This window comes from Paramormyrops kingsleyae, chromosome 20 (genome assembly GCF_048594095.1).
Source record: "Paramormyrops kingsleyae isolate MSU_618 chromosome 20, PKINGS_0.4, whole genome shotgun sequence".
In the NCBI taxonomy this organism is placed as follows: domain Eukaryota; kingdom Metazoa; phylum Chordata; class Actinopteri; order Osteoglossiformes; family Mormyridae; genus Paramormyrops; species Paramormyrops kingsleyae.
In genome coordinates this window covers 9,552,697-9,624,785 of record NC_132816.1, presented here as the reverse complement: position 1 = coordinate 9,624,785, position 72,089 = coordinate 9,552,697, and the positions used below count along the sequence as shown (strand labels likewise).

The 72,089-nt window shown below is 41.3% G+C and overlaps 4 protein-coding genes across 4 annotated transcripts in view; all 4 read right to left on the bottom strand.

Annotated features, from left to right (window-relative positions):
- Window positions 1–9,373, bottom strand: part of fbrs (fibrosin) — a 23,475-nt gene extending 14,102 nt beyond the window's left edge. Inside the window, exons 1-5 of the mRNA XM_072703865.1 lie at window positions 7,806–9,373; window positions 2,332–2,502; window positions 1,854–1,889; window positions 1,713–1,742; window positions 1,537–1,585 (exon numbers count right to left, since the gene is read on the bottom strand). Coding sequence (XP_072559966.1) covers window positions 1,537–1,585; window positions 1,713–1,742; window positions 1,854–1,889; window positions 2,332–2,502; window positions 7,806–8,099 — 580 coding nt within the window. The 5' untranslated portion in view covers window positions 8,100–9,373. The remainder of the gene's footprint in view (window positions 1–1,536; window positions 1,586–1,712; window positions 1,743–1,853; window positions 1,890–2,331; window positions 2,503–7,805) is intronic.
- Window positions 9,374–14,230: 4,857 nt separating this feature from the next.
- lgsn (lengsin, lens protein with glutamine synthetase domain) lies at window positions 14,231–16,894 on the bottom strand. Its single transcript, XM_023824935.2, has 4 exons — window positions 16,816–16,894; window positions 16,233–16,392; window positions 16,014–16,129; window positions 14,231–15,660 (listed from the first exon to the last, which is right to left on the bottom strand). Exons 1-4 carry the CDS (start codon window positions 16,843–16,845, stop codon window positions 14,485–14,487), a joined length of 1,482 nt encoding a protein of 493 aa, XP_023680703.2. The 5' UTR covers window positions 16,846–16,894; the 3' UTR covers window positions 14,231–14,484.
- A 1,074-nt stretch (window positions 16,895–17,968) lies between these two features.
- myom2a (myomesin 2a) lies at window positions 17,969–52,510 on the bottom strand. Its single transcript, XM_023824920.2, has 37 exons — window positions 52,354–52,510; window positions 50,951–51,086; window positions 50,517–50,639; window positions 48,889–49,024; window positions 48,387–48,541; window positions 46,691–46,783; window positions 44,877–44,965; window positions 44,128–44,178; window positions 43,002–43,166; window positions 42,099–42,260; window positions 40,397–40,538; window positions 38,736–38,935; window positions 38,437–38,490; window positions 37,792–37,919; window positions 37,412–37,595; window positions 35,269–35,443; window positions 34,795–34,916; window positions 32,989–33,176; window positions 32,760–32,886; window positions 30,647–30,825; window positions 30,389–30,503; window positions 29,232–29,391; window positions 28,756–28,862; window positions 28,587–28,631; window positions 26,367–26,503; window positions 25,370–25,514; window positions 24,466–24,525; window positions 24,169–24,236; window positions 23,926–24,039; window positions 22,813–22,900; window positions 22,598–22,636; window positions 21,700–21,805; window positions 20,836–20,999; window positions 20,526–20,562; window positions 20,381–20,403; window positions 20,233–20,288; window positions 17,969–18,856 (listed from the first exon to the last, which is right to left on the bottom strand). Exons 2-37 carry the CDS (start codon window positions 51,064–51,066, stop codon window positions 18,368–18,370), a joined length of 4,542 nt encoding a protein of 1,513 aa, XP_023680688.1. The 5' UTR covers window positions 51,067–51,086; window positions 52,354–52,510; the 3' UTR covers window positions 17,969–18,367.
- Window positions 52,511–56,606: 4,096 nt separating this feature from the next.
- On the bottom strand, window positions 56,607–67,158 carry dla (deltaA). The gene is made up of 11 exons (XM_072703972.1): window positions 67,128–67,158; window positions 63,560–63,837; window positions 63,245–63,305; window positions 62,321–62,578; window positions 61,628–61,688; window positions 61,189–61,319; window positions 60,630–60,799; window positions 60,009–60,225; window positions 59,145–59,901; window positions 58,983–59,060; window positions 56,607–57,638 (listed from the first exon to the last, which is right to left on the bottom strand). Exons 1-11 carry the CDS (start codon window positions 67,156–67,158, stop codon window positions 57,572–57,574), a joined length of 2,109 nt encoding a protein of 702 aa, XP_072560073.1. The 3' UTR covers window positions 56,607–57,571.
- Window positions 67,159–72,089: the final 4,931 nt, after the last annotated feature.

The window sequence follows — 72,089 nt, the reverse complement described above, 5'->3', positions numbered from 1 at the left end:
AGGATGAAGTGTGTTCCACGTATAGTCCGCTGACCAATAGACCTTTAGAAGGTGATAGACCAGTGTTTCCCAGCCCAGTCCTCGGGGAACCCCGGACAGTCCACGTTTTTGCTTCCTTTCAACTCCCAGCGCACCTCTACCAGGTATTCGGTGTTCCTGATTGGATGGGAGCTGGGAGGGAGCAAAAACATGGGCTGTCTGGGCTTCCCGGAGGACCCCCGAGGGTGTTTTCACATAATAGTCCTTTTTAAGCAAACCACACTCAGACTTCTTAAAGTGGCATTCCCATTGTGAACTAATTTGAAACTCAGTTCCCTTTCCTGATGGGGCCTCAGTTCTCTTTCTGTTCACACTATATAGTTCCTCTGGAGCTTTCAGACCTTTACTGCTTTGGATTATGGGTAGCTTGCCAGTGCATATGATCTGTCTACGGCAAGCCTGGAGGGCTAAAATACAATGGCAAAGGGTGAAGCAAACCTGGAGAGCTTCGTGTTCACAATGTGCAGGTTAAGCAAACCGCAACATGGACTCGAAGCATTTATTTCAGGAGGGTCTGAGTTTGTTCGGAATATTCACATGCAGTACTGTGCAAAAGTCTTAGGCTCTAAGACAATCAAAGGCAATGTTTAAAGCTATTTAACTGTGTAGTAAGTGTACATTCGCTCAGGACAAAAAAAACTGTTTTAAATTAGAATATATGCAAATCAAGAATAACACAATAAAAACAAGCAAAAAATTCTTCTGTTCTCCAAAAAGTTACTGATATCTAGTTGTATGGCTAGATGAACACCGCTTTGGTTCCCAAACCTCTCCTCATGGGCACCACAGCCCTTCCATGGATTTATCAAAATTGCACCACCAGCTCAATTCATTAAGTTAATTAGTTAAAAAAGTTAATGAGATGCTGATTAGCTATACCAAGGCTGCTAGTGGTCAAGTCAAAAAACGAAATGGCTGTATTGTATGGTTGCCGGAATTAACAGGGAGATTTTAGCAGATGTTTTGAAAAGGCTAAGCTAACACAATTTGACAGACATAGTAACAGTTTTAAACCAACATTAAGATCATTTAGACATTTTCTTTGACTGTAAGACTTTTAGCACAGTAATGTACAAAAAAAGCTTAATAAATGGGTTTGGTTTGAGGGCTGAAAGGGATCAAGTCTGAAAACACCCTCAATCTCAGATGACCTGGGGCAGGGAATGAGCTGCATGTCAAAGGCCTCCTGTACAGTCCTACCCAGCATCCCTTGCATCCACTGATCCCCCTGAAACCTGCATGGGAGCTAGAGGCATTGAAGTGCTTTCATGTGACCCTAATAGCTCAACAATGCTGCTCAAACTCCAGATTCCAAGGTGCCATTAAGCTCGAGGGTCATTTCAAAGGTCTGGTTAAACAGAATCCAAGGCTACCCTCATCAGCACCGATACAGGAAAGAGTGTTTTAGTCAAAGCCCCACCACTGGACACCACAGAGCGTCACAAAGCCTACAATCAATCACAAGCAAAGTGACTAGAGGGAGCATCCAGATTTTACCTTTCCTAGTGCTGACAGTGAATATTGGATCCATGTCATTTTCTGACATCTACAGTTGAAAAGACAAAAAGACGTTTTGTTAGGGGAGAAATAATTTCAGTTAATGTTCAGTCAAAACAACTCAGGTGCACCAAAACAACTAAAAACTACAGAAAACTGAATAAAGGAACACCTACCTTATCACCAGAGTCACTCTCTGCGTCACACTGAAAGACAAAATGAGAACATGTGAACGCAGAGCTTGGGAACACATGGACTCTGCACCGCCCTCTACAGTCCAACAAAAGGATTACAGCTGGATGAGCAAGGACACTTACTATGTAACCAGTCTCCAGCAAGAAGCTCCCGGCAGTCTGGAACACACAAACAGATTCATGTAGAGTGACCCGAGACGGAGAATCTCCCAGAAATGACCTGGGACGATAATAGACACCCCCCCAACCAGAAGAGACGGTGTTTGCTAACCTGATAGGGGGAAGAAAAACGTACTATTCTAAATGCAGCCATTTCAATTATGTATAGAGACAAACTGTCACGTATCATTGTGATAGAGTTGAATATACCGCACAGATCACTATGAATTATTCAATGGTTCTTCCCCTCCATCACAGCTGTACATCCTATCAAAAGCTAGACTGCCACATTATAATGTCACCTGCCAGACTTTCACTGCAACTCTATATGTTGGTGAACGTACAAAAATGTGTTCCCCCTGAAAGTCTGACCCGCATGGCACATCATAACTGGTTTAAACTGGTCGCTCACTCCACGCCAACATACGTAAGAGACACACACCTCTGGCTTCCTGCCACGCTTGCGGCGCCTCTCCTGGTAGCCAGCGGGATAGCCATGCCGGTCGGACTCCCGATCCAGGTGGTCCTCGCTGTCCCCGGCGATCCTCCGTCTCTTGGTCCCCCTGTCTCTCAGGAATGCCACATGCTCCGGGGCATTCAGCGGACAGTCCGTCTGAAAGAGACGGGAGATACTGGTCTGCTAATGGGAAGTTGACGGCCACATAGCGCATCACATTCGCCCAGCAAAAATGCCGTTTCACCAGTATTACAGCAACCACAATAGGAAAAACAAAAACTAAACCACAGACAGATCACTATACAGGAAATGAATATCACCCTTTATAGCAAGAAACAGCATCCATTGCGGATTTGGCAAAGCTGTTGGGGGGGTGGGTGTTTGCAGTTTTGTAATTATTACATCATGAGGATCAGATTTCCTCACAATGTGATAAAACCTGTAACTTTTTCCTTGTGGGGAATGAAAAAAAAATCTGTTACAAATCTGTTACTGCAATCAAAAATCCCAGAAGTCTTGTATATTGTTTGGCTACTTATGGTTAAGGTAAGGCCTGAGTAGGAGTTAGGATGTCAGTTTGGTTATGCTCATAGAAATGAGAGTTCCAATAAAGATATGAATACACTCACTGTGCGTGTGTGTGTGACACGAACCACGATCTGAAGCTGTGGAACTACATCTCCTTCTAAAACCGTAATTATGCACACAATGATACAGAGGTTAACCACAGCATCAAGCGCTGGACTTCACAATGAATGGAAAGGCGAGGTTCGTTTTCCACAATGAGTCACTGCAGATGACAAGGCAGACGCCAGGCAGCTAAAGGCAGTCAGCAAGACGAGTACCGGCTTGTTACCATTGTGACAACTCTCACGGGCGCCGTTTCGGCAGATGATCAAATTCTGCCGAATCAAAACGGCGTGTGTGCAGTCTGAAACGGTAACAGCAGTGCTAGTGAATGGCTGATGAGTCAGAGAGCATGATTAGACCGGCAGGTTCCAAAGATACATTTCTCCCAAAACCACATGTACATTCCTGCCTGTGCACGTTATACAATACTGACTGCAAGATGAGCAAAGACTATGTGTCTGTCTGTTAGTACACATCTGGCCACTGTTAACTAGCATGTCACTGCCGCCAAACCGATTTTCCTAATGTCTCACACAGCAATGATTCTGAATACAAATTCTGTTGAACAGGACAAGTTTACAACCATGTAACTCCTAAGGCACATTTATAATGATGTGCGATCAACCGATGTGTATAAAACTTTAAACTGCTCTTCACACACAAAAATAACCCCGCTGTTAGACAGTCCTGCAGAGCTCAATAGGTCTTTAGTGGAACTGAACAGTGATCAGTGACGTTACAGGAAGTCTAAATATTTACTATAATTAGTGGCAGGGACTCCCTTGAGTTTTCTGATAGTGCCAAAGGCTATTTAATGTGTTACAGTGTCTAAAGGGACAGAATCAAAAATTAAGTATTACAAAGAAACATCTGGAATTAGCTATCTTAAGTGACAAGCCTCTTCCTAAATTAAGAAATACTGAACTTCAGTGATTTAATGAACAAAATTCTTCTCATTATGAAAAACTTAGTAGATACTTTATTAGATGTTGCCATCTTAAAACATAAAACACTGGCTCTTTCGGGCTAGTTACTTAGCGCTACAGATGAAAAAGTGTCAAAAAACATGCTAAAAGTGACCAAAATGAACACGTTTCTCAATATTATAACGTTGTCAAAACGTGTCGAAACCTTTCAAAAAATAATTCCGTCAACTTTTATACATAAAACCACAAATAAAATTAGTAGCACTATGCATTTTTTGTTTGCAGATACATAAAAAATAGCAGCCAAAACCTATGTAATCATAAGAATATCATAGCATGTGGAATGATCTACCCTTGCATGTTAAACAGGCTTCTTCTCTGTCTGTTTTTAAATCCCACCTGAAAACCTCTCTTTTCTTTGGCTTTCGATCCCTTGTCAGATGCTGATTTCAGTTTATTTTATTTGATGGTATATCATCTTATTTTGTGCTTATTTTATGAACTTTTATTTACATTATTTTAATTGATTCATTTTAAATTCTCTGTATAGAACTTTGGTCCTGTGTGGTTGTTTTAAAGTGCTTTATAAATAAAGCTGGTATGGTACGGTATGGTGTACCAAATGGGCATTAGCATTAAAAATCTCTGGAGTGCTACCACTGCCCTCTGCCATGTTTTCACTGACAAGACTCCCCATGTTCCATGCTGGGGCGGCACACCTGTGTTTGACAGACTTGACCAGCCCTTCCAGGCCAATGGAGACATATTTACAGCTGCAAAATGGCTGCACGCACAAGTACTTAAGTTGACACAAAGAGTTAAACCTGAGGCGTGGACTAAAATGACTAATTTGGTGCCTGGGTCAGTCTGAGAACCTGTTTTAAGGGATGTTAATGGAGATGGTGTAAACAGAACAAGGCAGTCCTACTATGGTTTGAAAGCTTCAGAGAATATCAGCGATATCCATGAAGCCAAAAAATTTCACGGCACGCCTCTTAAACTGAAATACCAAACTATACCCTGCCAACAAGCCTGATCTATCTAATTCAGGCTTACAGTACACAGTATTCTTTCACTAAACATACTCTAAATGCAGAATATTTTACCTTAAAAGCACTGCATACAGCCAGCGTAGCAGAGTCACCCTGGCAGGGTGGTGGGTATTAGCCCAGAGCCAATGGACATACGCGTTAGGCAGACACACAGTGCCCCCTGTGTGTGCCTATGTGCCCTACGACGGCCTGGCACCTACCCCACGTATCCCAGGGCACTGGCCCGGCAGAACCCCCTTCTACATAATGAATAGGGGGAATTGTTACTGACATCCTAATTATCCAATTGCCATATTCTAACAAACTAACACTGTAATGCGATTTAAAGGAAAAGAAATTAGCATCTATGGAGAACGGTGTACATTGAGAGCTTATAGAAATAACTAACATTTATATGCTGGAGTACAGATTTAGTAGGTTACTAATTCTCTACAGTCTATACTGGATTTCTAATTGTCGTTTTCAGTCTCCCCCATGTTTAAGTGGCTCCCCGCACAGGTGAACATGCCTGCAGTTTGGCAAAAAGGACACTTTAAAACACCAATAAAACAATAAAACACAGCTACCCTATATAGTGGGCAGCCACAGTAGATGGCATTCCACAGAAAATCAGCACCATCTTTCGCTATATCTATACAGGCCATAGCTATAGGGCATTGAGCTACAATTAAGACAAATTCCCCATGGTATAGCACAGGTACAACAGCATTTCACTGAAATGACTTTTCTGGGGGATGGTAACTAAATTGCCCGCCCAGTAAAACGGCAAGCTGCCAGCTCAGCACGGGGTCACTCCGGCCACATGTACAGTATCTACAATCACAGAGGGGTTTTAACACAGTGCTGCTGCCGCTCATTCAGCTTTACGCTCTGAAACGACAAGACAGGCATCTTGAATATCGCTCCAATGTTTTCCTGGTGTGAGAGAAGCTTCTGCTTTCCAAGCCTGCAGCCTTCCACATTTACTGATGCTAACTTCTCTGTGTAATCGAACTATGAAAAGTGCTTTTTTGACATATACATCGTATAAACAGTGGTACTTCCCCATGCGTCCAGTTATTCTGTACCTATACAATGTAAGGTTCAGAATGCATCACTCTCTACGATTACTCAGCGAGTAAAATTTTTGTGCAGGTTGTGCTAAGAAATGCTAAACGTCATTTTTCAAGACCTCAACATTGGGCAATGACAAACATCAGGATTACCAATCAAAACAGAGCCACAAACAACAGCCAGAGTGAAAATTATCCGCGGCTGAAGCTGGTGCCCCAGGGGATGGCCAAATGTTACTCACCAGCACATCGCCGCCACTCTGAGAAAGCTGACTGGGCAGGCCAGTAGTCTTATTTGATCATATCCCTGCTGCATATCCCCGTGTCGCTCAAACTATCAAACAGATGTTGATCACCAAGCACGCCATGGTGGTATTTTAAAGAGATAAGAGACAACACAGGAAAACTGGGATGCTGAAATACTTATAAATTAAAATTCATGCCAGTGTTAAAAATTCTAGGTAAGCGCCAAAAGAATCAGGCATGTAAGGGAAGAGATTCGATTGTAGAGTGTGGTCAAGGAAGCAGCATTTTCCCATCTCATGTTGCTAATTAGGTATGTTTTCCCAATACACTTGCAGGATTTTTTTTTTTCCCCGCTTGAAAAATAGGTACACTGAGTGTTAAAGAGTTCAGCAGAAAGCACACCAGGATTAATCAGCCAATCAGGAATCATTCTGGCAACAAACCCAAGTCTGTAAACAGTAAGCTGTGTTCTGCTCTCCTGGTTTCCTTAGGAATAAGACAGCACCAAGCACACACTGCTGCACTGTGCACGTAATGCCCGATTAGGATCCAAGCTGCAGTTATAAACAGGAAGGAAGTTATTTTCTGTACTTGAGGAAACAAAACAGAACAGGAAAACAGCTACTCTCAAAGACAGCATGTGCATGACCTTTGTGGCTTTTCTGGTATTATGGTGTGGCAAAGTTCTAGTCCAATGAAGGCCACCTGGATGCAATCAAAATGAGAGCTTTCGGTCATATGACAGGGGAGTGAGCCAGCCAGCATAAGCAAAGACAGGCACCTAAAGGTGTTCAGCTTCTGACTCGGCTACCAGATACTATGTCTTTAAGTTGTTAGCAAACTTCCATTTTCTTCATTAACTGGACTCCCATGTTTTAAATACCCACAACGTCTTTCATCGCAACACACCTCATCTAACAACTTCAGCAGGTAGCTAAGCCCGCATCTTCTTGCACATCACAATCGCTCCCCGTCCGAGTGCCTGTGGTGACTGCTTCATAGATCACTTTCTCTTGGTCACTAAATTCAGGTGAAATCATTCATCCATCCTGGCAAACCCGTTGACCCCGCCCCCGTAACAATGACAGACATATCCATCCGTAGCGGGCTGTCGGCTGCTCTCCGCCAGGTCAGACTAAACACATCCCCACCCCCAGCGGATCCCCATTGTTACCCGGGTAATGCAGTCAAGTCGCTGGGTTTCTCTTTAATCGTGTAATCTCTCAGATCCAAACAGAGTTTAAAGCATTACAACCACGTTGTTAATTTGTGATCGATTCCCAGCATAATTAATGATCGTCTTGCGTTCCTCATTTCTGAGAAAAGCGCCCCAGCCATGACAGATGACACACCGACCTGGAACCCCCACCGTAACCCCAACTTATTTGCACGATCGATCCTTAGTCTAAAGCAAATAAACCCGGTTGAGGGAGCCTGAGAATTCAGGTATTTCCAGGGAAAGGACCCAAGGCCATGTCACCCCCCCCACCACCACCACCACCACCACCCCACCAGGCCACGCAGCCTCGCCCTGCATTTCTTCGGCCGCTCACCTCCAGGGCCTCCAGGCTGACGAAGCTGGCGATGGCGAACCCATCGATGATGTCCTCCTCCCTGGACGCCGACTCTCTCTTCCGCCGGCGGGGCGGCCTGCGCCGGCCGCACAAAGGCTCGGCACCGCTATCCAGACGGACAGTCGTCCCGGTTCCGTCCTCGGCGACTGCCGGCCGCTCGGAGTCGGAGGACGCGGACGACGCCCTGCGCTGCGACTCGGCCCTCCTCCGAAGGCGCTCCCTGTCGCGTTGGGAGCGGGTGCGCCGGCTCTGCCTGGGGCCTGGCCCGTCCATATCAGCGCATACACCAGGGCGCCACTAACATCCACTTACCAAGCGCTCTGACGGGCCGCTCGGAGAACCGTGCGCCTTATCCGCTGCTTGGGACTACCGGGTACGGCTCCGCTATAGTGGGGTGCCCCTCTCTAATCTCAAAAAGCGACCAGATCTGATCAAAAGGAGCTTGCAAGTCCCCTCGTCCGGCCTTGGAAGAGCCCAGGCGTCGGCATGCGGCCGATCGGGATAGGGAAGCAGAAGCGGCCTATTCGCCCGAAAGCCCCCCCTCAGGCTGGGAGGCAGCGGAGCGGCGCCTCTCGGCGCGTTTGGCGAAAACACGGCGCTTAGGTGGCGGAGGGCTTGTGCGGCCCCGCTCGGCCGGCCATCGCGGACCCCCGCTGGCTTCTCCTTTAGCCAAAGTTCGCCTGCATGGTGGCTAGGCTCGCTCTGCTTGTGAAAAATAACGTCAACACCCCGATTGCGCTTATTTATCAGTCATATTTAACCACCTCTGTTCGAATAACCGATGGTTTCCGCTCGTCGCCGCTTCTCTCACTCAGCCGCGGAACCCGACAGGCGGCCCGGGCAGGGGAACGACCAGCCTAGCAGGCGGTGTCACTGTGAACAGCGTCCCCTCGGGATACGCTGTCTCCACTCCAGTGTAATAAAAAGCACGATGCCGGCGCCCCCGTGTCGATAAGCTTCGGTCAGCGGAGCGCTACACGTGGATTATGAGTTCGCTTTGCGGCCAGCAGTGACTTTATCTCCCGCGGTAAGCAGAAAGCTGGGCATCCGGCGGCTGGTCGTGTCAGGACAGCTTAAGGATCCGCCGTTAGATCGGACAGGCCCCCCACTCCATACCGAAGATTCACGAACCACATCGTAATGAACTGCAAGTTAGGCATCAGATGGGCCGAGAATTGGTTCTATCTCATATTTCGGTAACTGGTGTCGGGATCTCCGGCCAAGAAATGCGTCTCAGGCCCGTTTAGCGCAGCCTGGGCCTCAGTTTAAAGAGCCCGGAGCTCAAGGCGGGCTGTCGCCTCCTCCAGTGACAGCGGCTCCGCGGTCCGCCTGCGGCTCTCTACAAGTCCCGGCCAAGCTGCGAGGTCCGTGTCCCAAGCGCCGAGGAGCACCGTGAGCACCTAACTCCGCCAGCGGCGGTACTGTGCATCATGTCGGACCGAGGGTCTGTATACTGGAATAAAGAGGAACCTGAAAGCACAGCAACACCGCGGTCACGGCGCTGCGGCTGCACGGAACACGGAAGGAGCCGCTCAGGCGGAAGTGGGGAAAAAAAGCCAAACATAAAAGGCACGTGCCCTCCACTTGGGAACCTGAGAAGAAACGCGTGCTGCCACCTACTGTAGTGGAGTAGAAAGAAACTAGCTTAAGCTGAAGGAGGCTCAAAATGACTTTATCATAACACTAACGAATGATTCCGAAGTCCAAGATTTTTATTCGATTTTTCATAATATTAATAATGGATTGCATGTCTGGGTGTACATTATCAACATCAGAATATGCATTGATTGTGGATAAAATACCATTCTTGCAACTTACCTCTGGCAGTAGGACTGAAAAATGTTACAGGCAGTTTACTGTACCCCTCGAAAACAACAAGCTGGGCAAACTAGGCCAATATCTAAGATGGCTGCTCCAGCTCTAACCGAGGACGAAACTGCAAGAAAACTACATCAGGCAGAAGACAGCCTCATGTCTCTGTCACACATAAAAAGCTTGTCCCTGACCTGGGCTTTAGTCTGGAAGCTCCATGCCCTTCTCATCTTCCCATCTACATATAATTCAGAAATATGTCAACTCCATCCCCTATTAAAGTGAATGTTTTATTGATTTATTAGGTTAACCATTACAGCGCATAATAAATTATGTAATAATTCATAGAGCAAATAAAACATATGTCCCTTTAATGTTCTAGACACCATTTTAATTGAAATCTTAAGCACTTTTAAATGCTTCGTAGTAAGTGGCACCTGCAGAAGTGTTGTTATTCTCCAAATATGCATTTGGTAAGAAAGCTACAAATGGGCTTGGGCTGCATTTGTATTCAGATTTTTGCACAGATTTGCCAGTGGGCTGCCCTGCGATGGCCAGCCAGTGACATTCAAATCTGATGGTATTTCACGCTCACCCCTCACTGCACGATGCTCTCTACTTCCACTGCCATCTGCTGGCTGAGCCAGGAAGCGCATGTAAATTATTAAATTCTACACACATAAGCAAGTGAACAGTCAGTTCTTAAAGTTGAGAAGTTGGGCAGTGGTGGCTTGATGGTTAGGGTAGCGCACTTGTAATTGAAAGATTGCAGGTTCGAATCCCCCACCAGCAAGGCACCACTGAGGTACCCTGACCAAGGTCCCACCCAAGCACTGCTCCCCAGGCGCTGAATTAGCTGCCCCCTGCTATGTCACAAAAGTCACATATGGGTTAAATGCAGAGGTCACATTTCGTTGTTGCGCACTGTGTGCTGTGGTGTGTTGACAATGACCACTGATCACTTAATTCTAATTCTTAATGTGTTGGAAGCAGGAAAAATGGACAGGATGTAAGGATCTGAGCGACTTTGATAAAGGCCACACTATGATGGCTAGATGACTGGGTCAGAGTAACTCCAAAACAGCAAGTCTTGTGGTGTGCTCCCACAATGCAGTGGTCAGTACCTACCAAAAGTGCTCCAAGGAATGCCAACCTATGACCCAGCAACAAAGTCGTGGGTGCCTAAGGCTCACAGATGTTCGTGGGGAGCGAAGGCTAGTCCGTCTGCTCCTGTCCTACAGGAGAGCTTCTTTAGCACAAATTGCTAATGAAGTTAATGCTGGCTATGAAGGTGTCAGAACACACAGTGCATCACAGTTTTCTGTGTATGGGGCTGAGTAGCTACAGATGGGTCAGACTGCCCATGCTGACCCCTGTTCATGCCTACAATGGGCATGTGAGCGTCACAACTGGACCATGGAAGAAGGTGACACGATCTGATGAGTCACGTTTCCTGTTACATCATGTGTACGGCCGGGCACATGTGCATCATTTATCTGGGGAAGAAGGCAAACTGGAGGAGGCAGGGTGGACAGTGTTCTGCTGCAGAACCATTCTTGCATTCATGGCATTGGCTTTCATGTGGATGTTGCCTTGACACGTACCACGTACCTAAACATTGTTGTAGACCAAGTACACCCCTTCAAGGCATCAGTTCCCCGATGGCAGTGGCCTCTTTCAGCAGGATAATGCACCCTGCAGCACTACAAAAACTGTTTAGGAATAAGTTGAGGAACGTGAGAAAGAATTCAAGGTGTTGAATTGGCCTCCAAATTCCCCAGATCTCAATCTGATCAAGCATATTTGAGATGTGCTGGACCAACAAGTCTGATGTGATCTACACAAAAATGTTACGCAGTGATGATAAAAGTGTGTTCAGGCCTGGATTGTTAAGCGCAACGTGAGTACAGACCAGTGGCGGAGTGAGAACAATCGTGCTTGGGGTTCGGTACAGGTAAACTGGGCCAAGTGTGAGTACGCCCTAAAGGATCTGCTGGCAACGTCTTGGTACCAGATACCACAGGACACCTTCAGAGGCCTTGTGGAGTCCATGGCTCGATGGGTCAGAGCTGTACTGGTGGCGCGAGGGGGACCCACACAATATTAGGCAGGTGATTTGAATGTCATGGCTGATCGGTGCTTGTCAGTCATTATTCTGATAAGTACTGATTTAGCACTATGGCATTATTTTTTCAATTTTATTTTAACATGTGCGAACAACAGCACACAGAACATATCAAAAACATAATCTGGATTCACACATCGTCAAATTTTCACGCATCTGCAGCGTTTCCGACAACAGAGAAAAACAAATTAATATAAATAAAAAGAATAAGTACTTCTTTTCGCTCACTTTATTTTGCTTGCCGGGCAAAATACGTCTGAAGGCACGTGTGGTTGCACGTGATAACGCCCCATGAGTTAACAAATAGCGTATGTGTAGCATATTTATGCCGCAAAACTTTATACTACTACTACTACTAATAATAATAATAATAATTAAAAAAAAATATATATAAAATATTTTAAACCGTTTAACTGATAGTAATAATCGGTCAAAATTCATTCTTTCGGTTAACGGTTAAACGGTCAATATGAGCATCCCTATTCCCTAGTGTTTCATTTGTATGAGTTTTCCTAGTTCCAGTGTTTTGTGATTTGTATTCGGTTTTGGTTTCTGCTTTGTGCCCATGGTTGTGTTTTGCCTGTCTTTGTTATTCCCCTAGTGTTAGGTTCTGTTTCCTTGGTTCTCTGTCAGTTTCTTAGGTTCCCTGTTTCATCTCCCAGTCCCTTCCTTCCTTCCTTCCTTCCTTCATGACCCCTCGCGGTCCGTTTGTTTTTCAGTGTCCCCAGTGTTTTCAGTTTCTGTTAATAAACCCCTGTGTTCCTCTGAGCCACAAGTGGATCACCCACTCCTTTCTCAGCCTGCACCATGCCGCGCCCCAGTGATGCAAACCCTCGAGTTCCTGACACATACCGCCACATGAGAGAAAGAAATCTACTCTTAAAGGAATACTCTCTAATTTACAAAATACTTACTAGACAAAAAAGGGAACAAAGTTAAGGAAACAATTTATGTACAAGAATGTTAATAAACATAAATCAATAAACAAACTGTGTCCTTGGGGTTCCTATGCCGTTTGTGCTTTAATCATTGAGAGGCCTGCCTTAATGTGATTTCCACAGCAGGCAGGGAACATCCCTTTACAGGTAATGGTTTCCTTTTATGGACATCATAATAGCAGTGAGTAGTGAATTAATCAGTCCCTTGACTTCAGTAAATGTATTATTCAAATTGGATGAGTTGTTGAAGGGTAAGGCAACAAAGAATCATGCATTTAAACACATTGATAATACATTCCAGTGAAAAGTAACCTTTTCAAAACAAGTCCTGGATTAATACTATAAAAGATGGACGGGTGGAAAAAGACACCTGGCTTCATCTGCAGGAGATCCAACTCTCTTGGTTACAGCATAAAGACAGCTCAGGGGTACTTCATTAATAAGGGAAGAGTCGTCTGGTGTTTCTGAGCAATTTATTTCCGTTTATTTAACTAACAGACATTTTTATCTGGGGTACAGTTGAGAAAGCAGGGGCAGCCAGTCTCTTCAGCACTGTGTTAAGGGCCCAATGGTAAAATCACTCTGCTAATGATGGGATTTGAAACAGCAACCTTGTTTACAGCCACAGGTTCTGCTGAGTCATACAGGTAACAGCTCACAGGGAAGCTGATGGAGATCATTCAGCAGCTAGTGCAGCAGGAAAAAGCTACTAGTGGTTGGGACAGCTCCACTCTGGACTGTAGAAGAAAACCTATAAAAGCTCTGGGAGAACATGGAAATTCTATAGCCAGAGTGGGAGCAGCAACCAAACACCCGTCCCTAAGGCTGTGGGGCTGCAGAATCAGTCGCTGAGTCACAGTGTTGATCCTTGTTTGAAGCAGCTCAAAAAAGAAAGTCTTCATAACGTCGTATTTAATGCCAAGTGTTTTGTGTTTGTTTGACCACAAGAGGGCGGTAGCATCGTGATGTAGGGCTATGAGGAAATGAGTGTTATGGCAAGTTACACGGTGTACCGTATTATGGAATAAAAAATTAAATCCCACCCAAACACCTGGGGGGGGGGGTTTGGGGGACTGGCAGTAAAATTTGCCGACTGGGTTCAGAAGGTGGCTGTAAAGCTGCTTGGTAGATAATTTTATCACCAATGAATAGCTACACAGAAGATGATTCTGGGACTTTGCGCATCATTTTCGGTGTCAGGGAGCTGATGCTTTTTGTGGGATGTCCGCCACTTGCTCCTTTTTCTTTTTTCTTTTGAAATGATCGGTTTCTAGTAAGATCCATTTTGTCTCCGCAAATCCAATCGACAACCCACAGCTTTATTTTCTGTAAGCGAGTGACTGTGAGCGTCTGCCGATATTCGATAGGCTGTTTATTGCACTCCTCCTCCAATTAGGCTTTTTATTTGGAATATTCAATCGTCCCTTATGGTTCTGTCATTTTACTATTGCAAGAAGTAATATTAATGTATATATATATATATATATATATATATATATATATATATATATAAATTAATGTAAGTTTATATCAATGTTACTTGAGGTATGTTTCCTTTTGTTCATATTTTACAGAAGCCTCAGCTTGCTTACAGTCATGAAAAGTGATCAGTAATCTTGCTGCTAATTAGATTGATGCCAGAAGAGTTAATGTATTATAGAGGCATTCTCTTTTAGTCTTTTTAAAAGCACACATTATTTTGTGGATGTTCAATATTCAGCTATTTTAATACTTTGTTTCACTACAGTAAGATATAAATATGCCCCAAGATGTGACATTCATCCTAAATAAAGTATTCCAGGAATTTATCCCTCTCTGTATCCATTTCTTCTGTTTCCATCTCCAGTCTTTTCATGTCAATAAAGTATTGCACAAATGCATCTCCTAAGGCCCCCCTGATAACACAATCTTCATCCAAAGCATCCAGGGCATCTTCCAGTTTACAGGGAATGAGGAATTTCTTTTGCTGAATCAGGTTTCCACTGGGAATGCTGAGGTTTTGCCGGATGCCGTCCATCCCGGCCGCCACCGTGGCCGCAAGCACGATGTAGGGATTCCCCATGGCCGAGCCCAGCATGCTGTCTATTCGCGTCCCTTTGTCGCCGTGGAGTTTCACGCTGAAGCTGCAGCTGTTGTCGTTGCACCCATAGGTAGCGTAGGCAGCCTGTCGGGGCTCCTTGGCTGCCTTAGCGAGCCATCGCCGGCAGGTGGCGCTAGGTGCTGAGAGACAGCTTAAGGCGGCACAGTGGTGGAGCAGCCCAGCCAGCCACTTACTTGCGATCTCTGACAGCTGCCCACCAGCAGAATGGAAAAGGTTCCTCTTCCTAGCCGCATCCCAGACGCTGTGAGAGAAAACTCCGCAGTTGTAGAAACTACTGTTGGTGAGGAAGCTCGCAAGGTAGCCTTGCTTGCGTGCGGTTTCCTTCATGCCGGTGCGAAACGTGAAGGCGCTATCAGCGGCACGGATCCCAGACTCGGGACGGAGTGAAAATTCGATTTGGCCCGGCCCGCTGGCTGTGGCGAAGCTGTCGACGTCGACGTCCATGAGGTACATGCTGTTGACCAGCAGGTGGAAAAAGGGCAGGTCATTGCTCAACAGGGTCGCGCCTGGAAAGAGGAGCGTCTTGGAGCTGATCTTCTCAGGCACGCTGAAGATGCAGCACTCGTAGGAGAAAGACGCCCGCAGAGAGAAACCCAAGCTGTGGAGTTGGGCCAGGACCTGACTGGCCACATGGCGGGGTGCGGTTTTCAGAGGGAGCCCGGTGATGGAGCAGGAATCGCAAATCACCCGAGCCGTCTGAGCGGCCCAGGGCAGACTCCTGAACGTCAGGAGGTCGGGGACAAGGAGCACGTCGCTGCTGAAGCCAGCTGCAGTCATGTGATCCACTTCATTGTCCTGAGGACTCAAGGTCAGTTCCAGACAGCTCCTTGGGACAGCCACTCCATGCAGGGCTTTCTCCTGAGAAGGAGAGTGTGCATTATGGACAGATCCATATACATGTATGTATCTGAATGTGCATCTTAAAACCAAAAATGACACACAAAAAAAATGCTGCTGGGATGAAAAATTTGATTTATTCAAAACATATTTTAAACCGTAATCTTTTAAAAAAACAATGTTTTTTCAGATATAATTCTTCAAACACCTTATCTTAAAGAAGAAGTAAAAGCAAACGCTTCCCTACAGTTGCAGTATGTTAACCTGAGTCTGATTTAATGCAGGGCTTCTCAACCTTTCCAGCCACAAAGCCTTTCCAGACACTGCTTAAAAGGAATTTCTTCCCAATTACACTGCAGCTGAGAATCACTCACATGGAAGTGGTGGGCCGGGACCATCTTGGAGCGGGAGATACCATGTAGATCTGAGGCCTCAAAGCGGACCAGGCTGATGGCGTCCTTGGTCATCACCTGCTTTATGTGTGCAATGGCTGAGTAGGAAGGAGAGACGCTATGAGACTCTAGGGTACCCACATCCATGCTCTCCCTTTATATGCCGCTGGATCACAGAGTGCGTACCGAGTAGCTGACTACCTTGTGAGGTGCCACTATCCTCTCCTGTGACATTTTCATCCACTGGACGCCTCACACTGGGCTGTACAGTGAACAGCGCCTCACACCTGTGTGAAATCTCAGGAGAGTCTGTACTGGGACGGGGGTGGTGTGGGTGACCACCCGGCTGGATCGGGGACGTCTGGAAATCAGCGCCAAGTTTTAAAAGGACTTACCAGTTACTACCAAAACTACAAAAATGATTTGTATGTCTGATAAATAAAAATTGGTCAGTTTAAACTACGACATCTGACAACTTAAGTGTTTACCGTAGTGTTTTAATGTTATTTTATAAAGACATCGGGTCTTACTCCTGTCAAGATGCCATTACAATACAGCTAAATTTACATTTGACCAATTTTTGTTTGCTAACAATCATTTTGTTTCATAAATGTAGATTTAAAAATATCACGCCTTCTAGATTTCTCCATTACCTGATTTTAATATGCCTCATTGTTTGTTATATTGTGCGAAACACATGGGACATATATAAGACATACATACATTCTTCTACAAAACTGTCCTAAAGGGTAAAACGTCACATGACCGTGCTCAGAAACTCTACCTTCAGACTGGAATCCCCTGCTTCGTTCATTCTGTTCTATATGCCTGTCAAAATGGTCCAGCGCAGTACAGGTGGGTAGAGATCAGGGTAACACTCTCACATCGCGTAACATTTTATAGTGACCCAATACAATGCCGAGGAAAGAGGAACCTCCCCCCCCCCCAGTTTGCCCTGCGGCACTGGCACTGGCACCAATACACCGCAGCTTTTGCCTGTCAGAATGTGGCTTCAGTTGTACAAACTGTCCAAACAACATAACAGGCTGCAGAATAATCATTCAGTAAGTCATTGTGTTACGATGAAAAACTCTGCTCAGCTCTTCTGTGTGATTCTGCTTATATTCCAGAAAGTACATGCAGTGCATCGAAAACAGGCACAAGTTACTGTTATCTTACTGTTTTTTTATTTTGTTGTTATCTTATGACACAAATATCGTTTGCGGCCAAAGTTTAGGTAAAAATTGTAATTTTTACAGGATATATAAAATTATTTTCTTTTGTGTCTATTGTGTTTCTATAAAACAAATAGTACAGTATATTAATGCCTTACCTGGAAGATCCTACCAGTTACTCTGTTGCAGTAGCATGTTACATACATGAGATGTGCAATTGTCAACAACTTAATGCAATGCATAGATATGTTTTCTTTTTTAGCATTACATTCTACTACATGACTTATAACTGCGTCAGAATGACTGAAAGCCCTCTCCAAATAAAATTAACTAAAGACTTCAAACAGTGCTTAAACAAAAAGTAAAACAAAATACAGCTTTTGTTTGTGCATGAAGATTGTGCTGCTCACATAAATGACAATGATTCTGTGCATTCTACAGAATATAACATTAGTTTAATTCATTTTTAAATATAACATAAAGTTTCACATAACCCTTTGTCATTTTAAGACCTTTTTTAAGGCAGTGTTTGTCAAAAATGTGAAATGTGTTACATGACATTAAATCGTTATAAGCAGACATCAGTTTGTAAAGTGAGAGGTTTTACATGAGGAGTGCTGATTGCTGGCTGCCTCTGTAAGCTGCATTCCCAGTTTCTGATTTACACAGCATTTATTCTAACATGCATTTTCATTCCACCACTTTAAACAGTAATATGGAAACTGTCATCTACGGAGAGACAACATCAGAAAACACAGGGAGGGTGATTCAAATGCTTTATTGGCACAAAGTAGGAGGGAACTGGCACCAGGTAATTGTGTTTGTTTATCTGGAGAGGTGATAGGTTAACTTCCGGTGGAAGAATCTGCTAGAATAAGCACATTTAGCCTACATAAGCACATGACTCATCTCAGACTCTGGTGGCAAACTTGATTTACAGCTTTTAAGACTGATTCAAGAAACCAATAAAACTTTTCTTACTTTTCTAATTTTTTATTTTATATGTGAATTCAGACACTTCAATAACTGAGGAGGTGCACTCTACGTCTTTCTCATGCTACTTTTCAGATTCATCTTTTCATTCTTTCAATTAATTTATGATTCTAATTCTCCTGTCTTTTCTCATGCCTTTCTTCGCATAGCTGCCCCCACATTTCCCTTTTACTTCCTCCTGGGGGGAGTGGGGGACTTCACGTTTCTGGGGGGGGTGGGCGACTTGGCTTCCTGGCGCGGGGTGGGGGACCTCGCGCCACTAGAGGGAGTGGGGGACTTGACCGAGGGAGTGGGAGTGGGGGATTTAGCACTCTGGGGTGGGGGCATCGGGGACTTAGCGGGCTGAGATGCTTGGGGGGAGGATTTGGCGGCTACGGCCCCCCCGGGCCTCTGTCCCAGTTTTGGCTCAGGGATTTCTTCACCCTGCCTATAGACGCTTACAGTTATCTCAACAAACTCGCCACCATACTTGTTCCGCACGTTGATGCTGTACTTCCCGGAGTCTTCGGAGGTCACACATTTGATGGTAAGACTTGAAAACTTTCCCCCCTCGAAGGAGATCAAAATGTGGTCATCAGGAATCACCTCCTGCTCATTCTTGAACCAGGTGACCTCAGGGGTGGGATCGCCCCATATGGTGCAGGTCAGGCTCAAAGTCTACAAAGAAGGCAGAGAGACAAAGGTCGTTTCATTTAGAAGGTGGCCGGAGACCTTAATGGCTACTACAGCAGCTCACTGCACAATAAAGGCTGTTAATACACCATGGATAATCAGAGCCAATGCAAATACCTTATCTTTATAGCTAAATGTCCAGTGTGCATAATAACAAAAGAAATGTTATGTTCACAGATATTGTTGTATGAAGAAATGTATCCTTTGCATAGCTTTAAAATTACAGAGGTAAACAGCAGAGGTGGGCAGGAGATCGATTTTGATACAGAATCGCAATTCTTTTGAGGTGGCAATTTTTATATCGCCACAAGAGAATTTGATTTTTACATGTGATTTCAAATGTAGCTTACTGTAATTATGTTGGTCACGTTTGTTACTTCTAATATATTTATTATCATGAATGAGCAAACATGTGCAGAGATTTTTCCAGCACCGTCTCTATTAAGGAACCTGCTTGGGTTCACGGTTTGGTGCAATTTGTTTTTTCAAACTATTTATTTATTTTATTTTATTTTATTTTATTTTTTTTATTTCTATTTATTATTTAAAATGCAAACACAATATAGGCACAGTTGTAAACAAACATGTGACAATCTGTCTGTTGACATGACTAAATAAAAAATCCTCAGAGATGCTTGTTTCCACAATAAAAATAAATATGTAACACAAAAATTCAAAAGTATGACAGGATCATAACAATCATGAGGAACTAAATCCCCTGTTATACCGTTTATGGTCACATATCCCTACAACCTTAGTAATTCTTTTTTTGCCTGCTCTGAATTTCCTGCCAAAAGCGCCTTAAATGCCAAGGGGACACTAATTTGCAGAGGCTCTTTCCGCCCTGCTCCAGACGTACCCACACTCGCATGACGCCGTCTCTAATGAGTTAGCTGAGTTATGTTGGACGTGTTTCCAGCAACAGAATATCTTGGTCTTATCAGATGCACTCTCTCCAGTGTTGATGTAACTTATTAGGAATCCAAAATGTTCCCACACTCCTGATTTAAATGACTTTGGATGGTCTTTGAGCTGTCTAGCACCAGCCAAGATCACAGCCAGTATTTATATGATTTCCATATTGAACATCCATCATCTGAAACCACTTATCCTGTTCACTCACACGCCATCCACTCACACACACCTACAGACAGTTTGGTAACTGTAATGACCCTCAGCATGTTTTTGCACTGTGGGTGGGGACCGGAGTAACCAGAGCAGACCCCACAACAACATGGAGAGAACATACAAACTCCACACAGGTGGAACCCTGGCAGACTCAAGTAGCTATAGGTACAGATTTGATCCATAAGCTCTGACGTCTGCATGAATCAATAAAAATCAATTAATGGCTGTTTTACCTTCTTCTCCATGATGGTGACGACATCAGGGAGTCCGCCGACCACTCTGCCGCGATCTGAATATGCAAACAAGCAGCATAAAGGTTTCACTTTACACATATAACAAACCAGGGCCCCTCTGTAAATGCAGTGCTGTCTGGATGCTTACTCTTTTCTGCAAACGCTGCTGCCCTGGAAAGAAATGGAAAACACAGTGAGAAAGCGTCAAAGTTTACAGGTCATTGTGGATATAAAAGCAGATGTGGAATTCTTTGCTTTTTAACGGATAATAGCAAATGTGATGGGTGCCTTACTTCAGCCTCTGAAACTCCGCGTGTGCCTCATTGTATGCTGTAATGATAGTACATGTGTCAAGAACGAGTCCTCCGCAATGCTATCTAAACAAAATGTGGCCGACAATGTAAGCTTAAGAGATATTTTAGTACTATCAGAAAGTATCTAGAGTATTTCATTAATATACAGAGTTGGGTTCATTATAAGATAGTGAAGCTGTCTATTGGGCAATTCAGATAAAACTCGTTTTAATTCACTGAGATGGGGCAGGTTCATTACTAGGGTCATTGTTTTTAATGCCTTATACAGTGCTGCTTAAAAGGTCCCCACCTTGCCCAGAGAGATCGAAGGTGCGCGTGTGTGACGTGGTGCCGTCCAGGATCTCGATGGTGTAATGGCCCTTCTCCCTGTCGCTGGGCTCGCAGATCTGCATCCAGGCCATCTCCGAAGTGCCGCCGATCCTCATCTTCTCTGAGGACGAGATCTTGCTCTCCCTGAATCGTAAGACAAGGCGCTTTTCTGACACGCTTTCCAGGATGGTGTTTCACATAATTCACAGCACTTTTTATTAAATATCCTAATATGAGCTGCAAGGTGCACATCCATGTGATTCACGAGAAGAATCAGCAGAGTCCAGCTCAAAAGCCTTGGAATCAAAAGCCAGACAGATCCTGAACTGCATATCAAGGCATACAAATGATAAGAAGGTACCCAACAGTCCTAATATTTATTTTATTTTTGAAAAATGTAAACATTTTTAAACCTGATGAGTCCTCTGGTCTAAAACACAAAATCTGACTATATGTGCTTCTGACAAAGAAAGCCTTGCCTTATATACAGTGTATGCAAAAATCATGAAAAACCAAAGAGGATTCTTTTTTTAATTGGCAACACCAGCATGGCCATACACCAGCATTTTTAGCCTTTTATTATTTAGGCAAACCCTTTTATGCCATATAAATGGCATCTTTGGGAGTGAAAGGGGCAGACAGACACCTACAGCCATATATAACAGTACATCAACCACGGCACAAAGTACTTAACTACCCATTTCTGTAACTTACAACTGTATTATATGCTGGACTCAAAACCATACGCATGTAGCCTGTGGCTGTGGCAGAGTGAATTTTAAAAAGATGTTAAAAAAGATTGAGGACCGAATTGATCACTTTAGGAAGAGAAAAATGACCTTACTTGTGGAACCAGTGAGTTTTCATCTCCTCGGTGTAGTACTTCATGTAGCACTGCAGCCGGATGCCCTCTGGGGTGCACTGCAGCACCAGCTCGGACGCGGAGGAGCCTGCCACAGACAGGACGGGCTTTCAGCGGCGAGCGCGGCTAAGAGGCAGCCGGTAACCCTCATTTACATCCTCTGTTGCGGGACTCTTTAAGTACGTCTCAAATAAATCCAGACACAACACAAAGCAAGACTATAGAAATTCAGGGATTTAAATGCATTTAGGAAGTATTAAATACATTTCATAGTGAAGCAAAAGTGTATACAGTACTGTCTCTGTAAAGCATGCAATAACACAACAGCGTACTATGCTTTAGAATAGTGGCCCCAACCGCCAAATACTGGTCAATTTAAAATACCATTAGAACTGATTACTTCCAATAAAATTAAATTATACTGCTAAGTTATATTTGAAAATCATTAATCATTTCAATGTGTAATAATTATTTATTATAAATGTATTTACCAATTTTTTTTTACAGATTTATCTGGATGAATGACTGACTGGGCTCTCTCACTTTACACCCCCTGGGACAAAAGCCTAGAGTTACCTCTGTCCCAAAACTTTTGATGTTCCCGGGCCAGTCTGTGTTGTACAAGAATATGACGGACCCATGAAGGGCCACTGGAGATTTCACAAGTTTAAATTTTTCCATTTATATAAATATAAATATATATTTTTTATAATATATATGTATAAATATAAAGTTTATTTTTGGAAACTAAACAAGCCCTCCGTAACCCCCCCCCCATGTACCGCGGCCTGGTGCAATACTGACCAAGGACCAGGGGGTTGGGAACCTCTACTGTATAAAATAAAAGATATAGAGATAAATATGAACATATGGCCCATACCAGCAATGTGAGCAATGCCGTTGATAATATCTTCAAACACTATAAAGAAAAAGCAAAGTTGATATTTGCATGAAGAGAACGGAAATAAATACATAAAATCATCAGCAGAACTCATGAGGAATTCACCTCAGATTAATAAACCATCAATATGAATTAAATGAGGAGAAGATCAATAAAATGGAGGAGAATATCTCGTATGTTCTATGTGCCGATACCTTTGCCCGAAATGTCGAACAGGGAGACATCTTTTCCTCTGTCATCACTAAGGGTAGCTTTGTAAATACCTTGATCTTTCCTGGAAAACTAAAGAGCAACAAAAAAAAAAACAAGGAATTTATCCCTAGACACATTAGGGTCATTATTTAGTCAGGTGTTATCCTGAACACCTGAATCTTCATCCTTCTATGAATATAAAGATATCACAGCTATTGCACCACAGTTCACCATCATTCACAGCATTCACACATTCACAATTCTGAAGCCTTAATTCTGACTTTATTTACTTTTGCTACATGTGTTTTAATTGTCTAACTCAGTGATTCGCAATATGGTCCTCGGGGACCCGCAAACAGTCCATGTTTTTGCTTCCGCTTCCGGGTTGGAAAACACTGGTCTAACTGGGTTTCCTGGCTCTTACAATAAGCCAGTGTTCACGTCCAGATCCATTCAATGTGCTAATGTTGCTAAAATTATTTTTTTCATTAAAGAGGTCAGTATTTAATAGGGAGTAATGTATGATGTTATGACATTTCAGTTCCTTTTCCAGTATCACAGAGAAAGGATGTGGGAAGTGCAGTTTAATTAGATGAAAATTCAGACCGAAGTGAATAAATGGACCACTGCATTTTCCAGTGTTGCTCCTAGCCGATGTAGCACTCTAGGCAAGCATCACTGCTGGCGCCGCCCATTCTGAGGCAAAATGATTTGCCTGTCATGTTGGTGCCCTAGGCGACTGCCTATGTTGTCTACAGGATTCACAGTGAGTTTTGTCAGCTGTGAGCTTAAATTAGATTACATGAGATATAAGATCTACCTTTTCATCTAAGCCAACAGACGATGGCCTATTCAGTAACAAGAAATAATGACCAGTGTCTGCTTTAGATAAGTCCATAAACAGCAATGCGATACTGTTTGTTAAGAAGGGAAGGTATAATTACTGATAACCAATGTAGTTGCAATGTTACCGCAAATTTGCATCCTGTTTGATCAATAGAAAGGATAAGTTTTGGTTAGCACAATTACTTACTACAATATTGTGTGAGTACTGCACCACAACTGAGAGATGGTCCTAGATTTAGTGTGGTATTTTAAAATCTAAAAAATGTTACCAATGGGATAGGGAGTGCACAGCTCCCAGACATCACGTTGACTGGTGTGTCGAGAACAATTTCCTCATCATCCTTATACCAGTGGAAGACAGTCTCTTTCTTGACATTGGCAAGCTGTCACAAATGCAGAGGTGAAGTAAATCATTAAAAACAAACCAGAAACACTAAACATGTAAAATTATAATAAAACTCCAAGCCGAGCTGATGACTAGCACATTCATATAATTTTGTGGTTTGATATACCTTGCATTTAAGTAACACAGTGCAGTCTTCTTCCACCTGGAAATACAAATAGTCCTGGAAGTGGGGGCCTAGAATTAAGATGTACAGATATTTACAATGTCAGTTAAAATTTAGTAATTTTTCAAGTGAGACCAACACACACAGTGTGCAGTCAGGTTTTAACTTATAACTGTTAGAAAACACAATAGTGATGGATATAAGACATTACTAGACAGTTGCATGGATAGATATGATATTTAATAATATATATTTTTTCTAAATATGCACAGAAGCGTCACCTCACTCTTCATAACCGACCTTGTTTCCTAATGTACTCTTTCCTCTGGAATTCAGCCTCCTTCAAAGCTACCTTGAAAGCTATGGAATTGAAAAAAAGCAAAGTCATTACGGGATTCATCCCTGACTTATCCTCTTCTGTCTTGTTTTCCCCATTTGGCCAGCAGGTGTTGCTGGGCATCCTGGTGCAACCCTTAGTTCCTAGTGTGTTTTACCACTCCCTCGGCCACCGTGTGGCTGAATGGGCTGCATATGCCATAAAGGACTGAGCCTCTCCTGCAGTTGTGGGTCCGAGGCTGACAGGAGACCAGCCTCAACTTCGGAGGATATTTTGAGTTTTTTCCCTTTGGTTATTTTATATAGATATTTGTTTTGTATCTGTTCTTGTCATTCCTGCCTGTGTCTGTCTGGTTTTGCAGTAATATTTTGTTTTACTTGTATGCCTAGTGTTAAACTCCTTAGTTCTTGTTAATTACCCTCACCTGTTCCTTGTTGCCCTAATCTCAAGTGTTTCGGTAATTAGTAATGACTCACACCTATCCATTGTCATACCCTTGTTGGCTGTGTAATTAGTTTCTCGCCCTTGTCCTCATTCAGTCATTGTGTTTGCCGCTGCATGGATGCATTTTTTGTTGTGTTTGTTCCCGGTTTTGCTGTGTGTGTTTCTGGTTTCCTGATTGTGTTTCTCTTCTCTTTAAGTATAGCCCTTATTAGTACTGGTTTTTACCTTCCTGCTTTTTTTTACCCCTTGCAGCCCCATTGTTTTGCTGTTTTTTTCTCATTGATTTTCAGTTTGGTTCAATAACACCCCTTCCCCTGGAGCCTTACTGTGGATTGTATGTCCTTCACCAATGCCTGACCGTAGGTCATTAAACCTGACTGGACCTATTAATATGGCATTACTCTCTTCTTATTATTCTCTTACCATCACCGATGAGCAACAGAGACGACTGATTCTTCGCTTTGCCGTCCTCAATCTGGATCGTGTAGGTCCCTTCACTCTCCTTTGTGAAACGCTCCATCATGAGCTCAATAATTCCTGTTTCAACATTGTGGCTTAACTTATAGCCCTGAAAATGAAAAAAAAAAGATTCTGATTGAACTGGTGGAATACAGTATGCAATTAACATTTAGATATAGAATACTCCAGCACAAAAATCCATGTTTAGTGGGGGCCTGTTCTCATGATAATTCCTAAGTAATATTATTAAAATGCATCATAAATCTCCTTCATCTGTTAATCTGTCTCTGATAAAAAGCCGTCAGGCATGTAGCTGAAAAGCAAGCATTCATATTAGCATTTATTCAGTTCCTTAGGGTAACATTAAACAAACAGAATGAATATAATTTTTTTGTTCTATGGGTAATTTTAATTAATCAAAAGTTTAAATAATCATCAACCATTCAACAACCCCCTCATGTTCACACCTGAAAAAAATGAAATGTTTTTGCAATTATATTGCTAAATATAGTTACTTTCCTTGCCTATTGTTTCTATTGACTTGTAATCATACTAGGCAGCTGTACAAAGAATGCCGATAATACGCCCACCATATTCTTGGTCACTTCAGCGAGAGCAAAAGTAAAGAAAAAACTGTTTGAAAATTTGTATATATTTGTCTCTTAATCATATCAGTTGATAATGTAGAACTTACCAATAATGTACCAACATTTCTGAATCAAAAATGTAATAACTTTTTGTGCATAATGTAATATGCGCGGCAGCCAATAAGCACTATTACCATATTAAAAAATTATTATGTTGTTGGCAGTTGTTACATTATGGGCTGCTACTGTTGGTCTTTAATTTCTGAATATTATTTACAAAAAGCAGTGCTTCCTAGATCACAGCTATTGCACCACAATTCACCATCATTCACAGCAAATGTGCCAGTTTGTTAGCTGTAGTTAGAAGCCCCCACCTCACTGGTGGTGATCTGCTTGTCGTTGGCGATGAAGCGGTAGGAGACGGCGGGAGACATGCGCGCGGCCTGCAACCAGAAGCGCACGCGGCCTCTCTCCAGGACCTCATAGGCCAGCTCCGTCTTCAGAGGAACGACTGCAACAAAGTAATGTGCGTCTGAACATGTCTGAACAGCCTCCTACTAACAAATGCACCAGCAAACACAGAAAGATAAAAATGGACTGTGTGATCAATGTTTTACAGGCATATAGGGGCTGGACAAATTGATAGAAACACTGCATGAAAAAGGCCTTAAATCACAAACTACCAAGGTGAGTCATATTACAATGGTCGCCAAATCCCTGTAAGGCAATTGGCACCAAAGTAAAAAGAGAAAACTATCAAAAAAGCCAGATAGCTGATGTGCAAACTGCAGGTACACAGATCACGCCCTCAGCCAAAGTATTTACTGTGATATGGTTGCTACTGGGGATGTGTTTGTTTCCAAAACCAAAGCACAAAGATGCACATTCTGGCGTAAAATGCACAGAACCCAGACCCCTCAAAGGTGGGCTCTGATCAGCCATCTTTCATGCGTTTCCTCATTCAGGGTGGGCTGCCTTCAGGCTGCCATTTCCGCTGCCAGCTATTAAACACTGTGAGGACTCCATAGCTCCATAGCGCTAGAAGCAGGCACCTCAGGCGAGGCATTCGTGGCCCGACGATGGCTCTGCATGCTCCTATGGCGAAGGAGCCTGAGGTCGTCTAATGGGAGCAGGGCCACTCTGTGGTATAGACCCTGTTCCCTTATCATGCTCCCATATTCCCATAAGAATAGTTAAGATGAGAATGCATATAAAAGGCAATGAAAATGACAACGATATATTCTCAAGATGACCCCGTCAACCCCTCTCCCGTATATAATCACTATTCATCCTACACCCTATCACCCTACATCCTACATCCTATCTCTAGTCCCCTACAGTAGGCTTGAGCAGTATCTAATTTTACATACCATCATACTGTTCACCAGATCTGTGCCTGTTCTTTCATGTGCTGCCTAGGACTAGAGCTAAGAGATATGATTAAATTCTCCAATGATAAATTTTACTTAGCACGTGAGGGGCAGGTCGCCCACAATAAATTTCGGCAAAATAAAATGCTGTGTTTTATCAAAAATATTACCGAAATACCGCCCAAGCCTACCCTACAAACTCTCCCTATTTATCCAAAACTGCTTATTAAAAGCCCATCGTTAAGTACCCCACAATTCATTTTGCCACGGTCCTGATGATTGATTTTGTCGACCAGGTAGCAGACTACCAATAAAATCTGCTGAACAAGGTGGCTGGGGATGAGGAAAAAATATAGATTTAATTTTAGAACGTTCAAAATCATCTCCTGCCCCACAGTTTCAGGACCACTGACCAATACATTGTTCCAGGAAACTTTGAAGAACAACCATGGAATAAGATTACTGTAGGTGGTATAGATGCCGGTGGCTTCTATTGTTCTATTGTGGCTACTGCCAACTAGTGCCGCTGCTTTAATTTGGGAGTGATTTGACTCAGGTGTAGATTTTCATCCATGTAATGTTATTGCGAATAATAATCCATGTGGGTAATAAGATCCCTCAAAGATTACATAGAGTAAATAGAGGAATAAAATCTAATACAATTACCTAGTTCACATGGTCAAGTGTCTTCTCTAGTCACCCTTCCCTCTGATGCCACTACGCGGCGTTTTGTGCTTTTTATCTCAAAATTTGATCATTTTAAGATCTTCCCCGGCAAGATGTGTCAGCAAAGTTTGAAAAAGATTCATGTAATACTTTTAAAGTATCTGTGATCACAAGACGAAAGCTGCTATTTCCTTCCTTTCCTGCCACATGGCTTATTTATTTTTGATGCAATTTATCTCAAAATGATTACATTTTGTAATCACTTTGTACATACACTTATTACATTCACAAGGTCGACTGCAACGACCCTTCCCTTTGCTTCCGTTAGATGTTGCTTCAATTTTGGGGCGATTTGTCTCAAAATTTTATAAGTTCCAGTTGTTCCATACAATGTGTCTGCAAAGTTTGAAAAAGATCCTTCAAATACTTTTTGAGTTTAACGAGAAAGTGTTTGTAGTGGTGGATCGGTCCCAAAACCATATTGTATTTCCCATTGAGGGAATACAATGATCTTTAAGCTAAATTAAAAGTTGAATATAAGGAGTAACAGAGACTCACTTGGATGTCTGATTGCGTAGCTCAGCTCCAGCATTTTGTTCAGCTCTGCAGGAAAAACATCCATTACCAATTCACATGTCATCATATATACCAACAAGGCAGATTATCCGGATCATTCTTTATAATCCTGCAGCTTCAAGTAGGAATCTCCTGCCGGCTGTCAGCCTACCTTCCTCCTTTAGGACGGTGCTGGCAGACACATTTTCAGTGTCGGTCACAAAGACAGAGTACGTTCCCAAATCTTCTTTGTCAGGGTTTTTGAAGATAAGTTTAGATCTAAAAAAGTAGCATTATTTAATTAGTAATTTAGAGTGAACTAAATTGTATAAAGAGAACTCACAAAAAGTACCCTCATAATCTCATGCAGAGGTCATAGAGTGAAAACCTTGATGACTGAAATACAGCTTTTTTTTGCATATGCAATTCCATGTATATGGGGAAAATGACTATTTATAGCCAATAAGAATACATGAGGTTCAGACAATCAAAAAGCTACAAATGGCAAAAAACTTTTTGTTTCATTACTTATGGTTAATGTTAAGGCTGGACGGTCCCCACAAAGATATGAATACAAACGTGTGTGTGTGTATAGCCGGCCGAGTACTGGCGTTCTGTTTATACAGTGCTTACGGGAAATCCATTTACCGTCTCCCTTTGGTTTCAATTGTCACTCTGGAAGAATTAGTGATGTCTTTGTAGGATTTTGACCAGATAAACTTCGAGACCTCAGACACTTCACACGCTTCGAAGGACAGATACACATCTCCAGTTTCTTCATCCACTCCACAATGAATTTCCTTGGTACCTGATGTGAAAATAAGTTGCTCTGAAGTGGGACATCCTGATTTTCCCAAGTTCAGTATGTCCTTGGGTCAACAAGGGAACGACTTGCACTTCACTACTTTAACCAATCACTGGCTTCATTATATGACATCACCACACAGATCCGATTTGTTTTTCATTTTCAAACTCAAGGCTGGCTACTTGGCCAGGGGCAGCGTGTGGCTGAGCCTCTGTGTTTGTGATGAGAAAATAGCCGGTATGAGCCCAGACTCGGCAGAATAACCATATGTCTGTGGGCCCTTGAGCAAGGTCCTTCAGCTCGTTGTTATAATTATTATTAAAATCACAATATTATATGTAATCATTGTTATTATTATTATCATTATCACCATTGATTATGCATTATTATTATTATTGTTGCTATTATTTTTGTTATTGTTTATGCTATTGTCATAATGAAATAAAGATGTACCCTCACATTGCTCTGTACAGCCTCTGCAGGTAAGCATGCTCCTATGTTTTATATTTAAGGAAAAGCAAACATGATAAAACAGGTACTTCAGTGCACCCTGCCGCTTAACAGAAAACATTGGTTTTAATTAATGTAATGATGTCATACAATGAAGACTGTGATTGGTTAAAGAACTGAAATGCAAGCCCCTCTCTTGCTGACCCTGGGGCACATTGAACTCAGGAAAATCAGGACGTGCCTCTGAATTCTCCTTAAATCCATAAAGGAACATGCACTCTATACACCATACGCATTAATCCACACTGCTAGTGTTGTACTGTTTTGGCTCACAGATCTGCCAAATTAAACTGAAATAGTGCTCAGTAAAAGATATTTCAGTTCCTGCTTTTCAGCATATCCTTGACTGTTGTCTGTCTAGCACTAGTACAGTGATATGTGTTTGCATTCCTAACCATCGATTACAATTCACTTTTTATTAATAACACATCCCTTTAGATGGAGATGTTAGCTTAAAAATAGCCTGGGCATTGCGGCGATCTCATGTTACCTGGCAACGCCTTAACACACACAGGCTCGGAGGCGTCAGATGCCCGTCCAATACCCTGGGCATTGACCGCTCGCACCCTGAAGACGTAAGTCTCTCCTTTCTCCAGCTCGGACACCTAGGAATCAGATCCAAGTCATTTAAAGCCGGCTTGATTATTTGACCAAGTGACATGCAGGATAGAAATAATGAGTTTTCTATTTTAATAGAAATTGTAATAGAATGAAAATGCTTCTTTGTGGACTGTGCAGTGACTTTTACCTTCAGATAACAGTGATCAACACTCTTGTCATTGACAGCGGCCCATTGGCCAGTGCCCTTCTTGGACACTTCGATTAAGTACCCAGTGACGGCACTTTTACCCATGTACACTGGGGGCTTCCACTGAACAACCAGAGAGTCATTCCTGATCTCACAAAAAGAGATATCATGACAAGGACCTGAAATCCAAAATGACAGAACTCATAAGAACCCATAATTGCTGTATAATTTCTATTGAACATTTCTACTGAATTCTGTAACGATTCTGTAATTTCTACTGAACACTGTCATATCCTTAAATTTTAATCCATCCACCCATTTTCTGTAACCGATTGTCCTATTCAGGGTTGAAGGGTATCCAGAGCCCATAGGCAAAAGGAAGGGAATGTTTTTGGACTTTGGAGGAAAACTCCACACAAAAAATAACCACTAATTCGATAACTCCAAAGTTTAATTCGGTAGCGCTAAACTGATAATCCACTAAAAAAATTTGCTGAAGCTAATGATAACTACTAACTGCTAGCTTTTATTATATAAATCTAGTTTCAGTTTGGTTTTTGGCTCTGAAACCTTTAAAAACATACCTAGAGAGCTATTTTTTTCCTGTTTAACACTGAAGTCCCATCTGTTGGATTAGAGTGATTACCAGGGGATATTTAAGACTTATCCAGTTGAGCAGTTGAGTGTCACTGGATTCTGCAGTCTCCTGAATAAATCTGTGTTTAAATCTTTTCTTTCTATGATTTCTTTCTGTGATATTCTGTTTCTGAGATATAAGCATTTTTGTCTGAGAACTCCTATTTCGCAATGCTGACATTTTGCCCTGAGGGAAAAAACCTGGGGACTACAAACATGGCACTATTTACCCACAACTAGGAAGGAGGGTCTCAGCTCTTTATTGGTCCTTAGATCTGTCAATCAGACCCCGGAAAGTACACCCAAGGGCCTGTATCCCAAAGCAGGATTTCTTGCTTAGCCAGAAACACTCACAACATACAAATACCTATGATTTTAGGGTTTACAAACTTTGTTGACCATTAAACTTTATTCATTTTACTTGCGAAAAAATGTTAGCGGATTTATAATTAGCGGAACTAATTGGCCCATTAACGGTTTTCAAAGTTAGGAAAACTGGTAATTCACTACTGAAAAAGCTAGCTTTGCTAATTAACAGAACACTGTCCATCACTGTTTATTTGCAATTTACAAAGAATGTAATATATTAAGTTGATCAGTAAGGAAATTTATTAAACAAGCCATACCAGATAGGATTTGAACCCACAACACCTGGCTTAGGAGGCCAATGCCTTATCCATTAGGCCACTGGGGCAGAGACACAAAACTAATTAAATCTGCTATTGAAAAAGTTAACTTTGCTAATTAGCCCATCACCCATTCTTCCAATAAATACAAAGATAGGAATTGCGGACGCTTTTCCACTGTGCCAGGTATTGTTAAAAATTACTTTCACATTTCCAGTGATTTACAATTAGAAACCAGTACCAAAATTATGAAACCAGCTGGGGAGGAAGGACTTGCATATGTGTTTATTGTCAACTGGTTATGCAAATAAGCCGCCTTGCAAGCACACAATACATCCTCCATCCTGACTAAGTGTAGATACAAACTCAGAAAACAATGATAAGGAAGTAAGAAAAGTAATAATATTGGATGCATGGACAAATGAAGAGACCCCAGCTTTAATGGTGATCTGGTTGGAATAGCAAATTCAATGAGATGTGGATGGCATGACATTTGCTGTAATTTTCTAGGGCTGCATGATATTGGAAAAATTTCGCATATCATATAATGTGATTTTTTCTTGTATTAAATATTGGGATATTTATAAAGCAAAAAAGTTAAAAAATATATTTCTCACAGATCCATCTAGGAATGATTTACAGTACAAAATATCCTGACTAATGTTGTGATGTCATTCAGTGACAGTACCAGTTTTTATGCCAGTGGAAAACCCACCTTGAAGTATCAACTTTTTTGAAGTTCTAAATGTACCTGGTGCAGTGGAAAAGCGCCCTTAGACTATAGAATCAATAAAGCAGTTTAAAGCAAGAAAGAATGAGGTAAGCAACCACAAAAGCATTCTTAAATGTACCTGGTTCTGGCATGTTCCAGGCCTCACAGTGAAAAAGTTCACTATTTTCAGAAGACTGCCCAACTCCAGCAAGATTTGCCGCTTTAACTTTAAACTCATAAAAAGCTCCTTCCTTCAGATTTTCAACCTACACAGATAATTTACAGAGTTCAGGGATCAGAACAAAGGATATTAGCTAAGTTATTGGTAAATTTATATGATACTTCAATTATTGATGGCAGAAATATACCTTTAAAGTTCTCTCCTTGACAGGAACCACATTAACCTCCTTCCATTCCATGCTAGAAGCCTCATGCTGGTCAACATAGTAACCAGCTATCTTGGATCCGCCAGAATACCTGGGCCGCTTCCATCCCAGAATCATGGAGGCACCATCGCAGCAGAGCAGGGCGATTCCGTATGCGGGAGTGGGTGTGGCTAAAATGGAGGCATTTACACAGCTCAGTCAAGCTAAATGTTGCATAAAACATGTACATCATCTCATATAGTGACATGCGAAGCAGAAAAGCAGCATTTGCTACAGCATTTGGAGTAGTCTGTGACAAATGATAGTGGAAGCAGTCGAGCACAAAGTTACTTGAAGGCTGATTTTAATTTTAGTTTTACCCATTATATTATTTACCTAAGCCAGACTAAATAAACATATCTGCACTCATAACGGCTACTGGAACAGTTCAATAATCATACTTACAATGAACCCTGTTACAATTGAATAATTACAGTTGTACTCATAACAGACCTTGTTACAACTCAACAATCATATCTGTACTCATAAAGGACACTTTTAAAACTCAACAATCATATCTGTACTCATAAAGGACACTTTTAAAACTCAATAATCATATCTATACACCTGATGAACCCTGTTCCTGCTCAATAATCATATCTATACACCTGATGAACCCTGTTCCTGCTCAATAATCATATCTATACTCATGGAAGCTGCTGTTACAAGCACAAATCATATCTGTACTCATAATGGACCAAATTAAAACTCAATAATCATATCTGTACTTATAAAACATCCTGCTACAAGTCAATAACCATTTCTGTACTCATGAAAAATATTGTTAAAACTCAACATTTTCTGTACTCATAAAACATCCTTCTGCAAGTCAATAATCATATCTGCACTCATTATGGATCTTATTAAAACATATCTCCACCCACAATGGACCCTGCTATAACACAATCATCATATCTGCTCGCATAATGGACCCTTTCACAACTCAATACTCATATCTGCATTCATGATGGATTATGAAACAGGTTAAAATTACTGTGACTACAAAATTATGTAAGTATGCCAATCTTGTGATTTAAAGTGTGTTAATGTGTGGTAATTAAGTGTCATAATGTTACATCGGGTTGTAAATAGTAAATGTAGCACCTGCGTAATGTCTGCTGTGGAGTGTGTGTGTGTGTGTGTGTGTGTGTGTGGTGTCTGACCCCAACTGAGTTGAATTGTGCACTCCCTTCTCTGTGCTGTCAGTTAACACTGGCGGTGATCTGTCATTAAAGGCAGAACTTCTGTTTGAAAGACATGTCATCTCCTATAATTAAACTATGACCTACAATACACTGAAATACCACTATATATAGTCATGTACTTATTTTACAGTTAATCATTTTTCCACTACACTATTTTTGCGCTAAGAATCAATGAAAATTATGTCCCTCTAAAAAGTAATAGGAAAAGAGACCAAATTATATAGAAATAATAAACAACAATGATTAACAACAACATGATATTTATTTGCCTCAATAATCAACAGCTAAATGCCTCAATAAGTCTGATAAATTGCTATTAAAAAGAATATTAATTTGTATTGCTGCTTGAGGTAAATGGTCTGGTATAATATTTTTATTCAAACATACCTCTAACATTCTTGTTAATATAGCTGCACACTGTAAATTGTTATTTACCACAAATTGTAGATCACAATTTCATAACGAACTAATAAAATCTCATAATGCAGAGAAAAGTTGGAGTGCAAAGCAGCCCAAGTACCAGGTTCTCATGCTCTGTACTTACAAAGGGCATCTGCCACCTGGATAGGCAAGGACTCCTGAGATTCATCACTGAGGCCAAAAGCATTTACCGCTTGTACACGGAACACATAGGTATCCCCAGGAGTCAACCCATGAACCACAAACCTAAACAAATCACAGTAAGAACATGTTCAAACATAGACAGAGATGCTGACAGACAGACACACTGACAGACAGACAGGTAGATCACTAACCTACATATATACTGTATATACACTATACAGTATATAATACTATATAATACTATCTATACTGTATATACACACAATCAAACATTTACCTTTAAACTTCCCTCTATCAAGCAGGTCAATGGATCTTCATTACTGTCATTGAATAGCTGGTGCGCTTGTACAGAATGATTAATTGATGTGATTAGATGATGTGATTAGACTGATGTGACTGATGAGATTAATTGATGCGGTTAGATCAATGGATCCTCATTAATGCTGTTGAATACCTGGTGTACTTGTACGGTCTGTGATTACACGGAGTCCATGCTTTTGTTCCCAGGACACAGCCATCAATGTAGTAGCCAATGAGGCCGTGTGGATTCTTGGGAGGATCCCACTGCACAAAAACGGATGTCTTTGTGTTTCTTGTTGCAGCAACCTGACCAGGGGCTGAGGGAACCCCTGGAGAGCACAAAGTAGATGGCAACATGAAAAGCAGATTCCTGAAAGCTGTTACGAGAGATTCCGGCACATGTACTTCAAAAAGTACAAGACATTCCTCAAATTACACACCTAGTTTGTTCCTCAAAATCTTTTTATAAAAAAAAAATTACAAGCCGTTCCAAATTAACCCAAGTATACTCAAAAGTAAACCTAAACATACACTAACATTAATAATGCAATTCAGTGCATTGTACAGAGTGACATTCCTTTATATGTGGCTAACTATTGGTGCAACATAACTATTTAAAAGTATTTATTAAAAACTATTTATTTTGCTTTCACAACAGGAGCACTTATGAAACACGTGTTTCTCCCAGGAAGATCCAGCCTTTAAATAAAACTCTGGTACACTATCAGATTTAATGTCTGCTTATCTTCCACAGCCATGGAAAAAATTAAGAGACCACTCTATATTTTTAAACAAGTCTGCATTTTTAAATCCTAGTTTAAACCTGGTTCTGCTGGCAGAAGGCTAACCTGCAAAGCAGGCTGCTTCCAGGCTCAAGGTTTCTAAGACAGCAGTACACAAGAACATGGTGAATCAGGAGACACTGGGAAAGACCAGAAACCAGCCGGTAAAGAGCAGAAGCGACTTTCTAATGCCTAAGATTATCGTAAACTTATCCGACAGTTTCTCATGAATTGTAGAATGACATAAAGTGACCTTCAAAAGGAATGGGAAACATTAAGTGCAGGTGTGAAGTGCACTGCTAGGATAGTGTGTATCAGGCTCCTCGAAGCAGGACTGCAGTCCCAGAAAACAAGGAAGAAGCCCTTCAGTAATTAAAAACAGAGGAGAAGCAGGCTGCAGTTCGCAAAAAATATGCATATTATTCACAGAAGCACACCCAAAAACTGAGAAATGTGTAAAACAAAAAAATGTGCTGTGGTCTCAATTGTTTTCATGGCTATATGTTGGTGTATATGACAGGCAACTCCTATGGCCATCTAACTGTTGTGATTACCCTTAATATTTCTTTATCAATTCAGGAACTACACTGTCAGAAATAAACTACCAATTTGTATCTTTCAGGGCATACTTACTTGTTACAGAGGCTGTACCCTCAAGGGTCTGCCAATGGTTCCCTAGCTGTAGGCAAATGTACCTTTTAATAGGGATGGAACAAGTCATTCCTTGGCGAGTCCGAGTCAAGTCTTGAGTCATTTGACATCAAGACCTAGTCTTTCCGGCAGTTTTGCTGTCAAGTCACAAGTCATCAAATTTGTGACTCGAGTCCAAGTCAATTTGTGAGCCATGTAACTTATGTTGTTACCTATGTCAGTTTTTTTAGTGATTAAAACTTGCTGCAGCAAAAACCCACCACAGTACGTTGTAGGATACATTCTTTTTTTGAAAAGAGAATGTCTGCTCACGATTGTCCTCACACCGTTTTTACATCCATGTAAGTGCTAAATAAAGATGCAGACAGCAGAGAACTGATACACACAGCAATTATACAATTAAAGGTATGGTATCCAGGGGGGACTATATAACCTCAAGTATTCGAGTCATGGGATCCAAGTCAGGTTGAAGTCTCGAGTCATTTGCTCAGGTTGAGTCCAAGTCTTTCCATCAGTTTTGCAGACTTGAGTCACAGGTCATCAAGTCTGTGACTTGAGTCTGAGTCGAGTCGCGAAACAGTGACTCGCCTTCCCACCATGGCCTTTTAAGGTACAGAAATGGACTTTGGGGAACATTTTTGTACCACTGCGGATACACTGATGTTGTTTGTGCCTTGAGGAACAAAACTATAGCAGGGCTGTACCCTTTTATCTGACAGTGTAGTTATGTGTAAATCAGCTGTTCTGCCGCTACCAGGTAACTATTTTTGGACATAATGAAGAATGAACTCCCAATGAATAGCAACACAGACAGCAAGTTTGATTTGCTTTCACAACAGCTGGTTTGATTTGTCTTTTTCTTACCATATGGCTCCTTCTTCTCGACAGGCTCTGTAGGGGCAGAAGCCTCACTGGACCCATACTTGTTCACAGAAGTGACACGGAAGAAATACTTTTTGTTGTCCTCTAAATCAAATATGGGGAAGCGGGGGGATTTCAGGGGCACTGGGATGTTCAGCCTCTGCCAGTGTGCACAGTCTCCCACCGACTAAAACAAACAAATTCAAGTCAGTAACCAAGTATTTTTAGACATGTGACTGAAACAGCATAGAGTTCAGATATTAACGTAACATTGGGTAAAATTGCCTTAAACATCTATATTCATACCTTCAATTTAACTGCAATGAATATTTGTCATAATAAGCTTCTCCAGCTAACAGAACGTGAACCTAAACGGAGCCCACCTTCTCGATTTGGTAGCACAGTGGCTCCCGTCCGCGAGGTTGTGGCGGCTCCCAGCTCAGCACCACATACGACTTGCTTATTTCAGAAGCGAGCACCTTAGTGGGAGGTCCCGGCACCTTCACATAACCTGCAGATGGAGGATTCAGTGAGGCAGTGGATACGACATCCCATGCAGGGTGCGCCCCCCCTGTGCCCTACGCTGCCATCTAAACACATCATTAACACTAATTACTACACTAATAACCAAACTACACTGTATTTGCTGTGGCATAATACTAATGCTATTCGTCTACTTACATTTTAATTAAAATCGTACATTAGTCAGCATTACATGGCATATATGAATGCTTAACTGTGTAACCTCCTGAGACCCAACCTATTCATTTATGTCCATTGTAGTGGACATTGTATTTTTGCATTTATTTTTTCACTGATGTTGGGAAACGTATTTATTCTTGTTGTGCACTAAAGAGGACATGCTGTGAAATTAAAATAAGAATAAATTTGAAAAAATCTAAATTGTAAGATGTCTTATTTCCTCCAAAGACAAATAACCTACAGTTGAAGGACACTTTTTCCCTTGGGTCTCAGGAGGATATATATTGCAGATTATACCAAAATGGCTTAAAATATAATCACTTTACCTTCTAAGTCCTCTGGACGAATCACAATGTCCCGTCTTCCTTCAATTTTAATTACTGGTATAACAGAGACAAAAACTCAGTGAAGCACGTTTTGATTTAAAATATGAAGAATATTTAAAAATGTTTTTTAGAAAGTTATGCATGAAAGTTTTAGCTTTTGTTATGAAATGTAAAAAAAAAAACACATTTGTGTTTCTATGTAGGATAGAGCATTTCTGAAATATGTAAGTAAGATGTATGAAACTTTTGTCTTTATAACTAAGAACTGCCTTGTGTGCCAGTGGCCGATGCATGGATACCTTGCAGCCGTTCCAGCTCGGTTGGGTCCTGGGTTGTGACTGTCTCGGAGACTCTTGAGGGGTGGCTAATGCCAGAGCTGTTCGCCGCTCGCACCCGGAACTGATAGGCGTGGCCCTCGCTCAGGCCGGGCACGGGGTACCTGCAGATCTTTACAGGGGCGCTGTTACACTGGACCCAGGTCTCAGTGCCAACTTCAAGCCTAATTAAAGAGAGGAAAACAGAAGTGTTACTGTCTTATAGTTCTCCAGTTTAAACATTCTCATGTTTAGCATTTTAAAATGTGTCTAACAAGACTAGACTTTCAAATGGAGAAAAATTTACCTTTTGTAATGTAAATCATTCTTGTGTTTGTGTGTGTGTGTGTGTGTCTGTGTGTGTAGGGGTACTTTTCCACCGTTCCAGGTACTGTACTTTTGGTACTTCAAGAAAGTACCAAAAGTATGGAACTTCAAGGTGTTGTTTTTCCACTGGCATAAAAAACTGACTGAGAGCCGAAGGACATCACAACGTGAGGCGGGGCATTTGAAAAATGCCTGTAGTGTATTATTAATACCAACATCACATTATAATGTACATCCAATTCTTACATTGCGAGTCAGCTAGATTAAGTTCAGGCTTTTTCTTACTTCCAATTCTGTATACTGTATAACGCAGGAAGTTTAGGTTTCACTAAAACATTTTTTCTCTGTTAGAGAAAAAACCTTAGCTAGCTTTGTAAGTTTAATTATTATTCCTTTCATAGATTATCTAATATATGTTTAAACATCACTTTAAAGGTTACTTCTGCTGCTTTTACATAAGCACTGCATGCATTCTCCAAGACAATCATAATCATTTTCATCCTTGCCATTTAAATAATTTGTAGAAGGGTTTGCAAGAAATTTACAAACTCCTATTTGCTATACAAATACCCCAATATTTATTACAACAAAATTACATCACTATATTTACAACAAAATCAAATCGCCAGGACAGCACGCTATATGCTATATGTGTGCCATCCTAGTACATCAAACAAAATACTTTAAAAATTTCTTGTCATGCAATTCTGATCTTTTTGTTGTATCTGTTCTTCTGACCACATCAAAATTAATTGTTTTAATGAATTGCTTTGTTTATCATTGTTTTGTGAGTTTGCAATTGTTTGCAAGGCGGTGTTTGCATTGTGTGTCAGAGGCAGGCTATTTGCATAACCAATCAACAAAGAAAACATTTCAAATCCCTCCCCAAAGTACCAAAGAAGTACCTCAGCTGGTTTGGCATTTTTGGTACAGAAGTTTTGGTACTGCTACTTGGCCGGAAGTCAATGGAAAAAGGAATGCACCAAAAGTACCGTACTTGGCACGGTGGAAAAGCAACCTTGTTCAGATATACGTTACATTGTGGGCACCAAATGTCCCCACAATGTAATGATAAAAACTGGTTATTTTGATGGTGTGGGGACCATTTTTTCAGTCCCCACAAGGGGAAGCTCAATTTTATATGAATCCGTGAATGCAATCAAAAAAGTAAAAATGCCAAAATACTTGTAGTTTGTTTGGTTACTTATGGTTAAGATTAGGGCTGGTTAAGGGTTAAGGCTGTCATAGCTGAGATTAGGGTTTTGCCATAGAAATGATTGGGCAGTCCTACAAGCACATCTTCAACCTTTCAAACAAACCTGTCCACAAAATATCCAGTAATTGGTCCCTCAGTGGTGGTGTTGGGAGGTTTCCAGGACAGAAACACATAATCTCGGTTCACATCGAGGATCTTGACATCCATGGGGGCCGGAGGGGCACCAGCTACAGGAGCAGCTGCATCTGTTTGAACAGCAAAGGCCCAGAAGTCACATAGACTGATGTTGCTACTGTGGCGTCATTTTTCTGGTTAAAGTGAGGATTTAATTTCAGTGAAAACTAAGACAACAGGCATGTGTAACATCAAAGTAAAATAGATGCAAAATAGATGTGAAAAAACACATGAATTAAACAATTCTATATCTTGATGTCTAAATGACATGTAAATACATTATATGAATATGTCTCAGGTGAATCATAACATTACAGGTAGCTGATTACGAGAAAGATCTCGGTGTGTATGTTGATGCTTCCATGTCCCCCTCTCGCCAGTGTGGGGAAGCAATAAAAAAGGCGAACAGAATGTTGGGTTATATCTCTAGGTGTGTGGAGTTTAAGTCAAGGGAGGTGATGTTACATTTATATAATTCCTTGGTAAGACCCCACCTAGAATACTGTGTGCAGGTTTGGTCACCATACCTCAAGAAGGACATTGCTGCCTTAGAAAAGGTGCAACGAAGAGCTACGAGAATAATTCCTGGTCTTAGAGGAACGTCTTATGAGGAGAGGTTAGCTGAGCTGTATCTGTTTAGCCTTGAGCAAAGGAGACTAAGGGGGGATATGATTCAGGTCTATAAGATTCTAATGGGTCTGGATGCTGTTCAGCCAAATGACTATTTCAATATTAGTCTGAATACTAGAACTCGTGGCCATAAGTGGAAATTAGCGGGAGAACATTTTAAAACAAATTTGAGGAAGCACTTCTTTACACAGCGTGTAGTTAGAGTATGGAATAGTCTTCTTGCTAGTGTAGTGGAAGCTAAAACCATGGGTTCCTTTAAATCAGAGCTAGATAAGATTTTAACAACTATTAAGATTTTAACAAGCTATTAGTTAAGTTCTCCTCAAATGAGCTTGATGGGCCGAATGGCCTCCTCTCGTTTGTAAATTTCTTATGTTCTTATGTTCTAGAATGTATAGACATAAAGGGGGCTCTGCCTGTGATTCTGTCACATGTAGATGAACATCTGTCCCTCCACACATATTCTTCCATCCATGGTTGAAATATCGCATATTGTTGCTAATGTAGAGCAGGGGATCAATCCTGTTCCACACCATGGCAGGATTTATGTGAAAGCCAAAAAACCAATACAGTCGAACCTTCTGCATTACGAATTTCCCCATTCCGGTTTTGATATATCGCAGGGTTGGCATAAGAAATTAAATAGGAATTTTTTGGGAATTTTTGGGAGACGATGTAGCCATAGATGACGTGCGAAGTTCAGCAGACGGCACACAAAAAAGTCTGGTAACTCATAAATGCATAAAATATATTTAAAAAGCTGGTTTGGATGCCAAGGATGCAGTATGCAGAAATTCCATATGCACTACATGCTAAAAAGATTTATTAGAAAAAAGCATAAACTAAATCTGTTATATAATAGATCACAACTACCCAAGAAAAGTTAGGGTTCTAAAATGTGTAGCTAATGCAGTGTTTCCCAGTCCGGTCCTCGGGGGCCAGATTGCTGGGTGCTGGAGGGACCGCCTTTGGGTCCCCAAGGACCAGATTGGGAAACTTACCTTTAACAAAGAGGTATGCGCTGTGCTCTGTCGTTCCTTCCTTCGTCCACATGCGGAGGGTGTAGAGGCCCTCGTCCTCCTTATTGAGGTGGGGGAGGGTTAGCTTAGCCACACTGCCTCCACATTTCAGCTCCACCCACTCGGACTCCTTCAGCAGCTCATCTGAAAAGGTCAGGTCGCTTATCAATATCATCATAGTCAATAACCATCATTTAGGACCATTATGTACAAAGCAGAGAATCTTTGCTAAACTTTATTCCTTCATATTCCTATATTGATACTACCGTACTGTACTGCGCCACCAAAGGAAATTATGTTTCAAGCTATTTATCTCCCTAAAAAGTATGACAAAATTTGACATTACAATATATAAAAACGACAATTAAACACAATGAAAAGTAACACAAAATCCTTTTGTTCTCCTAAAAGTTACTAATATCTTGTTTGATAACTAAAGCACAGCTTTGGCTCAGGGGACCCCAGCCATTCCATGTAATTGCTAAATTTCACTAGTAGCTCACTCAGTTTAATTAGTTAATTAATTTTATGAGGTAATGTTTAAACAAACAATATGTGATGGAGAACGAGTTCAAGAAATACATGAATAGCTTCTGCAAATACTGGGCTGAACTGAGTAGAGGTTTTGCAGTGGCGACGCAGGACGCAAACAGATTTAAAATGAGTTTTACAGCTAATTTTCTTTTTTTGACATCCTATACTTTTTGCACAGCACTGTATAATCAGCAGTGTTTCCAGGTCTTGGTAAATACTAACGCTTTACATAAAATAATGCAGCTGTGTTGATGTATTGAATCCTCTGTGATAATCAATTCCGATTTCAGGTTTTCATGCATGAAGAGGGAAGCACACTTTTGTTATCTCGGTTCCCCACGCTGCTCTTACCATCTCTGTACCACATGGCGTCAGGGGGCAGGTTAACGAGGTCCGGGTTAATGATCAGTTTGCAAGTCAGGCTAACCGTGCCTCCCTCTGTTCCAAAGGTCACGCCAAACTTCTCCAGGAAAGTGATATCAAGTTTGCTGTAACGTATTTCTGACAGCAAGGGAACTGTGGAACAGAAATGAAATAAAATTAAATTTAAAACATTCTACGGTCAGAAGGCATCTGCATTTTCTAAGAAATGTAGAAGTGCCGAATTAGCAACATTTTATAGGTAAATATGAAAGCAATTATGATGGTAGCACGGCATAGGTGGGCCATGGAGGGCCATCCCAAACGGAACTCACCCCCCCATTCAGCGTTCACAGTGAGTGATACAAAGTACAATAAAATGATTGTGTCTGACAGGTATGCATGTGGTTAGATCAATTGGAGGAAATGTCCGATTGAGAGGCAAATACATTTTTCTTTCTCGTTGTTCATTTGGTCTTGTAAAGCCACGGGTCGTTTAAAACCTCATAAATATGTGGTTTTAAATATGAGTCTGTAGTGTGATTTTGTTACCGAGTGAATTGCTGATTTTCTGCCAGCCCACTCACACTATGATTTCTGGCTTCACCATTATCATGATGTGATGAAGTTCAGACAACATCAAGTGGTAGAAAATAATTACGAATTCTGTTCATTTCTTTTATTGCAAAAGCATTAGATGATTAATAGGGTTGCATATAAATTCTGCCATTTAACTTTTAAATTAAGGAAATTTGCTCATTTTTAAATGTGCTGTGACTGCCCAGCCCAATTTGAATGTCCACTCATAGATAACCTTGATGCAAGACCAGTTCCACATTTCAGCATTAAATTTAAAAACCAAAAGATTTAGCTTTGTGTAGAGTTACATGATATGGAGAAAATTGTATTTACCATATTTGTTCAAGATCAGCCATGTTTTGGGACATGCAGTTACGGTTGCCGTTCATAAAATCCTATTCTAGAAGATAGTCGTGCTCTTAAACTTCTCATAATTTGATGTTTCCTGTCACCATTGTGGATTATAGGGCAAAATAGACACATGATTCTGATAGTGTTGGTTGTTCCCTCTAGTATAGATATGTTACATGGCACTTACTTTGGCAGGAAATCAGTGAAGGCTGCGGTAACTCTTCCTCCTCTCCAGGTCCTGTAATAAGCACACATACTCATATGAGGCCTGCGGGTTTAACTAGCCTGACACAGTGCCTATATGTAAGATGAATACAACATTGTGCATTCATCACCAGACTTTAAATAGAGAATTAAACCACTATTATTATGATTGATTTAATAAATATTAACACTACTTAAATTCATCTAGAAGCAAGGTTACAAACTTGTTTGCAAAGATTATCACATTTATTGTCTAAACTTAGTTTCTAGCTTCATGCATCATAATTAGTAACAGTACAAGTCCATGTAGATCAGTGTTTTTCAACCCGGTCCTCAGAAACCCCCAGGTCCACGTTTTTGCTCCCTCCCAGCTCCCTCCCATGGACTGCCTGGGCGTCTTCAAGGACCAGCTTGAGACACACCGCTCTAGGGCTCTAGGAGAGGTTCTGCATGATGTCATTCCAGTGATGGGGTGGTACCCTGGTGTCCACTGTGGCCCTTTAAAATCTGGCCTCCTAATCATTCCTTGTATCTAATTGTTGAATTGCCCCTTCACTGCATTAGCTTCAGTGTGGTGAGTGTACTGGTGCAGAATGGCTGCCGTCGCATCATCCGTGTGGGGGCTATGCAGTGGTGGTGGTTGAAGTGGCTCCCCATTGGTTCTGTAAAGCGCTTTGGGTGTCTTGAAGAGCGCTATATAAATGTAACATTCATTGATTCACACTCACTTACTCTTGACAGTGACAGTGGCCTTGGAGGAAACTGAGCCGTGAACATTGGTGGCCACAGCTGTATACTCGCCGGTGTCACCGATGTCACTCCTGAAAGCAGACAGGACAACCGATGTAACGTTTACACATCCACTCCATGCAAATATTCACATGGTCACTCGACATTGATCTGAAAACATTATGGATACAATGTTCCATAATTACTTATATGAAAACGAATACAGGGAGATTTTCCATCCATTCACTCATCCATTGTTCCTTCGCAACTTCTAGTGAGGATTATTTTATTTCATTACAATACACTGTGTAATTATTGACATAATTTTGAAGCCCCTTAGCCCAGGAGAATATTAAAGTAAGTTTTCTTCAGAGAGTTCAGTCTGTGAGCTATCTGCAGCCATGTAACCTGCCGGCCAGCCTTTAGCTAAGGAAACAATGTCTCTGTTTGGCGTTATGTGCATTGTAGCTAAATTCAGTAATGTTATACTGGCATGAAACAAACTGTGCTTAATTCTCAGCCCCTTGCCTATGTGTGCAGTGTGGCAGTGGCATCAGAAATAGGGGGGATATGTCCCCCTCAATATCGGCAGTCCCCTCCTCCATTCTGTAAATTTTACTCCTCAGTTAAAATCACGTTTTGTTGTATGTGAAATTTCAGTCTGACCTACACCCTCTACAGCTCTCAGTAATGTCAGCAAACAGATATCTATTTAGGGCTGAACAATACTGGAATCATCCATCCATCCATCCACACATCCATCCATCCATTATCATAACCGCTTAATCCCCACTGGGGTCGCGGGGGGCCTGGAGCCTATCCCGGGAACAACGACCGCAGATACTGGAATCACAAATCACAAAATTATAGTTTTGGATTTTGCGATCACCGTTCATGACGGCGTCTTTTGCTATTTAATGTGTTTCTGTCATGATACAGATGAAGCAGATGCATTAAGAGTGTGTTCCTTATCTGTCATTATCGATCCATGTGTTACTGAGGTCAATTAACTGCACGTTCAAAGCACAAGGATGGAATCTAATAATGATTGTAGTATGTATCAGACAAACTAATTTCATCATATGGATCAGTTATTTGTTTAGTTAATTTATGTTTAGTTGCGAAACTGCACCCCGACAGTGTGATTATTTTAAATGATGAAGTCTTTATTTTTTAAAAATGATTAAAAATCTTTCTTACATTGCACGCTTTCACAAACCCTTTCTCACGAACCCCCCTGGGGCAAATTCATTCCCCCTTCCGACCAACGACTAGAACAAGCCTAATGTGGAGGAGGGCAGCGGGGTGTGAACAGAGGGCAGAAATCCGACCGTGACCCCGAGGGCCTATTTTAAAGCTGCCCGGACTCTCAGGTCTTCATCACCTTCTTTTAAATCCCTAAAGCATCAGGCACACTAGCAATGTCGGCTTCCGGTCTGTGACGGCGTCTTCATTATTCAAAATCTCTGTCTCACTGAATTAAAAACAATCTGCCCGCCAATGCCACCCCCAGACGCCCGCCGCCCGTCCGCCATGCGCCCCTGTGGAGAGCCAGTGGCTCCTGTGCTGCTTGAGGAGGCTGCGTATCAAATGGCGAGCGGCTCAGCACTTTGGACGAACAGCTGAGGCATCCCGGAGCCGGCGGCTTGTCTGCGAGCGGCTGTTGGCAGCCGGGGACCCGGGCAGCTGTTTCGACTCGTACGGCAGCACTTTCTCCCGCGTCAGTGTGCCACGACTCGGGCTCACTTCAGCTGCCTTCTGCATAGAAAAGTGCTCAAAGACAGACGTGAAAATGATGCACATTCTTCATAGCATACCTGGCAATGGTCAGACTGTGCACGCCATATTTGCTCTCCAGCTTGTACTTGTCTGGATTATTCAGCCGATCGATGAGAACACCATTCTTAAACCTGTGAGAATAACACACACTTTCCTTTAAGTTTCCATTAAGAAAAACTGCCAGTTATCCAAGGTAAGTCTCAGAATAGTGTACAATAAATGGATATTATAATGGCTAAACAAGGACAACTGGACTATGTATCAGTGTCTTAGAAAAAGAATCTTTGAAAATAGCTGTAATTGTAAGAATAAGTAAATTAACAGTATAATAAATAATGATGATTGAAAAACTTTTTCATTAAACATTCATATTTGACAGATGCCACACGTGACATTTTGCATTGCTGTACCTTAATTGAACAAATAGTTAAAACGGTGACCTCATCAAAAGAGGGTGATTGGAATCAGGTGTTTCAGTCAGTTCAGGAACGGGTTTGACACATGCATACAATTTTGACTACCTGCCCTTCACAAGAGCCTTCTGCTCAAATGCAGCATCTATCTGGAAAATGTTAAAGAAGAACCTTAATGTGACAGCTAAAGATCTGCTAAGATCTCTGGCACTTGAGAACATCTGCCCACCATAAGACACTTAGGAAGGGAAATTCTCTGCAGGATGTTAGCATGCCCTCCAAAAACACTGCTGGCCATCTTTGCCAAAGTCTGCCAAAGAGCACCTGGATGGAACAATATTGTATGGACTGATGAGTCAAATTTTTAGGTCAATTGCACATATCAACACCAAAAGCTCATCTGTCTAAGAACTAACACTCAAAATAAACTGCATCATGCAACATGACAGTCACCCAAAATACAGCAATGAATAAGCATCACAGAGATATTCTGCATTTTAAGATCCATCTCATAGCCCACAGAAATGCTGTGGCATGATCTGAAGCAGGCTGTTCAACCAAGACATCCAAAAATACACATGAACTGAAACACCTGTGAGAGTTTTACTTACAAAAATGTTCTGAGGGCAGAATGAAAAATGACTAGCTCAGAGAGATAACCAATCAGATCTTGGTCAGATGTCAGACCAACTAATCAGATGTCTTGGTCCCATCTCCTCTATTTCATTGGACCTGCTTCCTCTATAACCTGATTGGGTATCTCTCTGAACCAATCACTTTCCATTTTGTCCTCAGAATATTTTTGAGTAAATTAAATTCCCATGAGCAACTGAAATGGATCTGTATAGAGGAATGGGCCAGAATACCTCCTAAGCACTCTGCAGGTCTGATCAGCAGCTGCAGTATAAATATAAGGGTTCACATCATTCTTATCCATTTAACCATAATCATCTAATAAATTTCCTCAATAAAGATGTGGCAATGAGGAATGTTGTGCGTGTTGTTTCTTAATGTCTTAAGACTGTCTATTTATTATTATGCCATTATTATGATTTGGAGTCATTCATGCAGAAATCCAGATAATTCCAAAGGTTTCACAAGCACAACTGCATAAGATATTATAAATATTAAATTGATAAATTAGCTGCCTATGTGTATTTCAACAGCTGTACAACAGCCATTTTTTGCTTTCTTGTGAATCAGTATTATTGCAATCGACTAATTGCAAAATTACAGATATTGCCCTTTTGGGCATTTAGTTAATTTAGCGATGTACTTTAGACAGAATATTCCTGAAATTCATGACATGTGGAGCCCTTACCATTTGACAATAGGGGCAGGATGTCCCAGCACAGTGCACAGCAACTTCAGGGGAGTCTTCTCCCAAACTGTGTGGGCCCTCACGTTCACCAGAAACTCTGGCTCCTTCACAGTCTCCTCATAAATTTTCTTCCTAAAGGACATGGCTTCCTCAACCTGTTTGGAGGGAAAATGAAACATCACATGACAAATGTGGTAACACTAGCCCAACTGACAGCCTAACAAGTAGTTTACAGTAGGCAACCAATCATAATGTAATGCAAAGTAGTTATTATTACTTTTCAGTCCTGATCATAAATTGCCCAAATGGACAAAGACATCACAGCATACTGGTTAAAAATTCATATGAAACTGAATCATTGAATCTCACTCTCATTGAAATGTCTAACAAAACAGAGTGGATATTCATGGCTGTTTAATCTTTGACCTTTCAACTTTTTATAAATATGGTTCGGTTAGTGAATAATCATCATCAAATTCGACCCAACAAGCAGTTCCTTTACCTCCCTCTGAACCACGATCCTTTCAACCTGGTACCGAGTAGCTTCTCGCATCTTGTGCACTTCCTGCTGCAGTTCAGCCAGTCCTCTTCCAAAATTAATGGTTCTGCGCTGATACTCCTCAACCTCAGCTGCATCTCTGGTAATACAGACACCGGCACCGAGTTCCCTCATATGACGTATTTTGGATAATACAGAAGTAAACTTACGTTTTATTGGAATGGATCTTGCTGCACACAAACATACACACACACACACACACACACACACACACACACACACAGACATTTAACCAATGCTATTTCTGATGATAAAGTGAAAAGTATAAATATTCTGTTATCAGATATTTAAAACAAACAAAAAAAACAGACTAATTTATTTGCTACTATTTATTATAACTTCATATTTTCAAATTTTATGTGCCTGCAAATGTTTTGAAGTAAATTTTGCACAGTGCTGGTGTGTCAAGTGCTCCTGAGTGGACCTGCATGCCCAATGGGAAATAAGAGTCATCGGTTTGGAATGAAAAGTGTTTTGTTTTGCGTCAAAGCCTTCATCGACCTTGTCTATGACCTCATGGTTTTTTGCTTACATATCAAACTGATAATAGAATCATGGTATTAAACACTCTGTTCTGACTTCCTCAGAAGCTGGTGATTAATTTTAGATGCCTACGCCCAACTGGACATAGCGAAGAAGCCATGCCATAACTTAATAACAAAAGACAGAACTTGTTCCAAAACAGTTTCCTTCACCTACACACAATATTACAAGTTTTCAATAACAATGGAAAGCTAGTTTATAATTGACACAAACAGCAAATACATCATATGCATTATTAGTTTGGACTATCCAAGGCGATTTGGTTGCCCAGCAACACATTTATTTACTTGTTTGTTTGTTTTAAAAGAAGAAGCAGTGATATAAGCAGATAGAACACCAACATCTTGTCCTGCCCCGATCGTCCGATCCTCCCGTGTGCCACGCCCCCTCATCTACCCCGTGTGGAATCCCCGTGTTACCAGCTGTTTCGAGTCATGTTGATTGTTGCTGTGTATTTAAGTCCATGTTAAAGTATGTTTCCCCAGTTCGGCCATTAACGTCTTAACGTTGTTTCATGTTCCTGAGTGTGTTTTTCCAAATAATCCCCGTGTGCACAAAACACATTGTGTGATAACTTTCAGGTTTCTTGTATATCGCAAAATTCCTGAATACTATTACTTTTGTGATCTCTATTTCAAAATAATTTTGTATTTTGGAAGTATTGTCCGCAATCGATTTCCCTTTACCGAAGGGGATTTTCAGGGATTTCGAGCAATATAGCTAACTGAGAAGAAAATGATTGTGTATGTGTGTGTGTGTGTGTGTTTGTGTTTTTGTAATTATATTACAATTGTGGGGACCAGATTTCCCTAAATGTCATAAGAGCCTGTAACTTTCTTCTCATCCTTTATCCTAGTCTGGGTCTCATGTATGATACACTTTTCTTTTATTACATTGAACCAAGAAACCCATAAGCTATCAAAAGACAGATATTCGACATAACGTGATTATCTGCTGTCAGAAATCTTCGCATACCACGACATGGCTTATAGATCTGAATGTCATCTTGTTTATGTATCAGAACCCACCTCTGCCTAAATGGAGGTATGGTATAAGTAGACTCATCCTTGACCGCCTCCACAGCCTGTACATTGGAAGTTCCTTGATGCTCTTGTTGCTGATGATGGGTTTCTGTTTTTGAACTGGTTTTTCTGTCCAGAAAAAAGATTACATTGATGATAATGACTTAGGTAAAAATGCAGTTATGATGCCTATGTGTATTGGAAGCATGACTTGCTGTTACACACAGCTAATTACATAAGGTAGTTTAGGTTGGAAGTTTATTTCACCTATAATGACTATATTTTTGTTCAAAATACAAAGCTACATTTAGCCTTACTGAAAACACAGGTAGCGACTTGTACTACCAAGAAAAGGAATTAAATTTGATATAAACACATGCTCAGCAAATTGGGCAAGCATTGAATATTTGCATAATAATATTTGCATTGAAAAATCCTACCTTGATGAAGAAGCAGCATATTCCTTGACCGTATACTTAGTTTGCAGACTGCGGTAATCCTGGTCAAAATGTTTGTGCTTCCGTTGGTAAAGTGGCAAAGCCTTAACGGTAGCCATGACTGATTCACCTCAAAGCCCTGTCAACCAAACAAAGTGAACAATGTCAAACTGTACCCAGCATTTGATAGGATACCATGCCTTCCTATATAGTGTCACACACATTTTCTTCAGTTGCCATAACCTGACTTTAATCATTGGTGGAGTCAAAGTATGTTGTATATTTTAGCACAGGAATGTATGTTTAACATTTTGTTCCATCCAGTCATAACGCCAGTTTTAAACAAAAATATGTCCATAGAAATACAAGGCTGTTAACACAACATGTGCTTGTATATCTTTGGCAGAACCAGGTAGCACCTTGTAGCACTAACAAATCAGCTAATTCACCAGATTAGAATGCTGCTCATATGATTTGCAGGCATTATAATTCATTCATAACCATTTCAGTTAATGACGTTAATTTTCACACTGCAGTGCTGCAAAAACAAATGACTGTTCTGTGGCATCTGGGGGGTTTCTTGAGTGTGTTTCCGTCTTCATTTCAGGCAGGTAATATGAGACACAACAGAATATGACTCCATTGCAGTTTGCCTGACACTTCCTTTAAAATGTAAGGCTAATTGCAAAGGCTAATGGCCAAAGATAACTGAAGAATAATTTACCAAAGGATTGTGGGAAAAAATAGGACTTCATCTTTATACACTCACTAGCTTATCACTCCATTGCAGTGATATCACATATTACCACAAATAAGACCATACTCTTTTCTCTCCAGAGAAAATGTATTTGTTGTTCATGTAAACCCCTTGTAACCCCTGATTAAACCAAGTGATACAACCTGAAAGTGATTATCCATGGATACCATTTATTCACAGCATTTGCACACCTCCAAAACATATTGCAATAAATAGTCCAGCTGAAGTGGAACGCATATTTCAAGGATAATCTTATTTTCATTTTGGTAGCCTAATAAATTACCTTGGAAAGCACAGAAACTAAGTATATAGTACAGTGAAATAGTACACATCATATCAAGACCAATTTGTCCCAAATATGGCTTTGTTTGTACTACATATTTTTAAAATTACTTTTATGTTAAAACGTTTTCTCAGATTTAATTCGCTGCAAAAAATAACAACAAAACCAATATACCCAAATTTTAAAAACATTTAAACATAATTTCTTGTACCTATTTCATGTTTTCACTTGTTCTTAAAAAAACTATGTTTGTTTCAATATAACTGAGTTTCAAACCAATTAGTTTCAAAGACATGTTTGTCTTGTCATTGGTGACATTTTTTCTTATAAAAAAATAATGTAAAAAAATAAATAAACTCGACTTACCCCAAGGGAACAAAAACGCAGGACGGTGGAAGATCAGTCTGCACCGCCTTGAGTTACTTGATGATGGAAACAAAAATATTACCCTCCCTTATGGAAGCCTCCCGCAGTCGCATCCCATTTATGGACAGGAATAAGACTATATATAGATTTTACATCAAGTTTCCTTTTTTTCGAGAACAAAATTCTACAAGACCTTCTGCGTTAATTTCACTTTCAGTCAAAGATTACGTTAGGCCTAAATTATTATTAAAAGTAAATGCAACGGTATTTTTTTCTTTCAAGACATACACACTGACAGACACGTACTAGTAATTCACGTTAATAATGACAAGAAAAATACCAAGATCATGATGTGATGGACTCATAGTCAACGTGTGAAATACCAGTTACACCTTATAATGATTTAGGGGCACCTTAAGTCGCGGAGTTGTACGTATAGTGGTTTAAAGTTTTATAATGTTATATATACTATTTAAATGATATACATTTAAGGTAATTTTCCTAGCGGTGTTAAGAGTCTTCATCTCCTGAAACCCTTTCAGGTTTCTATATAAAGCCCTTAAGCGCGGTTACACTTGCCAGAAGCTATTTTTAACGGAAGGAGAAGCTCTCAAAAATCTTGTAGGTGGCTGAAACATTCTGTAGCTCCGCCCAGTAGCATGGGTGTGAATATCAAAAAGATAAAACCGGGATTTAGATACCACCAGCAAAATATCATCTAAAGGACGTACTCAGAGGACAGACCTCAAGAAATCTTTTTTTGCGGTCAGAGTAAGGGAATTACTTACTCTTATTGCAAGCATCCAGTTTGCTAATAACTAATATATATTTTTTAAACAATTCCGAATTATTATTATTTTTCTGGGCTTATGGCAGAAATACACGTTTGGTTTAATCGTTATGCGTTCGCTCAAATTGTGCTGCAATTTTGGAGCAAACGGAGAGCGAAGTGGCCGATCTTCCAGCTGGCGCGAATAGACCGGCAGTATGGCGCCGTACAGTGCAGCTCAGTGTATTGCGCTCCCTGTCAGTCTCCTCAGCTCATAAACATCGGCAACTGCAGCATCCCCTGCCTTTTACGAATAATGTAAACACCACGGACAATTAGTGGCTATTTAGCAAGCCACCAGGGACAGAAACCAGAGGGGAATTCGGGTATGTGTAGCCCCCCATTATTTAATTTTGCTTCCTAGCAAAATTAATCTCTAAATACAAACAAAACTTTACTTATATTATTGAGTCTCCAGAAAGGTCATCACCTCCATGCACCTCCAGCAAGGTCATCATCTTCCTCTTTTACATTCCACTGCATGTGGGAGGAAAAGGTTCTGAACTCTTTGGGATTAGATTAGATTAGATTAGATTAACTGATTAATATTATTGATCCCAGATGGAAATTCTTGATTATCTCGTTTTCGGATCTTCCTTTAGCAAACGACACGTGAAAATATTTTAAATTAGCATATATCTTTATTGAAAAATGGTGTCAACAGTCAAGGTTGTTGATGTAAAGTGTGCACATATTTAGCAAATATTAAAGCATTCTTGTCAATAACCTCATCCAAGCACTTTCTGTAGCTGCTTATCAGACCTGTAGGGATTAGGAGGTGGTTTCATGCATTCTTCATGCAAAATTGTTTCAGTTCAATGTGGAGGCTTTACACACTTGATTCACAATAGTATAAACTCATATAGCTTTCCTGATAGTCCCCAAGTCATCTCTATAGATATACAATATATAGTATAATATCCAGAGGTGTAGGAGCAGTTCTAATATACATCAGGCACAGGTGCACCATTTTACATACAACAGCTTTCCAAAGTGCATATCATTTGTGAACATTTTGCTATGGACCATTACAAAGTAGAAGATAGAACACAAATAACTCCTTGTCATATTCAGTTATATAACTGCATTTTCTGCAGGATACCTTTTTAAACAGGTAAAAAATAAAAAGCAATGGTCCTCCAGAGTCACAATACCTAAGGAGATCATTACTGACCAGGAAGTCACTCAAACATCTCTCATCACCCAAGTATCTGCTCAGATGGAGGGCGATAATGATTTATGGGTCTGTTGGGAGATTAAACTGTCCAAAAGCCACTCTGAGAATCTGTGAATGATTCAGGCAGGCTGGTAGCTAGAAATAAATCTCCTGGAAACTTTTTTGGTAGGTTGTGATGCCGGGGGGGGGGTGGGGGTGTTCCCTCAGTAAATGTACAGGGAGGAGGTGAGTACCCCTTGGTTAGATTTTGCTGACGGGGGTGGGAGCGAATATTGGGTCGGAGGGTACATCCTTATAAATGTAATGCTTGGCTGCGTTTCGGAATTCATGATGCGAACTGGAACAGATTTTCCTTTCAATAATTATGGTTCCACATGCAAGTCTAACAAAGTATTGTTTTGAGCAGCTCTACAGCACTCAGGTAAGGCAGATGCTAGAGGCTGGACTTACAGAAGGGAAGCAATGCAGAGACATAAGTCATAACCTCATCCAAAATGGCTGGTGTCAACTGACAATTCATGACAGTATGATCAGAAAATTAGCTCATGTGGTTTATACTCCTGAACAGACAATGCTGCTGTCGCTGACATCCTGCAACAAGAAACAGCAGAGATACTGTCATCCAGTGTCATATCTGTAGGGCTGCAGCAAGTATTCTTGACCACAGGAAACCAAATACAGGTTTCCCCCGCTATCCTGAAGTATGCCGTAAAAATTAAGTAAAAATTCTGTAAGCCGAAATGGCGTCAAGTGAGGAAGCAATTACCAATGCTAAAAGTTTTGATTATTCTCAGACCCAAAAAATAACCTACAAAATCATACCAAAGAACATAAAAAACCTAAAAGAACACCAACATATATAGTAAAAGCAGGAATGATGTGATAAATGCACATCCTGTATAATGTATATGTAATGTATGTACAGTATAGTTTCACATATCAGAATCAATATAACTACGTGTAACAGCTCACTACAAAACAAACACTGAATGCTATTTTTGCTTTTCGCCTTTTTTCTTAAAAGGAAAAATCATCTTTGGATTTCTTTCAACTAGCGAAAATGGGTAGTAATGTAGGTCTTTCATAAAAGCGAAGCGGCATAGAGCAAACGTTTGAAAAGTGGAAGATACCTGTAACATCTAACAGGTATGTTTCATGATAGGCTTGTGACCACAGAAATGCCACAGCCTCTGGCTCTTTGGGTTGTATGGGGCACCATGTGTTGGGGGATAAAGTTTAAAAATGATGTTGATGCATCATCACAGTTTTCAGGGGGTCTTGGGAGGAGCCTTTCTCATGCACGGATTAGATACTGGAAACCACTGGTGGAGTATCTATGTTATTACTGATTACCATGTCCAAGTTCATGACAGCTTGCTAACCAGCCCAAACGTTCCTTGGTGTAGCTGGACACTACAGGACATTTGCAGTGCCTCCCCTATTTTGTTGTCGCTTACTCTGGCTAAGGCTGCTTTGGCTGAATATGGCCCTGTTGGGGACTTTCCATCATGCGTATTATTCCATAATGACCACCTGGCACTGCTAGTTAGGGTCCCTTAATCTGTGGTCACAGGAGGGAGGATTAGGCTAGTGCTTATTTCAGGGCACCATGAAAAGAAGTCAGCTAGTGTATGCTGAAGACAAGGAGTCTGTGTGCATTGTATAATTGTAGGCTATATAGTGAGGCAAGACACCAAGAGGATGTGAGGCATGCCAGATGAGTGCATATGCAGAGTAAATAATGTTATGCAAATGTATGAAAGATAACATTTTTGTATTAAGGTTTAGCGTCTGTGGACAGTGGTGGCTTAATGGTTAGGGAAGCGCCCTTGTGATTGAAAAATTGCTGGTTTGAATCCCTGACCAGCAAAGTCCCACTGAGGTGCCCTGAGCAAAGTATGGTCCCCAAGCACTGTTCCCCGGCTGATAAATTAGCTGCCCCCTGCTATATCGCAACATCACATATGGGTTAAATGCCGAGGACACATTTCATGCTCATACAAGATATCTTATGGCAAATCTATATTATTCCATTACAAACCTAAAATTAACTACTTCAAACACGTTGGGGTAGTATAGAAACACTACAAACTATTTTCAAGGTAATGAAATGGTTACATACATGTAAATGCCTGTGCAGACTTGTCTCGATTTGAAAATCTCACACCAGCCAGCTGACTGAAGCTGGAAACCTTGTGATGACCCAGCACTATGTAAGTGGAATAGACTAATGAAACAACAAACAAACATATTTAAAATTATTTATTTGCAAAAATCCTAAACTATACATTACAAAATAAAACTATTAGTAACACTTTCTATGAATGCCATGTCTATAAGAATCTATGAACATATTCGCAACACATTATAATACATTCATAAAGCATTATGAACATGGTTATAAATATTTATAAAAAGACATACATTAGAGCCATGTTTATTGTGAATTATGTATGTTTTATGTAGCTCTGATCTATAATGAACCGTAGATACCTTCATAATGCAGTACAAAGCATCTGTAATTCTTATACTGACCATTATAATGCATTATGAAGGTATCGATTGTACATTATAACTGAGCGCTTCATTGGAGTTTATAAAGTATTATAATAAACATTACAATGCCTTATGACTGTCAATAGAAGATGCTGCAATGCTTTATTAATTCTTATGCTGATCATTATAATGGATTATAGATGACAGCTTCAGATAAAATGTTACCAAACTATCTATAATGAAATATTTTATCATTCCAACAATGTGAAACTTAAATACATTTATAGGAAAAAAAACATGAATCCATCGTCATTTTTGTATCTGCACAAAATTAAATAAACAAACGTAAACTCCATAAAATTAAAAACCTTTACAAAACAAATAAAATAACTTAAAGTTAACTTAAGAAATACAATTATTTTATTTAAAAACAGTGTTTTCACATACAGCCCAGAGTCAAGACTGGCTCAGTCAGCTTTGAAATCCTCTATTTATTGTTGCTTTTTAATAGTATTCAGCACTTTAAATGCAACATCCCATTACTAAGTTTATTTCATTTTTATCAGAAGAACAGCCATAATTCTGTGAGCCAGTGTGGCCCAACATGCACTGTCTGAAGCAGTGAATCTGCTGGCTTCAGTAGAGATCCAGCTCATGCTGAATGACAGTCTCACAGCAGCAGCCTTTAACGGAAACATTCCCAGGTTTAAGCAGCTTCAGTGGAGTAAGGGCTCCGGGTATCTGTGGAGTAAGGGCTCCGGGTCTCTGTGGTGCCTGTTACACCTGTGTAGCAAAATTTATGTCATAACATGGAACAGAACACTGAGCTGAAAGAGACATTTACAACCATCTAATATGTGTATCACTATCGCTAACTAAATAGCACGTAGTTTAAGTGTAGTCACATTTTTCTTCGGTTGCTCTTAATGGGCTAATTTGATTTGATTTTAACGAATGTGTGCATGTTTTTAATCACAATACAGTTCTAGCTGGCAGCATAATATTAATCATGCTCAAAGGTGGACATTTCAGGTCCAAAAAGTAGAAATCCAGACCAAGATTTTATTTCAAAGGGCACCTCCACACCAGCTTTTGAAGGTAATCATCATAGTGCAAAGTCCTGTGAATGTAGTTTGCTAGAAACTAAATGGTTCCATGTCTGTCTGTATATGTCACAGATCATGGAAAAGTTGACAAGAGAAACAAGAAAATTGTTGTGACCTTGAACACGGTAAGTATGGAAGATGGATGGCTGAATGGTTTTTGTTCATGTATATTTTTATGATTTAATTATTTGCTTGGTCCTGGGTGGCATGGTGTTGCCATGGTACCCACTGCTGCCTCACACCTCCAGGGTTGGCCAGTTTGAGTCTCCATCCTACTCTTTCCCAAAATGTGCGCCATGTAATGGACTGGCATCCCATCCAGGGTGTCCCCTGCCCTGTGCCCTGTGATGGACTGCCATCCCATCCAGCGTGTCCCCTGCCCTGTGCCCTGTGATGGACTGGCATCCCATCCAGGGTGTCCCCTGCCCTGTGCCCTGTGATGGACTGCCATCCCATCCAGCGTGTCCCCTGCCCTGTGCCCTGTGATGGACTGGCATCCCATCCAGGGTGTCCCCTGCCCTGTGCCCTGTGATGGACTGCCATCCCATCCAGCGTGTCCCCTGCCCTGTGCCCTGTGATGGACTGGCATCCCATCCAGGGTGTCCCCTGCCCTGTGCCCTGTGATGGACTGGCATCCCATCCAGCGTGTCCCCTGCCCTGTGCCCTGTGATGGACTGGCATCCCATCCAGGGTGTCCCCTGCCCTGTGCCCTGTGATGGACTGGCATCCCATCCAGGGTGTCCCCCTGCCCTGTGCCCTGTGATGGACTGGCATCCCATCCAGCGTGTCCCCTGCCCTGTGCCCTGTGATGGACTGGCATCCCATCCTGGGTGTCTCTGCCCTGTGCCCTATTCTGAATGAAACTCCTGACTAACCTTGCAACCCTGTATAATCAGTTGGGAGCTGGATGGATGTATATTTGTTTAGTCATAATCATAATGTTACACTATTGATTTTAACTGATCATAGACATGATTATTGTTAATAGATAGAAGTGGTGCCTTTTCACGGGGGCCTGCACCTGTGCTGAAGCTCTCCAGCCGACGTGACGCACACTGACGAGATCTCACACCCAGGGGGCTCCTTCTCTGAAGCAGCACTGAAACAAAAGTGACATGAAACCTCATTGGGCACTGCATTCGATGAGTCACAACAGCATCTAACAGTCACAAACTCCATTTACCTCTTCAAACTCTTCCTCTGTTTTGCGTCTATATCACAGTCTACAGATGCACATTCCAGGCTCTTCTCCACCTCCACTCTCATCTTGTCCCCAGACTTTGAATTGTACACCAGATTGTAATCCACTTGTAGGCAATGGACCTGCTTCCCATTATCACCATATAAATCCATCTTCACGTTTGTGTTTTTGACATGGGGAGCCCCTCTGGTGCTGGCAGAAAGCTCCTCGCCTCTGGGAGAGCTGGTCGTCAGATTGTTCATGGTCTTGCCGTTGTAGTTCTTGCTCCTGGGATGAACCTTCACGTATTTGCGAACCACCAGCACTGCAAATCCTGTCAGTGGTACCAGTAGCAGCATAACTCCAGAGCAGATGGCCTTCCAGGGGATGCCCTCCTTCTCAGCTTCTTCCAGCAGCTTCTTGGCTCCTTTGATACCAAGCTGTTCCATGAACAGGAACTGACAGTTGCGTCCAGCATAACCATGCATGCAGGTGCAGACGTAATGGCCGTCCCTCTCGTGACACGTGCCACCGTTTTGGCAGAGGTTATACTTGCATTTGCTGACAGATATGTTGCAGTTGTTGCCTTCATACCCAGGAAGGCAACTACAAGAGTAGCCATTAATTTCATCATGGCACGTCCCGCCATTCTGGCAAGGGTAGTTGGAGCACTCATTGACATTTTCTTCACAGTGCAGTCCAGTGAAACCTTCTATGCACTGGCATAAGTAGGAATTAACAAGGTCCACGCAAAGAGCACCTGGGACAAAATTCCAAAACACAATCATTGTTTATGAAATAGGTTTTACTGAAGAATCATTGATACTATTGGACCAGCTAACATTTAGGCCGACAGACAACTCTTACCATTTACGCAAGGGCTGGAGGCGCAGTGATTGATCTTCTTGTCGCAGTTGAATCCGACGTAGCCCCCGAGGCACTGACAGTAGTACCCACCATCTGGGTTACCGGCACAGTGGCCACCATTAAAGCAAGTATCATCGGTGCAGGTCGTCGTTCTTAACTCACAGTTACTCCCATAATAACCTGGAGCACAGCTACAGTTATAACTGTCTTCAGTATTCTGTCAGGGTAGACAAAGTACATCATACAGTAACCAACAGCACATTCATATAATGATAAATTACAACAAGCTACTTAACACACATTGGTATAGCTTAAAGGGAACATGAAACACTAGATGAGTCACCACTCTAAAAATACTTATACACTAATCCTTTAACACTTTTGGTGAAACTGGATTAAGAATAATAATTAAATTTTTATATTTTGTACACATCTGAAAATCTGAATTTTAAATCACCCCTGATCCTTTTGTGATTTGAATACACAACAACAGGCTATACCCCCTGATCAAAAGTAGGTTTATTCAGAAAACATTTCTTTAAATTTTTTTAAATTATGTCTGAATGTCATTACAGAGAACATACAATAGAAAAGTAAATCAGTGTAATCGGAATCACTCACAGTGCATGTTCCACCATTCTTACAAGGCCCATCGACACATTTATCGATCTCAATATCGCAGACAGTCCCAGAAAAGCGGGCTTTGCAGGTACACGTGTAGCTCCCCTGCCCCGTGTTGGTGCACGTGGCCCCGTTCATGCAGGGCTTGTGGTGGGTACAGTAGTTGAGATCTGGAACATGCAGTTAAAATGTTAAACCAGCCTGCTTCCTGTATCCATGATTCTGAAGGTCCTTTATTGGGAAAAATCATAGAGGGAAATGCTCAGAATGATGACATCACAGCATCTGTGTTTGTCACAAGTTAAAGGTATGGCCTAATCAGGTTTCCAGACTGTTTAACCAGTACAGAATTATGGGTAACCTGCCGCTAATCCTAAAATGCATAGGTCTCCCTGGAAGGGACACCAGTTCATTGCAGGGCATTCCGGCATTTACAATTCCACACTGTTCACCAGTTCACCCAACTGCATGGTTTTGGACTGTGGGGTGAACTATGGAAAGAACCTGCACACTTCACACAGACACTGGCTGTTATGGACCCAAGGCGAATGGAACCGACCTTGGTTGCAGAAGAGGCCGCCCCAGCCCTCCTGACAGTTGCACTGCCAGGGCTGGTGGCAGGTGCCGTGCAGACAGCCTGGGTAGCGGATGCACTCGTCACAGTACCGGCCCGTGAAGCCGACCCTGCACCTGCCGAGTGACCACAGTCAGTATGTCATATTAGCTAGACCAAGAGATTTATTTAGCTAATTTATTTAATCAAGTTACTATAGTACGGTGTCTCCCAAGCCGGTAATCAGGGACCCACAGATAGTCAATGTTTTTGCTCCCTCCCAGCTCTCTGCCAGACAGTCCACATCTCTGCAGAAACGTGGACTGTCTGTGGGTCCCTGAGGATTTCCCGATTTGCTGTAGTACAAAGAAATCAAGAGGCTTCCCCTGATTTTGGAAGGACAGGAAGATGGTTTCAAGCCAGGGGAGACAGCAGCCGGACTTACTTGCATTCACCGGGCTTCTCACAAAAGCCGTGTTCCTCCTCGCATCCTGGAAGACAGATCGCTGCAAACAAACCGACAGCTGTCTCAGCATAACTGCAACCTCAAACACTAAACGGGTCAGTAAATGCCGGATTATTTAAATAAGTTCAGTGCCGCTACCTGTTAAATAGGAAACCTGCCCCTCTAATCAGATGGGAATTAAAAAGAAACTCTCTGCTTAACAAAGTTCCCCACACAAAGGATGCACACACAAAAGGCCATTTTGCTCTCTCTGCGGGTCAGAAGTCCCTGATCCATTCTTTGGTAAACTCCTCCCCTCGGTATGCCTGAGTCAGGGCAGATAAGAGTGCACAGACAGCTGGTCTGCATGCTGTTACTGCAGGACAGCTGCTTCATTGTCTGCTTTCACTCAGCAGCTGCCTGCTGCCAACAAAAGTAATCCAATCAGCAGCAGGCCCCAGTCTGACTGGTCCAATCAGACTACACAGAGCATGTCTGTGACTATTCACAAAACTTCTCAAGATTCAAATTAATCTCTTGGCACTGATAATAATAAAGTTTTTTGTAAAATTCTTTTTCATTAAAAATTTATTGATTGCGCATTAATCTATAATAATAAAATAATGCATAATCAGATTTGCATTAGTTACTGTCTGTGTCAAGATGGATTTAAACATGATGAAGAGACCCTACCTTGTGTACAGTACTGTCCTCTCCAGCCCGGGCTGCAGAGCACATCGCCACGGTCTCCACAGGTGAAGTGGCCGAAGGCGTCGTCCCGGGAGCGACAGAACACGGAACATCCCTCTCCATAATAGTGCTCGTCACACACAAAGCGGTATGAGTATCCGAGCTCCGTTCCAGCAGCAGTGTGTACGTCCTGGGTCCACTCTTCTCCCGCAGCTAGATGCCTCTGAATAATCATGCGGCTGATCAGGTGCTCCAGGCTTTCTGGAGGAGTGTGAATACAGGGTCGTTGGTGTGAAATGCCTCTACGCCGGCCTGCCTCCATATGCTCGAATACAGAGGCATTGGTGTAGAATGCCTCTACGCCGGCCTGCCTCCATATGCTCGAAAACAGAGGCATTGGTGTGAAATGCCTCTACACCAGCATGCCTCCATATGCTCGAAAACAGAGGCATTGGTGTGAAATGCCTCTATGCCAGCATGCCTCCATATGCTCGAATACAGAGGCATTGGCGTGAAATGCCTCTACACCAGCATGCCTCCATATGCTCGAAAACAGAGGCATTGATGTGAAATGCCTCTATGCCAGCATGCCTCCATATGCTCGAATACAGAGGCATTGGTGTGAAATGCCTCTATGCCAGCATGCCTCCATATGCTCGAAAACAGAGGCATTGGTGTGAAATGCCTCTATGCCAGCATGCCTCCATATGCTCGAAAACAGAGGCATTGGCGTGAAATGCCTCTACACCAGCATGCCTCCATATGCTCGAAAACAGAGGCATTGATGTGAAATGCCTCTATGCCAGCATGCCTCCATATGCTCGAATACAGAGGCCTTGGTGTAAAATGCCTCTACACTGGCCTGCCTCAATATGCTCGACAGTGGCTGATAAAGGCATTAAGCATTGTTTATCATGTTCACCCTACCTGTCGCAGGATCATCAGTAGAACCGGTGTGGAAAGCGTCGATGATCAAGGAGAAGGTCCCCTGAATCAGCACAGAGAAGATGTCTAAAACCGTCAATGATTCTCACCGAAGATGGGATACACCAAGAAAGCATGACCGTTCATCTTCGACGCTTGTTCAGGACACAGTGCTGTTTTATAGCTGGTGAATCTTCACAATCTCTGATAATAAATATACTTTATTGGCTTGTGTTTAGCTGCAACAGATTATGAAGAAAATATGTCAACGGTAAACTTAGGTTTACAGATTGAACTTTCAGCTGCCAGGATACTCACAGGCCATGTGAAGCTAACAGGGAAGCGTACTGGGTTGGTGAAGGAGTGATCGGGAGCCGACTGAGGGAACTGAAAGGAGTTGGAGCCGAGCACGGGGGTGACGGTGCTGCCGTAGGTGCAGGGGGGCTCTGGAGACACGCTGCTCTGGTAGTGCTTCAGGCAGATGCGAAACAGCGTCTTACATTCGCAGGGCTGAATCACGGAGGCCAAGGCTCCGCGGCAGCATCTTGCGTGGCTCCTTTTATTCAGAAACTCCTGCAGCATCAGCTCAAAGCCACCTGAGGAAAGGCACTATCAAGAAAGAGAAGAAAGAGCTATTATACTGATTTACAATGGGATGGCCCAGCACATACCTGTGTTACCTGACTGTACAACACACAGCACGGTTAATATCATACTTCAGGAAACTGTATGGTAGTGTCATATTACCTGGGATATTAAGACATTTACAATGAATACTTTCAAAAATTGTGTCCTGGTTTTCATTATGGATAACATCTGCAATAAATATTCAAAAACTACAGCAAGAGAAACTTTCTAGATTCTAGCTAAACTGTAATGCGACAAGAACTAAAGTTTTTCCTTGAGAGTCTCCACATTTGTTCATCCACATCCGTTTTCCAGATCATGAGTAAGAATTAATCCCAGCGCCCATCAAAGGTCAACGAGATGAAAAGTCCTCGTGGAAAGCTGAAGGTTTAATTCCATGAAATTCCATGTCAAGGTGATAATCCCAGTCCTGGAATTAAATATTGCAGAAAAGGAGCAGCCTGATATCCCGTGAATGAAAAGGACTTTTTTCACCCCTGAATCTGCGTGTGTGCTCGAACAGGCTTCCTGCCACTGGTTATATACATACCGCTGGCTGCTATGTTAATGACATGCTAATGACTGCCCCCCCCCACAATCCAGCACTGGTTAACACAAAGGGACACGGAAAATCTCACACTCCTTCACAGATCTCAGTGGTCACTGAGCTGTAAAATGTCCCTCCCTGGGACACAAATCAGCAAATCTTTCAGCAGAGTTATATATTTCATACTGCACTGGAATTTTGACATACTTCTTTATTTATTACAAACATGCATATTGTTAAAAGCTGCTTCAAATCATTTCCCAGCAGCAAAATGTCACCATTTTCTAAATAGTATTTTTTATGACATCCTCTTATTGTCAGAACAAACTTTGACTCTTCTTGAGAATTGCACAAGGACAGGAGAGACTTGGCCAGCCTGATGTTAAAGTAAATAATTGTGTATTTTGTTATTGCACTCTTAAATGGGGCTGTGTAGACGTGGCTGGGGGTGTCACTCTCCTGCTTGTCATTAAGGCATTTCAGCATTGTGTGATGCAGGACTCAGCCTGCCCTTTGCTCTCTCAGCTGTATGGTAATTCATACAGCACCTGCTCCCCGCACAATGTCGGCAGAGGGGAGCCGCTTCACACCAGCACACCCTAACCCTCCCCAACAATGTCCCCCCAGCCCAGGAAACATGTACATCATGTCTCAGCCTCTCTCCACCTTCCCTTCTCAGTGGTCTGCCAGGACCTGCCTGCGCTGGCAGGGAAACGCCAGCTAACCATGATATCCAAATAACTCTGCATAGACTGGCCTGCTTTTGAAGAGAAACAAATTAATTCGTGTTTGCATAAGAAAACAAGCAGCTGGTGGTCCCTGTAATATATATTATTTATATAGAATTATTTTCTACTTCACTGATTCTCTTTCACTTCATCCAGTGTGACTTACTGCTGTTTTATAGTAAACCTGACACCTGAATGACTGTGGCTTCTATATTAGTGTCAGTTGAATTGTTATTAAACAGCCAAGTTAAACAGTAAATTAGTGGGTGTTGATTTCGGAGGTTATCTGTCCCGTATTTTGTGGTCATGTAACTATATATTTAGTTGCCTATTTTCATTTATTTTCAAGCTAACAGGATGAAATACACCTTTTAGTTATTTAGCGTTTTCTGCTTTATAAGTGAAATGGTGGAGAAATTGGGGCCAGGTCTTCTAAAAGTTCCAGTTCATTCTGCAATCGTTTGTTAGAATTTCACTAATGGAACAACATATCCAGAAATAAACTCATCATATATCACTGCGAAATTCATGTTGGATTATCCGGTGAAGTTCTCCAAAGCACAATGACATTGATGATGATGATGATGATCATGATGAAACTTCCTCTGTGGCACTTTGCAGTAACATACACTGTCTTCTACATGACGGAGATGGTGAAAGTACACTCTTCCCTTTTTATGTTTCGTTATGATAGATTATGTTCTAATTATGTCTTAAAATGTTACCAAGTATTTTCCAGGGAAGCTTGTGATATTACATGTTACAAACACCTGCATTACAGGTGCAGTACATAATATATTGATGTATAATATTGCATTACATGGTGTATATATCAATGTTTTATTTTATTTTTGGATTTTAGTAATATTTCATTTTGTACATGGTTTAAAAAGAGGATTTATTCTTTCTTTCAAAATAAGGTTGATAGAGCTTTTTAACTGTTCCCAGGTACAGGATGAAGAGCAGATTTTGGACTTTATACAGTAAATCAACCATTGACATGCTCCTTAGAGGAGGTAATGAGTGCAAACAGTGATTGCTGTGAGAAAGTGTCATGCTTACCATATGACACCCCCACCCCCCCAATTCAATGGCTGACATCCACACTTCCCTGTAGGTCATACCTGCTCAGGGTTCACAAGTGGATGCTGAAAATTGGAAGTTTATCAGGAGAAATGTTAAATCTGAAGTACAGTGGATGGAGGAGTGGAAAATCTGGAGAAACCCAGGGAAATCAGGAGTGTTGGTAGGTTTGCCTTATTACTTTCTCCAGATTTTGCTGATATACTTACAGTAACTGTGTGGCTCATGATGGGCAAATCCGCATTCTGACCATGCCATGTTTTTTCAGAAGTTACTTTCAGAGAGATCCATGTTCCTTCTCTCTGTGAGAGGGCCATCCTCCTAATGGCAATTTAAGTTGTGAATTGAAAATGCTTTTAAAAGTATTATTATTGCTATATGCAAACAAGAATATATAGAAAAAGGTGATTTTTGTCTTTATTACAGCAGGTGTTTCCGGTTACTCTTTGCTAAAGAATGCAGTTATATAAACTCACGTTTTAAGTTTTTGTTCTCACTTCCTCTCTTTTCCCCAAAGATTTCTGTACTGAAAATAAAGATTGTATTTGGTGCATTAAGAAAACAATCTCTGTGTCCTGATAGGCTGCTTCCCAGGGTCTCTTAGGTCAGCTCTTTGACTATTTGAGTCACATGAGTTTTTATGCCATTGTAACTACATACAGCTGTGTTCTTTGTTATTTCCTTTCGCTTATGTACTTCAATGAAAAAGCGGCTGATTTCTGACTTGCCTGTTCGTCCTCCAGGGCCACAGATTGGGGTCTGCAGGCTTACAGAACATGGCCTACAGAGGGAGTTCTGCTCCCAGCTACCTGCCAGTACATGCAGATGACCTGATCTTCACTTACCAGTTGATGGGTATTGGATGCAAGGTGACTTCACAATGTTACTTTGCAGTGCTCACTCTCAAATGCCTGTTCCTCAAGAAACCACATCGTTCTTGTCAGTGAAATGTTTGTGAGCCCCCAAGTCTAACCTCTGCAACTTGGCTTAGAGTCTTTTGTTGACGCCTCACCTGAATCAGTCACTGTCTTGCAGCAAACCTGCAGAGGGGGGCATTGGGGGAGGGGGGTGCAATCATCTTTAATGAAACCTTACACAGAAGTAGCAACTGATTTCACATCTATGAAGTAAAATGTTGTTTCCATATCATTCCAAGTTCATAGACAATGACAAAATGGCAATATTCAACAGTTAAACTTACAAACAAGATTGTAGACTCATTGGCTACAGTGTCACCTAATAAATAACATTAAGGATCACAGACTCATTGGCTATAGTGTCACCTTCTACAACAACATCAAGGTTCACAGACTCATTGGATACAGTGTAACCTTATACAATAACATTAAGGATCACAGACTCATTGGACACAGTGTAACCTTATACAATAACATTAAGGATCACAGACTCATTGGCTACAGTGTCACCATTTACAATAACATTACGGATCACAGACTCATTGGCTACAGTGTCACCATTTACAATAACATTAAGGATCACAGACTCATTGGCTACAGTGTCACCATTTACAATAACATTAAGGATCACAGACTCATTGGCTAGAGTGTCACCATTTATAATAACAATATAATAAGGACTTGCTTAACAGCAAAATATAAATGACACAGCTATTCACTCTGTAAGAAGTTTTATTCATAATACACAACAGAGCCAAATGCAATCTATCAAACTACTGAATGACTCCCCAGCAGCAGAGAAGGGAAAAATGTATTTTGATACAAAAAACAAAATATCCTATTTGTAAGTATAATGAAATAAACTAAAAAATACACCGACCAAGCAATAAACATGATATGATTATGTTTGTTATTACCATAGAGTATTTGTTATTAATGTGTATTAAAGCCGTTAAGGTATCTTAGGATGCTACGGTATACTTACATGCTGCTTATGAATGTTCTATGAAGGCAATGTACATGCGTTATGAAGGTGCACTGAATGTTCTATCAATGAATAATGAATTCATTATGAAGGTGCAATTAATGTAAAGCATTACCAAGTAGTTTAGTACAAATTACAAATTAATTTTTATGAAATAAGTGAAATACAATTTGTATTTAATTGTGTCAGAAATACTGCCCGTTCCTGTCTAGCAGTACTGACAGATCACATCCTTAAAGTGACTGACACATCCCTATACTTATTCCTGACTACAAATACTGGCTCTAATCATACTGCAGACTCAGTCTTGTCTTTCAAAAATTCTTGCAGACTTCGCTGCCCTCCAACAGCAAACCTGTTTAGATTCCTATAACAAACTGCTTCAGTGTGGCCCTGATACAGGCCACAGTGCCAACGATCCTTTATTTAAAGGGGCAAATGATGTGGTGTTATCCTCTGAGGCAGGGAACGCAGCAGTGCCCACGTCGCTTTTCACGCCATTGATCACTTCCTTTTCTTGTGTGGGGCTGAAATCTGTCTGGACGTATCCTAAAGTGATTTACATTTTATTTACATAATTGATGTCATTGAATGCAGAAATTTAATAACTGTACTACATGTTCAAGGGTGAACTGCCAATCTGTTGACTATTGAAGGCTGGCATTTTGCAGGGTTGAATTGACAGCTGCCACTCCATTCCAACCTTATTTCTAACAAATCCTGCACATTTCTGGCCTATCTAAGGTTAGCAGGTCGGGGGGGGGGGGGGGGGGTTGGGCAGCCAGACCAGATGGTTAGAAGGTTTTTCTTCTCTAACTACCACAGAAGGTTATGTGTCCCTTCCTACAAGGTCTCTGGATTCTTGTACAACATTAACCGCTATGTCAACCTGCAATGCTGTTCCTGTTTAATCTCAGTCAAGTTCTTTAGGGAAGCAGCATTGAGAAGGGTGTACTACGTTCAATTCAATTCAACTTATTTTATATAGCGCCTTTCACAACAGAGTCACTTCACATGAGTGTGTGGTTATACATTATTACATCATTTAAACAGAATAATACATGAAATAGGGAAAAGGAGAAGAACGAATAAAAAAATAATAATGAAAGAATGAAAGAAAGCCAGGTGACAATAGAGAAGAGGAACCAAAACTTCCCAACTAGTCAGGTAACTCCACCCCAGGCATGCAAACATGATACAAAATGTCAAATGAATTTTCATTAAAAAAATAAAAGACAGAATGTTCTAGATTTGTGGTTCATGCTGGTTTATAGCCTGTTAAGCTCTGTATGCTTTGAGAAACTGCAAATCCAGCAACTTTCTCCCCCAGAGAGGTATCAGGGAAGGATATTTATCCCATCTATTGTTTGGCTGTTTTAATAGAGCTGCTAGCTAGTTATGTACCATTGCTGAATAGGCTAATCCCCGGTGAAAGGGATTACTATTATAGATAGGTCATGATTGCCCTAGAATGGCCATACCGTCAACACCTAATCAGCATAATTTCTCTGCTCAGATCTGTTTAAATGAATCAAAATAAATCTGAAACATTAGCATTGGTTTCTACTTTGTTAGTCATCATCTGGTGACCATCTTGATTGGCGGAAAAAGGAGACATACATTTTTATTTATTTGCAGGTATCAGGTGTGAGTTTTACATTATCATAATTCTTGTTAAAGCAAATACAAATATGCAGCAGCAGCCCTAATAAATCTTAATATCTATCATGTAAACAGAAATACGTTTCATTACTGTAATTAAGCAAGACCTGTCAGATGATAAATACAAGTATAGCTTGCAGGTTACATAATTTGTATTTGGTCATATGTCACATTAAGTCAGACATTACCTGTGAGTTGGACTGACTCTGAAACCATCAACAATTCTAAGATTTTGTGCGCATTGTGTTTACAATAAGATGTTTCACAAACAGCCCCAGGGAATTCTGCTCATCCATTCACCAGATTCGTATGAAACTGACAAGACACGGTGGTCCACCAAGGGTTCAGCACCTCTTACGGGGAAAGCGTCCAGCACTCGGAAGGCCGGTCGAGCACTGTCCTTCAGAGATGCACGCCACAGAGATTAACGCCAGACGTGAAAAGGCTCCTGTGAGAAGCACGGGGCAGGGGACAGTGGGAAGGTAAAGTGAGCAGATGCTCAACCCCTATTGTCTGTTCATCACAAAAAACCCCATGAACACATTGTCTGATGAAGAATGAACAACACGGTATTGCTAATCTCTGTTGGAGGACCCTAAGCCAAGTGGTCAGCTCCGCAATCGTTTTCTTTTTCCGATTCAGCATGTGATTTCCTGTTTTGTGATGGTAGGTTGGGGTTTCCCCCCAAGAAAGCGAATCCTTAATGGGAAAATTGTCAGGGTCTGTATAGTCCTGCCCTTCATGTCTCCTCCCCGTTTGACCAGCAGGTGTCGCTGGCCATCCTGTTCGCCACCCCGTCTCTTGTCCTCCAAGTCCCTAGTGTGTTTGCCCAGCTCCCTGGATTGCTGTGCAGCTCTATGCACTGAGTGTGTAGCTGTAAACCCTCTGGTCACGAATTTGAGGGCAGCTTCCCCTGTTTATTACTATTTGTTGGATTTTTACTCCCTAGTGTTTATTCTCTATTTTAGTTTTCTTGTTCCTAGTTTGAGTTTGCGTTATCTTTTGGTTTTTGCTTTGTGCCTTTGCGGTTATGTATTACTTTGTATGTATTTGTTATATTCGTAGTCTTAGATTCTGTCTCCTAGTTCCCTGTTAGACTCTTAGTTTAATAATTAAGTTGATTAGATTCACCTGTGTCCTATTTCACTGTGCCTCATGATTGTTGATTGTTCTACCTGATTGCTTGTTGTCCTGTGCCCTCTCTGATTGGTTGATTTTTTCACGTTTTTCATGTTCTCTTTATTTAGTGCTTCCCTCTTTTGTTCAGATTCCTTATTAAACCCATTTGTTGTGTTGCAGCTGCAAAGAGGATCGTCGCCTTTACACTTATACAAGTACCATACCCTGCCGTCGTAACTGAAGAAAGACATATCAGATGTTGAAACTGAGAAATTTTGTTTCATGACAAAACTTCTGCATTTGCACTTCTGAAGAGATAAAAATTTGGTAACACTTTACTTAAGGCCATGTTTTAGTCACTCATAAACACATTCATAATGCATTACCATGCATTCATAAATCATTATAAACATGTCTATAAATATTTATCATAAAGCATAACACATAGTCATGTGTATTATGCATAATGAATGCTTAATTAAGCTTTCATCTATAATGCACTCTAGCTACCTTTATAATGCATTATAATGTTAGTACAAGCATTACGGATGTTTTATACTTCATTATAAAAGTATAGTGCATTATAGATGAGAGCGTCGTAAGGCAGTTTTAATGCATAATAAACATACCTATAATTTCATGCCTTTCTCTAAATATTTATAGCCATGTTTATAATGCTTTATGAATGCATTATGCATTATGTGTTTATAAATTACTAAAAACATGACCTTAAGTAAAGTGTTACTGACACTACTGATTGAACAGTACATGTTGCTACATCCTTAAATGCACTATAAAAAGTTATGCTGCTAAAAAAGATTTCATATGCTGTTACTCCCACCAAATGCACCATAGATCACCCTGGATACAGGATATTTGTGTATTGTTTTTATTGTGTATGTTGTTTTTTAATACTCCCTTAGAGGGACCATCCAGCTTGTTATCAGCGACCTTGAACTGTTCAACGGTTAAAATCCTATATCAGGCAAGATATAAGAATATATAAGAATTGGACAACATTTCACTTTCAAAACTCTAGCAATTGGTGTCTTGTTTTGTAAGATTTTCTACCTTTTTATTCCTGTCCTTGGTTTGCCCTGCTTGTGTGCTGTTTGTATTCATTCTTAGTCTTTCCTAATGTAGTCAGCCCTCTGTTATGTTCCGTAGTTTCTAGAGCAGT

Coding starts and splice junctions, on each gene's coding strand:
- dla (XM_072703972.1), bottom strand. CDS start 67,158: ATGTGGTTTCTTGAGGAACAGGCATTTGAGA. Junction 63,306..63,559: donor CTGTTAGCTTCACATGGCCT/GTGAGTATCCTG, acceptor GTGCTGATTCAG/GGGACCTTCTCCTTGATCAT. Junction 61,689..62,320: donor AGGACAGTACTGTACACAAG/GTAGGGTCTCTT, acceptor GTTTGTTTGCAG/CGATCTGTCTTCCAGGATGC.
- lgsn (XM_023824935.2), bottom strand. CDS start 16,845: ATGAACGAAGCAGGGGATTCCAGTCTGAAG. Junction 16,393..16,815: donor CAGGGGATTCCAGTCTGAAG/GTAGAGTTTCTG, acceptor GCTGATTTCCAG/ACGTCCCCGATCCAGCCGGG. Junction 15,661..16,013: donor TCCCGGCCCACCACTTCCAT/GTGAGTGATTCT, acceptor TCTCCTTCTCAG/GAGAAAGCCCTGCATGGAGT.
- myom2a (XM_023824920.2), bottom strand. CDS start 51,066: ATGGCTACCGTTAAGGCTTTGCCACTTTACCAACGGAAGCACAAACAT. Junction 48,542..48,888: donor GGATCGTGGTTCAGAGGGAG/GTAAAGGAACTG, acceptor CCCTCCAAACAG/GTTGAGGAAGCCATGTCCTT. Junction 25,515..26,366: donor AGCAGATCACCACCAGTGAG/GTGGGGGCTTCT, acceptor TTTCATTTTCAG/GGCTATAAGTTAAGCCACAA.